This window comes from Artemia sp. Qi Xiang Cuo, chromosome 20 (genome assembly GCF_049724085.1).
Source record: "Artemia sp. Qi Xiang Cuo chromosome 20, ASM4972408v1, whole genome shotgun sequence".
In the NCBI taxonomy this organism is placed as follows: domain Eukaryota; kingdom Metazoa; phylum Arthropoda; class Branchiopoda; order Anostraca; family Artemiidae; genus Artemia; species Artemia sp. Qi Xiang Cuo.
In genome coordinates, this window is record NC_142813.1 from 55,600,439 (window position 1) to 55,672,527 (window position 72,089).

The 72,089-nt window shown below is 34.2% G+C and overlaps 1 protein-coding gene across 7 annotated transcripts; it reads left to right on the forward strand.

Annotated features, from left to right (window-relative positions):
* The first annotated feature begins 9,969 nt into the window (after positions 1–9,969).
* LOC148940384 (uncharacterized) lies at positions 9,970–44,456 on the forward strand. 7 transcript variants are annotated; one of them, XR_016143458.1, is made up of 6 exons: positions 9,970–11,583; positions 14,886–15,049; positions 24,455–24,521; positions 35,594–35,731; positions 37,603–37,625; positions 44,272–44,456. XR_016143458.1 is itself a non-coding variant. In XM_089105979.1 (3 exons), exons 1-2 carry the CDS (start codon positions 11,410–11,412, stop codon positions 15,012–15,014), a joined length of 303 nt encoding a protein of 100 aa, XP_088962105.1. In that variant the 5' UTR covers positions 9,970–11,409; the 3' UTR covers positions 15,015–15,049; positions 35,594–35,811. The 7 variants fall into 7 exon arrangements, 4 of the variants coding, with proteins under 4 accessions (XP_088962105.1, XP_088962107.1, XP_088962106.1 ...); XR_016143457.1 differs by lacking the exon at positions 37,603–37,625; XR_016143456.1 differs by lacking the exons at positions 37,603–37,625; positions 44,272–44,456 and having other exon boundaries at positions 35,594–35,811.
* Positions 44,457–72,089: the final 27,633 nt, after the last annotated feature.

Below are 72,089 nucleotides of genomic sequence, written 5' to 3' on the forward strand. Positions count from 1 at the left end.
GCGAGGTTCCCTCCAATCACTTTCGACTATTAAAAAGGGCACAAGCCCTTTGAATTTCCAATCGAATGAGTCTTTTTTGAAGTTTCTACGACAACGCCTTATATGCCCCCAGGGCATAACTTACAACCCTTGCCCTGTGATGTGACCAGTGAGCTTTTCAGTCACCGGACTTCAAGAGGCCCAGTGACTGGTTAACATAGTAACAGCTATTAACATAGTGGCGCAAAAATACACTCTTCTTACTCTTTTTTTCTTTGAATTGTAGTCAACCTTCAACTAATGAAACATAAAAATTGAATTCGGACCCACTCAAGAATTGCAATTTTTGAATGACTTATCGTCTATGAGCTTTCAAATTATTGCAACAAAACAAAATAGTTGAACTAAACAACTGAACACAATTGAAGGTTTCTCCACCACATTGCAGTTAAATGTCTGTCTCTGTCCTTTTTATTGCCAAGTATATCGTACCGAAGATCACTGGGTGATCTTCGCTTATCAATGATAAGAATGTAAAAATTTCTCTCACGCAGATAGAGACAAATACGTTTACGTTTTTCACCGCACTGAAAGATTCTTATATCCAATAATTGCCGCGCGCGGAGTTAAGATAAGAATCTTAATTGCCAGAAAAAGCATATCGATGCATATCTACTTTGACAGTTTTCGTTTTTTGTCTGAACAAATTCTTTGTTTGTAAAATAGTGCTATTTAGCAAAAAAAGTGCCAATTTTGCTAAAAAGTTTCCTAATAGTGTCAGGTGTCCAAAAAAGTGCCATTTAAAAAAAAATAGTGTCAAAAGTGACACTAAAGTGTCACTGGTGGCAACCCTGGCCAAATGTCAACTTTTCAATGAGAGGTATCAAAACATGTTGGTAGTGTTTAAATGTTCTGCCAAAAACCTGGGATGCCAAATGGACACTTATTGGCTTTTGGACAATATTTTACTCTGAGGGACACCGGGACACTATTGGGTAAAAAAAGGCAGCTTTTTGAAAAAGAGGACACTTTTTTGGACATTTTTTCAAATCAAAAACCAAATGTCTTTATTTTCTTCATTTTTTTTATAAGTACGACTGCTAATTTGTACTTTACTTTTAAAGGCTCTATGAAAGCAATTTGGGTCTTTTAAAAAAATGAATCTCTGGCACATACTGATAAGTGTTTGACATAAATTTCTGTAAGCAACACAGCCGTTTCTTAGAAATTCCCATTAGAAATCTGGATCTGGGCCACCGGTCGGCCCTAAGAAATCTTACTCTATGTATTTTTAATTCGCTTCTTCTTATAGATACATTTATAAGAAGAATATCGGAATTCCGACAGTATCGGCAAAATTTTGAAAAAATGTCAAACCTTACTTCAGAAAATAAAATAGGATGGGAACTTTTGGGCTCTTTAAGTAGTTAGGGTATGTAGTATGCGTTTCAACTTTGATTTTAATTAATCAGGCTTTTGTTTTCCCAGTTTTACTGGTAGTACAGGCAATAATTTTGGCCAGTAGCCCTAGTGTAAGCCTTTCATATCATACAAGGGGAACTGGGAAAAGATTGAGGTTGTTTTGAAGCCTTAGTTATCAAATTCTAGACGCTGTCTTAGAAAGAACTTAGGTTAGTAAAATGAAACTTTCAAGGATGGATCTACAGACCAAAGTATGTCCTGGGACGGTGTTTTAAAGTATCCTACCTACATCCCTATATTTCCTAAATTTAGAAGCAACTCATTGATATCACTCAAAATTCCTCTCAAATAACAGGATTTGTATTTTCAAACCCTTAACCAGAGAAAAAGAAACTGAAAATTAAGGCATAATGTTGTTTTATCAAAATTCCAATAGGTATTGACCTGTCTAGTAAGTTAATTTCTAAGGCTTAAAAATCAGAAGAAGGTTTTATATATATATATATATATATATATATATATATATATATATATATATATATATATATATATATATATATATATATATATATATATATATATATATATATATATACATATATATATATATATATATATATATATATATATATATATATATATATATATATATATATATATATATATATATATATATATATATATATATATATACATATATATATATATATATATATATATATATATATATATATATATATATATATATATATATATATATATATATATACTCCTTGTGCTATTTAGGCTCACCTTATGAAAATTGCCACTGAGTGGGGGATCAAGGAAAAGGTTGTTGCTGTAGTAACTGATAGTGGAGCAAACATAATTCAGGCCACAAAGGACGCTGCATTCCAAGCAGGTACAGGATGGACACATGTTTCATGCTTCACACATACTCTAAATTTGATGGGGGGGGGGTGCTATTAATGATATTGCTGAATTATTGCCTCTCGTCCAAAAAGCTAGAAATATTGTAAGCTTTTTCAGATGCAGTATTTTAGCTACCGACAAGTTGCATTAGGTTCAAATCTCTATTGACAATGTTTGCACCAAAAAACTAAAACCTGATGTGAGCACTAGATGGAATTCGCTTCTCACTATGTTGCCTAGTCTACAAGATTTGAAAGAGTCAGTAACAAGTTCACTTGCGCTTCTCGGTAAAGGGGATCTCATACTCACTGATAGTGACTGGGGTGTTATTTATATCGTGATTGCAGTGCTTAAATCTTTTGAAGAGGCGACTATTGAGCTCTCTTCTAAAAGCTACCCCCCATTTCGAAAGTCGTGCTTTCGTCGAAGATTTTGAGACGCCACCTTGTTCAGGTAGATTTTTGTGGATTCTCAGATATGGCTGATGAGCTTCGAAAGGCTTTGCTGAATAAAATGTATTGTGGGTTTATAAGCCTGGTTTAAGTCAACCCCGTCGCAATTGCTAAATATCTTGACCCGCGTTTCAAGAAAATATATGTTTCACCTGACGATATTTTGCAATTTGAGAGCAAAATTTCAAACACAATTGATTTGGCCTTGCTGGCTGCTGAATCTCGATCAGAAGATACAAGTACCACATATCAGAATCAAACCAGTTTGTGGGGTTCACACGATGAAGTCCTTATAATCAGTGCAGGACATGCTTCGACTGCAGTCAAATTTATCATGGCTCTGCAGACTTTAAATAGGCAGCTATTAGTTTCAAAAGAAACTTGTCCACTCAAGTGGTGGAATTTTCATGCTATGGGGTCCCAAAAACACCTGTACAAAGTTGCAATGAAATTAATGTCTGTGTCTGCTACCAGCGTTCCTTCTGAAAGAGTGTTTTCCAAGGCTGGTCAGATAATTATGAACGGCAGAACCAACTGTCAGGGAAAAACATTGACATGCTGCGGTTTTTGAATAGCCAGTAGTTTATTTTTCTCTTGTTTTGAGCCCGAATAATTCCAAATCTGGGTTTTTATTATATTCATTTATGTAATCGTAGTTTATTTTTATTGTTTGATTTTATATTATTTGAATTTTAAAAAGAGTTATACAAAATACCCTTTATTTACCATTTACGTTACTGAACTTCGGCAAATCCATGAGATAGCAAAATACTGATCCAAAATATCAATATATCAAATATCAAAAGTAAAATTATCAATGTATCAATTAATCAACATATCACCCAACACTAGACTGCAAGTTCCCTAACTTTGGCAATTTTCTTTGTCTAAAATTCGTATAGGTTTTTTTTTCTTTCTTTCTTTAATATTATAGCTTTGATTAACAGACAGATGTATTCTGAATATACCAAGTAAGCACATCTTAATCTTATGTTCAATTTATACAATTTGCAAATGTAACACCAGGAAAAAAATAAACCTTCAGGTCACACAAAACCACAAATAAAGATATATAACTTAATCTTCAGTTTTCCCATCTTGTTGTTTAACTTTATGTTCTATTTGGCCAACTATATTCTAATCTTATTTCAAGGGATTTTCTTATCAGTTTTGTGGCTAATAAATCTATTCAAGATTTAGTTGCTGGTTTTAACCATAAGAGGAACTATGTTACCATCAAAGAAACTGTTTTTCGATTTTTTCAAATCTTTGATTAAACCAGTGGTAATATGACTTGAAAACAATAACTTTTCGGAATTTTTACTGATATTCAAACCAGGCACGTATACATGAACTTATTACAGGAGGGCAGGGGGGGTGATTTTGCATGGAGCACTCGATGCTTACATGTTATAGCAACCCAGCCCAAGAAGTGAAATTAGGTTAATCATAATGAAATATACCAAAATATTATGAAAATATAACACTTTAGTAAAAAATTATGGAAACTACAACAGAGAATTATAGAAAGCAGGCCACCTATAAGGCATTATATTAAATGCCTAACCTAACCAACTCTATATATTAAATCTTTAAGTAAAATATACTTCCATAGTAGTGAATCTCACGGAGACTAAGCTAATTATCTCTGAATGCAGACAGAGAAACCGGTTTTACTCAGATTAAGAACAATTGTGTGGTCGCTATAATACATAAGTACCCATTTCGGGAAAAAATGATCTATATGATGTTACATGTATAATTCCTAATAGTATTATACCTGACTTGTCTCCCTCCCCTTGATGCGTGGAAATAATGGAAGCAACTCTAGATTATACACAGAAGTTTGCTAATTTTGATGATATGCCTCAACAGTTGCTTAATAATACCGATATGAAAAAACAGTAATTTTTTAAGCCTAGGGATATTCCCAGGTAATACAGGGGAGAGGATGAGCTGGGACGCAGTTAAGCTTGAAGCAACTCGGAGAATCCTGTTTCTAGAGATTTCCTAGACCTTCAATATTAAAGAATTTAGTTCAGAAGAGCCCATGCCTAAGATTATTACCAAAATTGATATGGAATTAAGGGAAAACGGTAGATATTTCAAGATTTAAGGGGGTCACATTGACCCAAAAGCCCCCAACCCAGCGTATGTGCCTGAGCCAAGCCATCATAATTCTGGCTAGGGGCTATTTGTGGAAAACTTTTCCACAGAGGAGAGTTTCCGACATGATTTTAAAAACAATCAGAAATTAAATCATTTTTCAAAATGAAACTGAGCTAAGAAAAATTTTTTCACCCGGAATCGTCCGCAAGAAACTTTCCGAGTGGAATGTTCAGCTAGTATGGAATTGTCTGGAGGGAATTTCCCCGGCAAGAGGAAGGGGTATTTTATGCGCAAAGAACTTTTTATGGAGGAGTTTTCCGTGGGGAAAAGGAATTTTCCATACAGGGTGAGTAAAATTTTCCGGGATTATTTAAAAACGATCACAAATTAAATATTTAAAAAAAAAAGTTTTTTCAACTAAACCTAAGGAGCATTATCAAAACTTAAAACGAGCAGAAATTATTACTTATATGACAAAGGTAGCACCTCCTCGAGACCTCGCTCTTTACGATAAAATTTGAATCTGTGTCCGAATTCTTTAAGAACGATTCCTGAAACACAAGGGCCGTTTAATTGGAATAATAAAGCTTTTACTAAAAATAATATAAACCACTTTAAAGTCAATAGCGAGGTCTTGTGGAGGAGACAACCTTTTTTATACACTTAATAATTTCTGTTCGTTGTAAGTTCTAATATTGCTCCTTACTTTCAGTTGAAAAAACTTGTTTTTTTGTTGTTTTTTTTTTAATGAAGCTACTGAGCCAATGTTTTCCAGAGAAATTGCGTGAGCATTCTTCTGAGTTCCCAACTGATTGACTGTATTTCAATCAATAGGCTATATGAAAAATGTGGTTCAATACCGCTCTCTAGGGCTATAATGAAAGAAAGGTTGAGGTGGTTAGGGCACGTTGTGGGGACGAAAGATGACATATTGCCGAAGATTGTTCGTTTCTGCCAACCATCTAGGGCTAAACGTAAAGCAGGTCGTCCCCGTCTGGGGTGGGAGGACGTCATAAAGAAAGATTTAAAGGCAATGGGAACTACATGGGCGGGTGTAAAAAGGAAGGCTTTGAATAGATTGGGATGGAGGAGGAGCGTGCGTAGCTGTGTTGGTATCAGGCGGCTTGGTGCTGCGGTGAGTTGTTAGTAGTAGTAGTAGTTGTACTGAGCCAACTAGCAAAATTTTAAAAACCATTTAAGATGCGACGCCTCCTTTTCCTAATTCTACGGTATGAAAGTTAATTGAAAATTAAAATAAAATTTCAAGTAGAAACTCTTGATTTTAGGAAATCGAAAGGAGGGGCCTTTGGGCCTATACTCCCCACGCAAATTTTTTGTATTACTGTTTTTCAATACTTTCATATATTGTCTCTTTAATTCCACTCTCTTAGTGCATATTTAGTCTTTAATGCCCCCTCCCCACCCTCCTGCCAACACAAACTCCCGCGCACATGACTGCTTGCTTTATAATCATTGCACAAAAAAGTGCAACAACATAATCGACGAAGGGTTTGTACTAATAAAGGTAAAGGTATGAGTAAGTGTTGGCTTGCAACGATAGCGTCTTCTATCTTCTTCTCCTTCGTCAAAATCTTTCCGTTGTATAATATTCTCTTTGGGTACTTACAATCTGAGGTGTAACGATACTAGTTATGTTCAAAACGTTTTAGCGTTAAAACATGCTCCTTGTGTTTTGAACCTAGGATGACGTTTTTTCCTTACAGGTGTTTGAATATAACCTTGTGTTATACTGGGGACTACTGTTTTTAGATTCTTTCCACAAAATAACTGATCCATCAATGATTAACGAAAGAACGATTTTTGAAGCAGAGGCAACGGCATGGACCATAGAACTGGCAACTCATTCTTTACGAATCACTTAACACCCATTTTCGTTTGGTGGTTTACAGAGAAAAACCAAACGAATTAGCAAAATGGAAAACCCCGTTTTCCTTCGCTGTAAAACCAAACGAATTAGCCAAATGAAAACCCAGTTTACTTTCGCTGTAAAACCAAACGAATTAGCCAAATGAAAACCCCGTTTTCCTTCGCTGTAAAACCAAACGAATTAGCCAAATGGAAAACCCGTTTACCTTCGCTGTAAAACCAAACCAATTAGCCAAATGAAAACCCCGTTTTTCTTCGCTGTAAAACCAAACGAATTAGCCAAATGAAAACCCCGTTTTCCTTCGCTGTAAAACCAAACGAATTAGCCAAATGAAAACCCAGTTTTCCTTCGCTGGAAAACCAAACGAATTAGCCAAATGTAAAACCTGTTTTCCTTCGCTGTAAAACCAAACGAATTAGCCAAATGAAAACCCCGTTTTCCTTCGCTGTAAAATCAAACGAATTAGCCAAATGGAAAACCTGTTTTCCTTTGCTGTAAAACAAACGAATTAGCCAAATGAAAATCCCGTTTTCCTTCGCTGTAAAACCAAACGAATTAGCCAAATGGAAAACTTGTTTTCCTTCGCTGTAAAACCAAACAAATTAGCCAAATGAAAACCCCGTTTTCCTTCGCTGTAAAACCAAACGAATTAGCCAAATGGAAAGCCTGTTTTCCTTTGGTGTAAACCAAACGAATTAGCCAAGTGGAAAACCCGTTTTCCTTCTCTGCATTGACCATAGACGTATCAGGTTCAGGTTAATTTATTTTCCAATCATATATACATAGCATGCTAAGTAAACTAATATCTGGCAGAGAGACAAGCTCGTTCTGCACAGATAAAACAACTAAAGTAATAAGTAACAAAGTTTATGGATGATTAGTCAAAATGAGAAGAAAAGAAAGAAAAAATAAAAAAAAAAAAAAAAAAATTATTAATTACTCACCACACCGCAGTAGACATCTCACCCGACGATAAACAAACAAATAAAAAATTCAATTTTTTCAACCAGCAATGGGACAACAAAAGCAAAATAAAAACCGGAAAAAAAGACCCAAAAACAAACCAAACATCAAATTAATAATAGCAATAAATATAAAAATAGAATGACTAATAAATATCCAAAAGAAAGGACTTTAACTTATTTCTTGAAATTCCTAACGACAAATCAAAATGAAAAGAAGACTCGTATTTGTTCCACGAAGCAGCCCAACTATTTTTTAAAAAAAAATGGAACCTCTCTGAAATTATCAGTGGCTGGCGTGGTTTGCGTGTAAAAAGATGGCACAGCTATTGGGAACAGATCAAAAGAAAAGAAATAGCTAGGCAGTGTTAGCAGATTGTGCGCAACTTTTAATAATAACGAATGACAAGTAACTGCCAGTTCAACAGGAAGAACTTTCAATAAAGAATATAAACTCTTTGTAGAGGAGTTGCAAGGAAGAGACGCTGGGGAAGGAAGAAAGCCTTCTAAAATACGAAGCGCCTTATTTTGTTGTCTTTGGAGTGGAATAAAATGGGATCTGAAAGTATTCAAGTAAATAAGTGGACCTTAATTTAGGTAAGAATGAACAAAAGCGAAAGAAATAGAACGCATAGCTCCCAGGGGCAAAAACATATTTCACACGGTGCATAATGCCTATATTCCTTCTGAGTTCCAATCTTAGACTATTAATATTTGGTTTTCAACTTAAATTCGAACCAACCAGTATACCTAGGTAACGAAAAATATCAACACTTGATATCTTTGTGCTTGATAGAGAAGACTTAATCAGCTTAAGACCTGGAAGGGCTCGTGATGTACGTGAACATACTATAAATTTAGTTTTTAAAGTATTCAAAGCTAGCCTATTTGCCGTTACCCATGCTACTAGTCTATCAAATGCAAGAGTTAAATTATGTTTTACACTATCCTCATCAACCCCAGAAACAATACAGACCGTGTCATCAGCGAAAAGTGCGGTCAGCCCCAGGTCTGCAATTGGATTACTAATATCATTGACATAAATTAAAACAATCGAGGGCCTAGAATTGAACCTTGAGGTACCCCAAAATTATTTGACTGATTTGAAGACAATGATTTAACATCATTCCCGTCAATACACTGAACTCTATCTTTCAAATATGACGTTATTAACGAACTAGCCTGACCTCGTAATCCACAATTTGACAATTTTTCATTTAAAATTATGTGGCTAATATTATCAAACACTTTCCGTATATCCACAAATATAGTAGCTAGAATTATTTCATTCTTATCCAAGTCATCATGTATAAACTGGGTTACTGGCAATATAGCATGTTCTGTGGAATGGCCTTTGCTAAAACCGAATTAGCACTTAATAGGCCTATAGTTAGACGGGTCACCCACATCTCCCCCTGTATGAAGTACAATGACACGGGTGGACTTCAGGGTAGAAGGAAAGACACCGTTCTTGAAACAAAGATTAATTGTATGCACAAGAAAATTAACTATACTAGACATAATTGATTTAAGTAAATTCGTAGAAGATCCGTCATCAGTTCCTTCTGATTGTCCATTTTTGAGTTGACGAGGTACCATCATCAATTCAACAGATGACACTAGGGGGAAGAATATGGATCTGTAAGTAGAGAGTTTAAAAAAACTTTTAAATTCAGCAGAATTTGGTGCTAAATTTCAGGATGCCTCTTCCAACGTCTTTTCACCTATTTTGGCGAAGTGAGTTTTGAGCATAATAGCAACGTTAATTTTTCCTTTAACAGCTCTATTACCATGCGGGGTCGTCATCTCATCCAGAAGAGAATTCATCGTTTTTTGCCAGATACACCCATTTATTAATGACCACCCCTTCTTAGGAGATACATGTGCATTATTGAATGCCTTCAAATAGTACTGCTATCTAGCAGACCTTAGAGCTTTGGTTAAGCAATTCCTGTATGCTTTAAAAGAAGTTTAATTTATCTCATTTGGATGAGATAAATACTTTTTATACAGCCTTTTCTTTAATTGGATTGATCTTAGTAGTTCTTTTGTATTCCAAGGCATTTGGGTCTACTGTAACGTCAATCTGGACAAGCTAGACTGAGTACTTTGACGAATTCTTGAACAAAGTAATGTGAAGCTGGATTTTTATCCTCACAGTCTAAGCATGGTCAGGGGTAGATTTTAAGCAGTAGTTCACTCAATAGCTGAACAGATGCAGTTTCTAGTCTTCTATATGTCTTGATCGGACTTGCCGCTTGCCGACACGTATGAATCTTCATCAAAAGCATTAAGTGGTCTGACGTTTCATCGACAATACTATTACATGAGGCAAATTCAATCATTATTATTTAAAATTATAAATCTATGATATCGACAGAAGAAATATCTTAGAGTCTTATTACTTGACTTACTCTCCGCTTTGTCGATGAAACGTCAAGTGAAAACGGAGCTTTAGATACTTGTGCTTAAACAGTGGATAGTTGCAGGTTTGCAGTACCCGTCATTATGCATTAGAAAACATTAATAAATACATAATTTATTTATTATTAAATTTATTATTAAACATTTTAAATGTTAAAAACATTTGGTATTAATAAATTAAAAAATATGTGAATTTCCTTATCCTGTGTTTAATCCGAAAAATGCAAAATTTTGATTTCTAATATCAGTGCCAGTCTCTTTTGTCTGCAAATGTTTGGTAAGGCCACATTTTGTTGTTATTAATTGGTTTTGCCCTTACTTTTGAGGAAGTTTAATTTTAAACTTTAAGAAGGAATCCTGCTTACTAGAAGAACTCTTAGAAAAAATATACTTAATCCAAAAAAGTAAGCATGTCACGTTTTCATCATGACTTGAGAATACCTTTCTTTTTACTTGGTTATATATTTTTCACGGTCGATTTTTAGCAAAAAATTAACTTTGCCAAAATTGTAATTTTCTATATTTCTCTTTTTAATTTTCTAAATCTATGAGGGCACAAAATCTTGTGGGAAAATGCTCCCCTCCCACGGCAAATGCCCCCCTGACGCTTCTGAGATCATAATATGGAAATATTGCCTCTGTTCTGGTTCAAAGTTGGAAATCATGATTTTTTTAAGCACAACTTTACTACTGGTAAAGTTGTGCTTAAAATGAACGGAAGCCTTCTGTTAATTCGTTGGTAAAAAAAGTGTCATAGATTTTTTTTTATTTTTTTTTCATAAAAATTACCGCTCAGAATTTTCATAGTGCTATCGGTTAGCCATTTGCAATCAAAATCTTTTGCCATCATCTGTTGTTGTTTGAACAAAATATCAAATAGCCTAGGAGAGGAGGATCTAAGTTGAGTCATTCCTACGGTACTGAAATACTAGCCTTTTTGATTTTTACTTCTTTGTCAGAATAGCATATTATCCCATTGTTAGCTTTTCGGTTCTATATCAAAATTGTGTTTGAATATTTGTTTTCTACATTATGTCTACATTAAATTTTGAATTTAGACCAGAATACCGAATAAAACTTGCTGTTTCTTACGAATTTGACTCCTTTCGTTTTTAAAAAATAACTCGTATGTCTATGAGTGCTACTGGAATTCTGCCAAAAATTCAATTTTTTGTGGGGGGAGGGAAGTAAATATGTATTATCTTATTTAGACACATTCTTTTCTTTATACCATTTGTCTGCAATCCTATTGGTTGATGATATGATGGATGAAGCTTATACGCGAAGAGGACGTGACTGCTGGTATCGAATGAATAACCTAGGACCAAAAGCTACCAACGACGGGCTATTCATGGAAGCAGCCGTATTTGAATTTTTGAAGAAGTATTTTTGTGACAAAGCATACTGCATGAACGTTGTTAGAGTATTTGAAGAGGTGAGTCAGGTTACGGCAATTCAAAAGGTATTGGCTGAAATTTTTATCAATTGAAGCTAATAAAACGCTCAATCAAAGAGTATGCGAACCTACAAGAGTGGAAACTGGTGATAGTGTAAACAAAAAAAAGCCAACACCATCTTGTGTGTGGCAACACTTGGCGTTTTTTAGAGCTCTGCAATAATTTATCTCTCAGGAACAAAGATCAGATACTTATTATTATCATAAATTTACCAATCACACTAATTAAATTGATTATTCTTATTATTATACTGATAAAAATGTCAAACGTCACTAAATGCTAGATGGTGCTGATAGTTTATTGTCAACACTAGCGCTAGTTTCCACTCTTATAAGTAATCCAAACTCTTTGAGCTCGATTAAGGCCTTTTTGGATCTTAAATGGTGGGAACCAAAGAGTGGGGTGACTTATATGGTGGGTTAACTTATAAGAGGGAAACTGGCGCTAGTGTTGACAAAAAACTTTCAACGAAATCTAGAATTTAGTGACACTTGACATTTTTTCAAGCCGCATAATCGTTTTTTAGTCAAGAACTGAGATCAGGCATTTATTACTAACCTGATTTTACCAATTACAGTAATTACATCAATTATTCTTATTGTTACAGTCGAAAAAATGTCAAGTCGTGCCAGACGCTAGATGGCGTTGATACTTTGTTTGTAGACACTAGTGCCAGTTTCTACTCTCATAAGTTACCCATACTCTTTGGTGGGAACCACAGACATGTTAACGTCAAGGTACATAAAACAGATGGCCAACTGGTCTATGCTGTAATATTGAACAAAACGGTCGGTTCGTAAATGTGCCTTAAATCTATTTGTGATGATAGCACTGCGTGTTGTCATGTGTGACAGTGTTAACAATTGATTTTAAACGGTAACTTCATTGAAATAATCAGTTCATATTTATTAATTGATATTTATCACATATTGTTACAAATAATCGCAAAAAAAGTTTTGATTATTTTGCAATTTATTTAAGTCAGCTTAAATTTCTATTTTAAAGATATAACGCTGTTTTTAAAAGGCAATGCTCATGAAAAAAATTTGGAAGAAAATGAAGATAGACGATTATAAGCACCAAATTTATGAGTTATCAATAGATTACTCAAAAGGAAATCTGTATCATATTGTTTTTGGTTGTAGTGGGAATTAAGTAATCAAAATTGTTTTCTGTCACTCAGTCGAAGTTTATGCTCTAGAATTTCTTTAAAATTCCCGCTAGAGCATTTTTATGAGATCACTAGAAGCTAATTAATGTGTACTATGGTAGTGTACATTATGTTCGATAATGTTTGTTTACACACACTGAAGCTATCGCTGTGAATTGCTACTACTACTACTAACAACTCACCGCAGCACCAAGCCGCCTGAGGCCAACACAGCTAAGCACGCTTTTCCTTCATCCCAAATTTTTCAAAGCCTCCCTTTTTAGTCCCTCGCAGAAACTTCCTATTTCCTTTAAATCTTTCTTTATGACATCCTCCTGTGAATCCTGTCAATTATAGGGGTGCAAAAGCATGCTCAGAACCTGGAATCATAATATTACTTTTTTTTATCAAAGTTTTAGTATTAGATTTTATCACCTGCATCTGTGTAAATTTGGAAATCATATACGTTTTTAGTGCTTTGACATTATTGTATTATATCGTTGAATATGATCGGCTTTAAAATGTTACTCCTTAAGGGGATACAACTTTCGTCATAAAACTGACTAACTTTACTAAATTTTACGAGCCGAAAATTTATGAGATAGAAAAACAAAGTATGACTTCATGTAACTGCATCTTACTGAATATAAGGGCCAAATCTCTTCAATGGGCCTGTAAGCTCTCTACCTCGTAAACCGAGTTTATGGATTGAATGGTTCAATCTACTCCTAGAGAACTTATTTGCTTCGAAGTTTGAAGCTAATTCAGAAGTTCACAGGTTTGCAGCTTAGTTCACAGCGTAGCATAATTAAGTCCAAAAAAGCACAATTTTCGGCTCAAGAAAGCATAATCTTCTCTTTCTGATCCGGCAACACTGTCGAAAAAGCAAAAAGCTTTAGCCTCTGTAATATATGTATCAAAATGGGTAAATATAAACAAGATTCTGCAACTGGTGTAGGGACAAGATGAGCACACTACTGATAGCCTTTTTTAAGTTCTTTCCAAATATATAAGAATTGTATGATGCGTATTTATTTTTTATGTTTTTTCGTGTTTCTTCATTTTTTTGGCGAGGAAGAGGGGAGGGGATAATCATGTCATGCTATTGGTTTGGTGGGAGAGGAATTATTTGACGAAAAATTTTGAATTGTGCCCTTTTTAGGTAACAAAGGAGATCCCCCTCATAGCTATCTACCATCGTCGGTGATTTTATGCCCCAAGCTTTTAGATGCAAAACAAGCTCTTAGACATCCAGTCAGTTTAAGAAAATCAAAACCATTCCGAAAAAAATCTGTCAGTTTCCTAGGACTAACTACCGCAAGATGGGTATTCTATCCCTGAGCTTGTATTTTTTCTATCTAAAATTACGGATTATTACAGACAATACTTCAAATACTACATATATGTGTCGATGATTATAAACTTCATTTATACACTAAGTTGCGTATTATACCCATCTACCTTTAAATTACACGAGGCTGTCAGATGTTTTTGTGAAATGGCTTTTAGATCAAGGCTAATAGGGGGGGGGGGTAACTACACCCATGCATGTAATATAAACGAGTATTAATTAAATGAAAACTGTGTTTGTTGATTGAAAGTCAATAATTTCGTTAAAAATTCAAATGGAAAAAAATTATCCTACGAATGAGGGGGATAATACCCGACTCTTAATATTTTGCCTGACCAATGCTTTGCTGGAAGTCAAAGCTGTATCCAGGGGGGAGGGGGCTCCCCAGAAATTTTTTTCCGGCTCGTAAGAAAGTAGCAAAAAGCTTTTTTCCTACCCCTGTGAAAAAATCTCCCCCTCCTGTACAAAATTCCTAAATACACCCTTGCTGGAAGTATTTTAAAAAGGGATCTTTTCCGTTATGCCTATGCCACTATTTACGGTTCAGTATTAAAATACATTTTAAAGAGTGAGATACGTATAAAGGAAGACGTATCCAATGTCTCATTACCATACATAAAGCTTCTTTCCTGACAGCATAATCTGGATATATACAATATATCCAACATATTCTTACCTGACAACACATTCTGTTATTCGGGCTATGAATTTAGAATGTCAATATTAGAACCGTTCTAGTTTACAATGAATAATTTTTAAAAATATGCTATTAATTTTAGGTTTTGCACAAAAACAACCTTGGTCAAGTAATTGATATGCACCCCTACAGGACAGATGGCAAACAGATTTATCGAAAGTTACAAAAGAGCAAGTGTCTCTCATTGCCATATATAAAACATCTTACCTGACAACTTACATTCCAGTTATTCTGGCTATGCACATGGTAAGTTTTATACAAGAAAGTGCGTCTGATGTTCCAAAATTTTATTACCCTATTTTATCGAAATACTGCTACAACTAATAATAATAATAAGGATAACTACTACTACTTCTGCTAATGATAACACACAGCAGCCCCAATCCAGCAGAGGCCAACACAGCAACGTATTCTTTTCCTCCATTCCAATCTATTCAAGGCCTCCCTATAGCAAAAACCGAAAGCTCTGAGACTGAAAACTTGGGGAGGTTGTTAATTTTTCCCCTAAATTCTTTCACACCTCCCTCTCCTAGAGTTTAAAAGCACTTAGGTTACTGCAACAAATTAGGTGGCTAGGTCACATCCAGCGTTTGGAAAATTCTCGTCCTCCGAAAATTGTCTTCCATTGTCACGTGCATGGGTCTCGCCCCAGAGATTGACCCCCGAAGAGATGGAAAGCCAACTTCTCTACACTCAACCTACCGCAACTTCTGCGCTTGACTGAAGATACATGCTCATACTTGCGACTGGGTGGGCACGTACAACTAACTTTCTAACTATTAACCAACTAGACACAAAAAAAAAGAAACACGAAGAAAAAGATGACCAATCCCTCATCAGCTCATTATAATAATAATGAGAATAAAGAATAATTAAAAAACTACGAATCTCGACCTAACACATACTTTTTCAACTTTTCAGTGACGGAGGTTATGAATTGACCATGTAATGGCAATGCTTAACCACTGAAAAGAGGTAATAGAAGGTATAGATAAACCACTAAATACCAGGGAAACCTCAGAAAAAGTCATGTTATTGAAAGCCAGAGCCTCATCAATATTAAACGAAAGACTAATATTAAGGAAAAAGCGGGAATGTTCGGAAAGCAAAGATGAAAGACCTAAAAATCTAAAGTTGTTTCAGAAAAGAATGATCAGTATCTGCCATTTTAATATTCGTCTGGAGTCCCATTTAATATTCGTCCGAAGACCCCCATCCGTTTCAAAGTTTCAAAAAAAGGTTGAATAAGAGAAAATCTAATGTTGTTTGAGAAAAGAATGTTACCTAACAGCTGGTTAGGTTAGGTGACCTAACCTAACCAGCTGAAAGACTGGTTAGGTTAGGTCACTGCTCCCACCATCTTTATTAATAATACTATTAAGATAAGTGAAGCTGCCCACCTGATCAATCTTTTCATTACCCAACGTCACCTTTTCATCTTCACTTATTCCTAGCCTTACTGACTTGTCCAGGAGACTTTTTCCTCCCCATTTGATTCCGTGGTCTCCCATTGCCTTTCCTGTGCTCCTTAAAACAAAGTCATCAATATAATGTATATAATTATTACGTGGTCTTTACGAATCAAGCTGAAAGACCTGATGTTTAAACTTTACTGAGGCTTAAAATAACTTTTTTTACTGAGGCTTATGAACATCCATGAAAAGGTTCATTAATTGAACATTAACTTTATACTCTACGGTTCAATTTCAGATAAAGAGGAGTGCAGGACTTGATTCTTACTTATAATTAAAAGTTTAAAATATAATAAACGTCAAAATTGAATGTCCATTAAATTTTGGAAATAAATTCCATCCATTGTCTAAGAAATGAAAGCTAAAATGATTCGTTTGTTTGGCTTCTTTGCAAAAAAAGAGGACAAGAGTCTCATTTAATATTCGTCCGAAGACCCCCATCCGTTTGAAAGTTTCAAAAAAATCTAAAGTTGTTGGAGAAAAGAATGATAAGTATATATATATGTATATATATATATATATATATATATATATATATATATATATATATATATATATATATATATATATATATATATATATATATATATATATATATATATATATATATATATATATATATATATATATATATATATATATATATATATATATATATATATTATATATATTATCATACGCTATTGTGTATTATTATTGTCACTGTTTATTTTAGCCATTTAATGAATAGTATATACATTTTATATTTTTAATATTAACACATATTACAATAGAATGTCCCCTAATTTTCAACACAGCATTGAAAGATTATTGTCAGATCCCACTCAGTAAAAAAAAAAAAAAAAAAAAAAAAAAAAAAAAAAAAAAATCCCACCGTGTCTTGCCGAAAACCAGAAATAATATCTTGCATAGTGCATTGTTTTTCGTGGTTTTACGTAACCTATATACGAAGTCACAACTTAGAAATAAAGTACTCTTTTGCCCTTTCACGAAAGTGTAGGGGAAAGGATTGGATTTTCTTCCATTATATTTTTTAATTCTCATCATATAATATGAGAGCACAAATAGTATAATGTAAAACGCACACAAATAAACATACATCAGCGATCTCTTCTCTTCTAAATTCTTATCACAATGAAAACACTTGTATATAGAGCCGTTCCAAACCAAATAACCGGCGACACCCGAAAAAGAACCCCTTTCCTCACGAACAAAGGATTTCAAGTCTAGCATGTTCATGCATCCATCCAATGTTCTTGGCATAAAATTCAATGTTTCATAGCAAGAAGGTTATTTTTAGTATTTTTTTCTTTTTTTTAATTAGCTAATCTACTTAACTAATGAATGTTATTACAAATTTAATCACACGTTTCGAGGATATACACTTTATATGACAAGAATGAACTGACAAACCGTTAGCAGCTAAAATACTATTTAAGTTATCCAAATAAAATACCTGGTTCTATTTATTTGGCCAAAAAGGGAAGAAAAAGAAGAAATATATTTCACAACTTTAGTTTAAGAAGTCATAAGTGATGCATAGTTACATCTGACAAATACTACGTACCAGTTTAAAGACCATTAATCGGTAATATTATGCATTAGAAGGCGAAAAACGGCGTACATAATAGAAAATAAAAAATAATAACATCAATATTTGGGTCACTTTAAAGTTCTTAAAGTGACTCTGTGTCAGTTTTTTGTGGAATTCCACAAGGAACTGTGATCGGGCCGCTGGGCTTCCTCCTCATGATGAATGAAATTGCTGCTGAGCTGGGGGACAGATAGGAATACGTTGACGACTTGTCCTTAACGGAAATCGTATCTAAGGATTCGGAGAGTAATGCTGCTGGTTTCATCGACCAAGTTACCTCAGAGGCGTCTGAACTAAGCATGGTCGTAAATAAAGACAAATGTTAACTTTTGCTCGTAAATGTAACTTTTACCCTTAAATGTATCAGAAACACATCAGAGATTGAGCAGCTTCCCTATATTATTTACTTAGCATTTTAGGAGCCTCACTGGTTAGGTTAGGTAACCTAACCTAGCCTTTGCTTCAGGGGTGCCAACTCACGGACATGTAGGAGGACAAGGATTTAAAAACAAGTGAAGTTAGAAGACAAGTGTTTTTCAGAGTGTAAGGGATATTTTATTATCATTATTTTTTTTGCAAAGAAAATACCAAAAGAGGTATTTTCCGAAATTCTCGGGGGCAATTGCTTCTGCCCTTTAATTCGTATTCATGGGATTCTCAGAACAGTTTTATGTGTCAACGATTACAAAGGCCTGGATAGCCAAATAATTCTCTAAAAAAAACTACTCTTTATTCTTTAAAAAAACTCTTTAAAGTATTAATTTCTTTAGTATTAACAAGAAAAATAATGTATGTTTTCCCCATCTACTAATCATTTTTAGAAAAAGATTCTTCCATTTCCTTCGAGGTATAGTTTCAAACTCATTGCCGATTATAGCCTATGTTAGTGCAAACTTTCAAGTGTGCCTATTGGTAGGGGGGGGGATTCTCCTCTAGATTTTGAAAAATGCTTCGGTTTTCCATTCTATGTTTTTCAGATTTTACCCAATGAAACATTGAAACCCAGGTGTTTCATTTCTGCACTTAAAATTTTACTAAATCGACACATTGTAAATGTATCCAGGCTCTGAAAGAGCATAAATATTTTTTCGGGAAAGGTGTTAACTTTTATTTTTCAGGTCAACTAGAGTATGTGTATGACTAAATTAAACTTTACTATTCGTGTTATGATTTTCAGGAGAGTTTATGTTGTTGAAAATTGCTGAAAAAGTTTCTTCAGCATGTAAAAGTTTCTCCAGCCCTGGGTAAAACAGAAGAAATGCGTCGTGGTCTTGAGAAGACATGGGGGTTGTCAGCCCTACTAATGTTAATTTTTGCTCGTTCTGAGTTTGACTCGGCTATTTATTATAATTTCTGTTCCTTTTGAGTTTATAGGTATATTAAACTGACAATCCACGGTTGTTTTTCTTTTTTAGTTTTCATTATGATACGATATTAGAAGAGAAGAGATCGCTGATGTATGTTTGTGTGCGTTTTACTTTATATTATTTGTGCTTCATTTAAGTGTTTTCGTTGTGATAGGAAGTCTAGCATGTTAGAAGAGAAGTACCTCAATTTAAAAGATTATTTTTTGGGGGGAATTTGTTAAATATTATTATGTCTTGTAGGTTGGCTAGGGGAGGAAGAGGAGCTCGAGAGGTAAGGGTGGGCTGGGAAGGTAAGGGTGGGTAGGGGCTAAGGTAAGGTTCCATAAGGAAATAAATATACTTGATCATGGTCCCAGGAGTAGCTGCAACCTACTAAGGAATTTACAAAAAAAAAAAAATTCACGGGGGGCTATTTTGATGTCGGAAAACTTTCTATTGACATTTAAATTTCCGTACCTGTTTTTAATTATATGTTGTTTAATAAAGTTAATATATATTAAAGAAAATACAAGAAGTTGTTATTATGCTTAAGGCAAATACAGTACTCATTAGATCATGCTTCACAGCTCTTGACATTGAGTTTCGTTATTAATTAATTATATTTCAAGAGTAAATTAGCTGAGATTAACTAATAGAAGATCTGTAAATTTGATGGTTGACAACATCTAGTGGAAACGTAGTGATAAAATATAAATTGTACCATGTACAAAGTTTCTCCAGCCCTGGGTAAAAAATCTGGTGAAATGAATAACTTCGTGAGGCTTGCCAAATTGATTTGACGACACTATCCACCTTTCTAGCAGCTTCTTTGAGAAGAGTCAGAAATTTGTTAATGAACGGAAAGCTCTGCTTTCTTTTCCTTCATTTTTTATTGTATAGCTTGTTGATTTCAAAGCCTTTATTACATTTTCATTCCTCCTGTACACTGCCAACGTGTTTGCCCCTTTTGTCAAAATGTCATAAAACGAAATAGTACAATCAAAAATCTTTTAATTGTTCATTTTCAAAATTCCAGTTTCATTGTTCAAGGATTTTCGCTCAATTATTATCTTGTAATAAAAAATCTGACCTTATTCAACTCCAAGGGTAAGAGGTTAACTACTTCGGCTAGCTGCTCAATCTCTGATGTGTTTCTGTTACATTTAAGGGTAAATTTGTCTTAATACAAGTGGTTACGCAATGATTAAGAATAATAATTCAACGACATGACATGGTTTTGCGTGGATTATGAAGTATTACTCCAGAAATCTGAAAGGTAATTAGAAAACATAAAAAAAGTGATCTTACTATCTAATTAACAGAAACAAATAGCAGAAACATCATATAATATTGTAATGTTAACTTTTGTGTAGGATAAAAATAAAAAAGCTGAAAGACCTTGCATGTTTTTTTACAAAGAATTGGAAGATCATCAGTATAAGCCAAATAAGAAACTCCCATAAGCCCAATTAAATAACTTGATATAAAATACTGGAAATGCACAATTGAAATATTTTGTGGTAAAATCTCATGTTGCCTCACTCCATGATGGCAATGAGCAAAAGGCGGAAGATATCAATGTGGAGGAAAGAATTCCCATACCGAATACAAAAAAGGATACTAAAGGAAAGATTTACTCGTAGAAAGGTATATATTGAAAGAAAGGTATTATGAGTCATGATTCATTGCTCAACCGGTTAAGACCGTATTGCTAGCTATCGCCCACTCTATGAATCACGTAATAAAATGAATGACGATGGATTATTGCTAAATTATCTGCATGCTGTGATATAATGAAAACTTTGTACAATCTGAAAATACAAGCCTTTCCCTAAATAAAACTCAACAACAGAAATCATTAGCTATTATTCCTCCAAAGTGATTTAAGGCTCAAAATATTCGTGATATGAGATTAAAGGAATAGTACAGTGGGTAAAAAGGACTGATTTAGGACTGGTGGCTTCTTCTTTTGCCAGTAAGTCAATTTTAGCTATTACTAAGTTAAGATAGGCAAGAAAAAAAAAAATAAAAGGAGTCGTCCAGATATTGATTCCAGCGAGGATATTGCCACAAGTACCCCAAATACGTCAGGAAATCCGAATATTTGGAAGCCAGTGACAACTCACGTTTCGTTAATGACCCTATCAGAGGAATTTGCGAAGATGATGGACATTATGCGTGAAACTCATAGCTCAGTCCAATCAATTGAACAGCGATTCATTGTAGAAGAAAATAGAATAAAAGCAATTGAATCAGAGCAATTAGCCTTAAGGTCTGAATTCTCCTTAAAAATTGAAATCCTTAAAAATGGGAAGAAGCTTAAAGGAAGAAATATAGCAAACCAGGGAAACATTTATGTGAGTGATGATGCCCCATTTTCCGTGAGAGAGGCAAGAAAAAAACTATATGAAATAAAAAATTGTGTCTTAAAACGATGGCTATCATTTCATGGGTATCAAACACAGTTCCACCATATCTTCAGTTGGAACGTCCGGGTGGTACGAAAGTGAAGTTTACGTGTGATGAATGGATTGAGGAACTAGCACATAAGCCTCCTCCCTCTACAGCTTCCAGAGGTGCTAAAAAATAGGTGTTTTATTGAATATGTTTAGTTTACTAACACAGTTTTGTGTTTAGTTTTGGTTAATTATCTTTTCTTTTTCACTTGGTTTAATCAAATAGATATGGAAAAGTTGATAGTGATGAATTTGAAATGTTTGGGTTAATGATAATTTTTATTTTTGAGTAAATAATTTAAAATGTTTGTTAATGTGAAATTATTTTGAGTGGGTGGTAGCGGGCTGATGTATTTTTTTGAATAGTTTTGCTTTGTGCCATGAAGCTTGCAATAATGTGCTTTTTTAAATTGTATGTCCGCTTTGCCGGAATATATTTTGTTATTTTTTTTGTATTTATCTAGGTCTAGATATATGTTTAGTAGATAATGATTTTTTTTGCCACCGCCACCCTCTACCGTCACATACATTAACTTTTATTGATGATGGTTAGAGATATCGTTTTTCCTCCTGGGAACAGCAATGTCCTGCAACTTGAAAGTTGAAGGGTTGATTTTTCCAGCCAGTTTAATGAAAGGATAAATAGAAATTTAGATATTAATGCCACTGAGATTTTCACAAATGAACCATCAAGGTATATTTTTAAAGAAGGGGCACTACCCTTGTATTGTGATAGGGGCCATTTCGGCCTTAACATTTGTCATTTGAATTGTCAGGGATTGAATTCTGCGCATAATTTTTTATCGGAATTAATAAATACTAATGTCTTTCAGGTGATCGCTTTAACTGAAACGTGGTTAAATGATAATAACTCGCAATTACTACATATCCCTGGTTATAATTTATATGTAAAGAATCGCGAGTATTACCAACATGGAGGCCTAGCAGCTTATATTCAGGCTGATTATAAGGTTTCAATAAGAAAAGATCTTACAATATATAGAGAGAAAGTTTGTGAGTGTTTTGTTTTACATATAACTAGAGAGAATTTGAATTTTTGCATTGTTGTAGTATATAGACCTCCACAGAGCCTGCTCCAAGACTTTATGGACCTATTTGAAGAACAGTACTGAATGAGCCTTTGAACTGTGAGGACGCAAATTGGATTTAACTTTGAATTTAATTGGTTTGTAAAAAGTGTATTTGTTAGACAGTGAAGATATTGCGAAACATTGAATTGGCTTGGGATTATACACCTGTGATTACGTCATTTAATTATGACAAAAAAAGAAAATAGGCCAAAGACAATGAATTAAGCTCTGATTGAGTAGTAGCTCAGGTGTCTTTACCGCTTGCCCTGAGGAGTGGAATGAAATGCAAATATTTGATTAGTTGAATTTTGCAAACGCTACAGAGTATTCCTGAAAGTTGGTTGTGATTCCTGAAGTAGCGTCGGTATTCAAACGCTGTTGGAAGTCGTCGGTGCAGGAAATAGGGGTGTTATTCGTGCCCAAATTAACGGTGGCTTAGCGAACTGCATGTCCGCATCGACGTGGATAAATTATAGGTGCCAAAATAGGTAAGAGAGATTACATATTTTATTTTATTTGCACTTGCCATGGGGCGAAAAAGGAAGATTGCTAAAACTGTCCAAGTAGTATCCCAGTCTGTTGAGAACAGTTTGTTGAATTCGACCGTTTCATCTGAAGGGAATAACGATGTCGCTTCACTGAAGACCCTGGCGGATGATTTTGCTAAGATGCTAACAATACTTACTGAAAATGGTAAAAAACTAGACTCTATAAACGATAGTATAAAAATGTTAGAAAATCGCATGGTATCAGTGAAAAATACACAGTCTGAGCTAAAATCAGAAGTTAATACTACGAGTTCGCGTGTCACACAGCTTGAATCTGATGTTCTAAGCTTAAGAAATCAAATGACAATTATCGCTAGTGCAACAAAAAAGTATGAAACTGGGAGTGCAGATCTGTCTCGTCGGCTTATGGCATCTGAGTATCGACATACAGAGACGAATATTATCGTTTGGAATTCTCCCTGCGAAAATACCACCCAAGCCGAAACGTTTTTTGACCAGTTGTGTTTGGAGGGTCTAGGTCTGTCCATGGTCCCGAGGTTTCGAGTTGTTGGTAAGGTCCATAAGGAGCAACCGTATTTTAAAGTTGATGTTAGTTTTCGAGATGCGAAGGTCAGTGTGCTTAAGAACGGAAAGAAATTAAAAGGTAAAGTTATTGGACACCATAGAAATGTATCTGTTAGTGATGATGCACAAATATCAGTTCGTGAAGCTCGAAGGAAGTTGTATGTAAAGAAATCTAGATTAAATGCTATAGGAGTTTCATCATGGGTTTCCAATACAGTTCCACCATATATACAGATCGACCGTGGTGGGGTGGCGGCAAAATTTGGTTACGATGAGCCTATCCCTGAGTTATGCGACCAATAGATGGTTATACCATGAATGGTGAAATAAGATTTTGTTAAGATTTTTTTTTTTTTTTTTTTTGTATTTGTTTTTATGGAAAAAAAAGAAAAGTTGTTCTTTTTTATCATTTATTTTGTTTTTTTTAGAATTTATAATGGGTAAGTGGTAGACAAAGGTAGAGCATTGTGTTTTCTTCAATTATAATTTTCTGGAATTCAGTAATGGAAACAGTAAGCCTGTATTGTGACAGGCTAGTGTTAGTGACAATTTTTTCACTTTTTTTGTATTCGTTTGTTTATTTATATTATTTTGTTAATATGTTTCTTATGCTTTTTAGGTTATTTTGTGTTTTTTCTGGAGCTTCAATTACGTTGGAAACGGAACCACCGACCCTCCGAGTTATAGTAAGTTATTCAGTTGGTTAGGTTTGGTTGCAACTACCCTCCTTTTCTTTTTATATATATATATATATATATATATATATATATATATATATATATATATATATATATATATATATATATATATATATATATATATATATTTATAAAAAATGGTAATTGTTCGTAATGATCGTTTGGAATGGCTTGAGAATAATCCATTGAGAGTTTTGGATTTAGGATTTGGGGTACTTCACAGGGATTTTGATATGGGGGTAGATGATGTTTTTCCAAAGGTTAATTATAAGTGCCCAGTTGATTTACATACTAGACTGGCACCGGATAAACTTGGCATTTTTCATTTGAATTGTCAGGGGTTAAATAGTACATTGGATTATTTGTCGGAGCTGTGTATGCTATCTGATTTTCATATTCTTGCACTTACTGAAACATTGTTAATGAATAATAATTCTGGACTATTGGATATTTTAAATTATAATATGTATGTTAAGAACCGTACTCACCATCAGCATGGAGGACTTGCCCTGTATATTAGAACTGATTTGAATGTGAAGGTTAGGGATGATTTGTCTGTTAATAAAGAGATTATTTTTGAGTGTTTTGTTACGGAGGTGGATAAGAATGGTGACCCATTTTTTATTGCTGTTTGTTACCGCCCCCCTTCAGCTAGTGTAGATTGTTTTTTAGAATTATTAGAGCAACAAATGGACCTTCTAACTCGTAAGAACATGCCGTGTTTTGTGTGTGGAGATTTTAACATTGATTTGAAATTGTTAGCATCTAATTTAAAAGCCCAGAATTTTTCGAATTTAATGTTAGGTTATGGGATGCATCCTGCTGTAAATATTTGTACTAGTGACGGAGTCATCTTCATCTCTAATTGATAATGTATTTTTGAATTTTCCCCATGATTCGTCGAGTGTTGTGTTAAATGATGTTTCGGATCACTTTGGTTTGGCTATATTAGTTCCGGGTATATTTAAGAATATTAATATTAATTGTGATGCTCGCCCTAAGCCTAAGAAATTATTAGTTGATTCAAATACTATTTCAAGATTTAAGCTTAGGATAGAACAGTTAGACTTTAAATTTTTACAAGAATTAGATTTAAATTTGAAGTTTGACCTTTGGTATGGTAAGATTAAGGATACGTTTTTGGAATTTTGTGAAGTGTCAGGAATACAGAAGAGAAGGGTGTCTCCGAATAAACCTTGGATTACAAAGAGTTTGTTACAGTCAATTAATAGAAGACGTTTTTTATATAAGTTGTCAACAAGGAGCAATGATCCTCATGATAAAGTAATATATAGAGTTTATAATAGTAAGTTAAATGCTGCACTCCGAATGGCTAAGGTAGAATATTATAAGGTTAAATTTAAAAAAGTTGAGCGTAACCCGAGTAAGACTTGGACATTGATTAAGTCGGTGACTTGCCCTGGTAGCGTCTTGATCCGTCCAGATAATATGGGAATGAATAATAATGTTGCAGATGAGATGTGTAATCACTTCGCTACTATTGGGCAGCGTGTGTCATCATCGGTGCCAGTATTTGATCAAGATGGAGATTTTCGTCAGTTCCTACCTGAAGATTGTGATGTGTCTGCGTACCTTAAATCTGTAACTTTTGATGAATTATTTGATGTTATAAATAATATGAAAAACTGTGCATCAGGAGGCGATTTTATTTCCTTGAAGGTTTTGAAGTCGATTTTACCTGTTATATCTAGTCATTTTTTAGGACTGATAAATAATTGTTTAAAAGCTGGAATATTTCCCGATTGTCTAAAGTGCGCGAATGTTATCCCGATATTTAAAGGAGGGGATAAGAATTGTTTTAGTGATTATAGACCGATTTCTTTACTGCCATTTATTTCTAGAGTGTTTGAAAAGTTGATTCATAGTAGGATGGTAAGTTTTTTCGAGAAAAGACAATTTTTTAGTTCTAGTCAGTTTAGGTTTAGGAGTCATCATTCTACAGAGCATTGAGTTTTGTTTTTAACAACTTTTATTAGTGATGCTTTAGACAAGGGTATGAAGATAGCTTTGATATTTTTGGATATTACTAAAGCATTTGACTCTGTTGATCATGATATACTAGTTCAAAAGCTATATAGTATACGTGGTAAATGTGATAGTTAGTTTTCTTAGTGGAAGGACTCAGTGTGTCGTGATGGATGGAGTTACATCTAAAATTGAATATATTTCGATTGGAGTACCCCAGGGTTCTGTTTTGGGCCCTTTGTTGTTTTTGGTTTATATTAATGACCTTTGCAGAGCTTCAAGTAATATGTCTTGTTCTTTAGACCTTGATACTTACGGTACTAAAGGAATTCTACCATGTTTTGCTGATGGTGCCCATTTCACTGTAGCTGCTAGAACTGAAAATGAGTTGATGACTATATTGAAACAAGGTATTTCTTCGACTGAAAAGTGGATGCGAGTAAATAAATTGAAACTGAATCACAATCAGTCGAATTTTTTAATTTATGGTAGAATTACTGGACATTATCCATGGATTAATAGTATAGAAGTAGGGCACCATACTATTGTAAGATCTACTAGTACTAGATACCTTGGTGTTATGATTGATGAAAGCCTTAGTTTTAAAGACCATATTGCATCTGTTAACAGCAAATTGTCTCGTAATATTGGTATTATGCGTAAACTTAGGTATCTTTTTCCGTGTGAAATTCTGAGAATGTTGTATTTTTCTATGGTTCACCCATATATCATTTACTGTTGTATGGTTTGGTCGAAAACATTCGTAACTCACCTCCATCCGCTCTGCGTAACACAGAATATGGCAATTAGAGTTCTTTATGGTAATCAAATTGACATATCTGTATCGGTGAGGCATCTTTACCGCGAGTATAAAATTCTACCGTTAGCAGGAATATGTGTATTCTATAATGCTCTGTTTATGTTTAAACATTTAGCTTCGGAGTTACCATCATGTTTTTCAGGAATGTTTAGTCTTGCGTCTACTATTCACGATCATTTGACACGATCTTCTCAGTTGGTACGAAGACCAGCTATAGTTACGTCTAGGTCTAGGTTTTCAATTCGCCATGTTGTTCCGTTAGTTTGGGAGAGTTTGCCAGAGGATTTGAGGAATATTGGGGGTTTGCAGGATTTTCGTAAGTCGCTAAAGAACCATTGATTTGATGTGTATATTTTGAATGGATTATTCCACGACACTTAAGTTTTGTTTTTGAGGAGGGTTTAGTTGCAGCTGAATATGATTATAATTATTATAATTTTGTTGGGTGTTGTTTGGAGGTTCGTTGGTTTTTCGGGTCCAGTAAGTTGAGCTCTAATTATGTTGTTTTTTTTTTTCTATTTCTTTTTTTTTCTCTCTCTTTTTTTTGGTTTCTTGGTTTTTTTATTTATTAGGAGGTTTTTCTCCCGCACAATCATTTCTTCAGGGAATCGATGATGTATATATATATTTTTTTTTAAATAAACCCATTGTTAATTAAAAAAAAAATGAAACTTCCAATTAACTCTATGCCATGTTTTATTATGCGGGACTTTAATATTGACTTTATAGATCAGTCATCTGCTAGCACTGAATTTATTAATAGAAGTTTATCTAATGGGTTTCATCCTTGTATAAATATCCCTACAAGAATTATGGGAATATCAGCTAAGCTTCTGGATAATATCCTTTCTAATGTACCCTTGTGTCTTCCCAGGGTTCTTATCAACGATGTATCCGACCACTTTGGAGTTTCAGCTAGCTTTAAAACTGTCAAGAAGGTGGTTAATGGCAAAAGATCAAGGATTCCAGTGATCAGTAAAAGTGCGATGGTAAAACTTGAAAATGATATAGAAAAGGTGGATTGGTACGATGTTCTAGGCGATGTTCAGGACGCTAATTCAAAGTTTGTTTTATTTTATGAAAAGTTGCAGAGTTTGATAAGTCAAGTAGTCATATTGAAACTGTTTAATAGAAAGCACTCAATTAAAAAACCTTGGATTAGTCCTGTGATTTTGAAGCAAATAAATGTAAGAGATAAAATGTTTAGAGCTCAAATAATTAACCCGACACAAGAAAATAAGCAATTATATAAAATTTATCGAAATAGGTTGAATACGATTTTAAGAAATGAAAAAAAGACATATTTTGAGAAAAAGTTTAAGGAGGTCGAAGGATGCCCCAAGAAAACCTGGGGACTAATAAAAGAAGTGATTTGAATAAAACTAAATAGTGTACCTGACGAATTAGTTAGTGTAATGGGAAAGACTTTGAATTCTGAAAAGGCCATGTGCAATGAATTTCTGAGTTATTTTTCAAATATAGGTCTGAATCTAGATATGACAGTTGTACCTGATAGTGGTGATCCCACATCCGAGTCCTTACTGAGGGACCCCATTGATGTGTCTCTTCACCTTAGACTTCTAACAGTTGATGAAATTAAAAAAATTATTTATGGGTTTCGTAGTAATTCATCTGGTAGTGACCATATTACTCTAAAAACACTTAATGTATTTTTCCTGTTATAGCTGAAGTTTTATGTGGGTTAATTAAGGAGTGTTTTCGTCAAGGAAAATTCCCAGACTGTTTTAAAGTTGCCCGTATAACCCCAATTCATAAGTGTGGTATTCAAAATGACCCAGGAAACTATAGAACGATATCTGTTTTACTTTTTGCTGATGACACAACAAGTACTAGCACAGCTAAGACAGCGGAGCTGCTACAGATTTACACGAAGGAATCAGTTAACAGAATTAAAGCATAGCTGAGGGTAAATAAATTAAAGATTGACAAGGCTAAGTCTAACTTTATTATTGTCTCGCGATCATCAAAGTTTTACCCATGGAACAAGGAATTAGATATGCCCAATGGCGTTATAAAACGGACTGCGTCTTTTAAATACCTTGGGACTGTAATTGATGAAACTCTATCTTCTAAGGAACATGTTACTTTGACTAGCAAAATTCTGGCAAGAAATCTCGGTATAATGAAGAAACTCCAACATTGTTTTCCCAAGTATGTCCTTCCCCATCTTTATTTTTCTTTAATACACCCGTATGTACTTTATTGTTGAAGTATTTGGCTCTCTATTTTTTTTTTCTACCCTAAAACCAATAAGAGTTCTTCAAAATCATGCAGTAAGAATTTTAGCCGGTATATCTCCACGTATGTCTGTTCGAGAAATTTACCCAACTTTAAAAATTTTGCCGGCTGCAGGCCTTCGTGAATTCTATGTATTGTGGTTTATTTTTGGACTGCAGCAGGATGTTCAGCCTCGTTGTTTTGGTGATTTATTGTCCATTAGGTCTACTGTTCATTCTCATGATACAAGGGGTAGCGCGGACTTCTGTGTACCTAGAGGTATATCTTCCCGTTCATGTTTTTCTGTTCTTTATAGAGGTACGCGGAAATGGAATAGTTTGAATAGTGATATTAAGACTATTGGTGACCCAATATTCTTAGAAAAATCATTAAGGAACTGCTTTTTGCTGAATATGAGTTTTGACTGATTAATTGATTTATTTATTGTGGGGGTTATGTTGATATGATGTTCCCAGAGGAAGTATAATATATGATATTATTTTGTATTTATTGTTTAGTGTGATGGTATTAGTGATGTCGGTGGCCAAGTGTTCTTAGTTTTAAGGATTTTGTTTTCTCTACCTCCCCACGGACAGGCTTTGCTTTTTAGGGGAGGCAGCAATATTTTTTTGTTGATATGTTTTTTTTTCAATAAATCCTTCTTCTTCTTCTTATAATAGAAACGTATTTAATAGAAAAGTATTCTTAGATACGATTTGAGTATTTTATCTGTTAAAAAAAAGAAAATCAGTAGCTGACTGTAGACCGCACTGTTAAAAGCCCTAGAAAACAATAATTTACATAAAAAAAATGGAGAACCTCAGCCAGACAATTTCTTAGCGCATTTGAAAGAACGCAGAGTGTGCGCTAACGCAACTGATTTGAACCAATATTGATACTTTCATTCAAAAGAGGAAATGAAATATATGCAAGAATTTTACTCATACAGCAGTAGCTATGAAGTGATAAGATGAGCAAACCGATGTGAGCTTGTTACGTTTTAAAACAAAACTTAAGTCTTAAGTCCCTAAAGTTTTAAAACGTGGCAAGCGCACATCGGTTTGTTCATCTTATTGCTTATCACACAAATCCTACAAAAATCTGTTAGGCACCAGTGAGTATATTAAATTCATTTGAAACAATAACTGTAAATGATATAAAAGAACAAAACACATTAAATCCCAATTATTAGCATGTATATCACTTATATCAAAAATGATGACGTAAGTTTCCTCGTGGCATTTTAAACGAAAAAAGGGAAACTGGAAGGATATAACATTGATGCGACACGAATGCAGGAGAATCTTAGACCACAAATTACTGATGCTTACGCAGATATCCCACTCCCTGAAAAATAAATGGGCCGAAGTGATCCTCAATTACATTGGCTATCTAACAAAACTCGTTTGCCTGTGCAGTTTCGCGAAATGTCAGTGGATTGGATAACGCTCCTCTCCCGCTTGAATTGGATAACGCTTCGCCCGCGATTAAAGATCTGATGAAACTGAATAGATAATCTGCGCTTAGACATTGGATGGTAGGAATGACAATGCTCTGAATAGCATTTGTACCAAGCTGACTTGAAAATCACTATCACTGAATATTGTTTTGACAGGAGGCTTTCATCCTGATTAGTTTCACTATGATTGTTTAAGGGGTAAATGTTCCAGTTGGGGAAATAATACAACGGGAATGGTAGAAAAAAAGACAATGTGTGTGTTAAAAACATTGAATGATTAAAAAAATAACGTAGTTGGGTGTGTAAAATCAAAGAGGTAGGTTAATATGGGGTAGAAGAACAGTTCTTCACTCCAAACCTGATCCCCCCCCCACATTTTCGTATACTCTCCACAGCAGTATCAAGCTTAAATGTTTTTGTATGATTATGTTTTTTATTTTGACTAAATCATTTTTATGATCATTTAATGATCAAGATCATTAGGTATAATGCTGTGATTACAGACCCTGGCTATTAGTTCAAAAATAAGGTACATACTCACCTGATCATCACTTTTCGAAAGCATGTCTTTTATTTTTTGCTGACTTTTATCCTGGGTCCGATGACCGGGGGCTTCGACGCCGGTCATCGGCACGGCTACGTGGCAGGCTTATATATATATATATATATATATATATATATATATATATATATATATATATATATATATATATATTTACTCTGATTGTCACTTGTCTTCTAACCGTAGACAACATGTACTTCTTCTTACGATCTTGGCTTCACCAAAGGTTCGGTACAACAGCCCTGGGAAAATACGAATTATTCCTTAAAGTTGTCACCTATTTAGAACATTCTTGTGGCCAGAAATGTCATTATGCCAGTTTTAAGGGAAAAAACACAATGTAACTGGTTTTGAGGAAAACACATATGTAAAGAAGTATTGCTCGTTTAACTAGTTTTAAAAAAAGGCATATAGTTAAAAAAATAACATGTTTTGTTGGAAGCTGTCAATGCTTCCTTCCACATAGAATTATATGTTCGTCGTTCATTTTCGGGTGATAGCAAAACTTTTATGCTACGTTATCAAATATCATCATGATCTTCTGATGTGTGTAAATTAGATGTAATTTTATACCGCTGGGTATATTCTTGAGCGTAATTAAGGAGCATATTGAAATCATTGTAGGAGCTTTATTGGCTAGGGTTAAGTAAATCAATTAATTCTGATTAGATTCTAAGAATTTCATAAAAAGCTGTCTTATTATTTTATTCTTGTGGTGGTCCTGTGGTATATTTTGCAACAAATATATCCTTTATCTTTACATTTGCTCTGTTTATGTATATTTAGAAATATATTATCAAATTCTTTTATTTATTTCATGTTTCCTAAAGACCAGCAAACACAGTAAATTTTAATATGTTTTTGTTTCTTTTTCGATGCAGAGAAATTGAGAAAATCAAGAAAAATTTCAAATCTGCGTTGTTGTAGCGACACAACCTCCTGATCCAGCGTCTCAATTTAATCTGTCATGTAGTAATACCTGGGTTGCCACCTGGTGACAAAATATTCATGTAGCGATTTTCCGATTGATTTAGTGATTTTCCTCAATAATCTAGTGATCTATGTGCAAATTTAGTGGTTTTTTATTTAGACAATGTCAAAAATCACTATAAATAGTGATAAATTACTAGGGGTGGCAACCCTGAATAGTACTAACTCAAGCTACTTGATATAGCTTGAACACACCTTGAAGCCGTGACACCGACACAACTTCGGTTCACCTGAGATAAATACTTTTCCACTCTAGATTTCCTTTATATCCTGGGAATACTAAAAAAATTAGGGATAAATAAATCGTCTCATCATAAAATTTATTTATTTTCCATGAGCCTATTTAAAATAATCTTCATTTCGTATTGCTACAGTATCATTAGCTATGACTTTGGTCTTTTGCGGTTATTTTTAGTGCTACAGAAGCATAAATTCGGAATTCCAATTTTCATTTTTCGGAAGAGGCTATACCCTGAATTATTGTTTTGAAGTTAATAGCCTAGATATAGAGCAATACCGTAGTTTCATAATTACTTTGAAAAATTTAACGCAAGCATAGGTTTTATCCTTTGTTCCAGCAGTGGTCATTTATTTTTTTTGTTTTTTCTTTTTATTGGTTAAAATTTATATTTTAATTTTTTTAGATCTTGAAAGGAAACTAGTATACTAATAAATGTAATAAATATATTTCTATAAAATTATAAAAATATTAGCATACTAATAATAAAAATAATAGTATGCTAAATAAATAAGAAATGCAGAGAAAAGTACTTTTAAATAACTTTGGAAACCTTGAAATCAGTCAAAAGATTGTTCCAGACCACCACTTCTTTGTTTATATATTTCAGGAAACGAGTGAAAGAAAACTGATAGGGAGGTACCTAACAGCGAGAGGACAAATTCTTCTTTCGAGCCTTCACAAATTCGTCCTCAAGTTGATTCATTTGTGTACCATGTAATGAGCTGAATACACACTGTATATATCAAACAAATATCCAAAATTTGATTCAAGTATTTAATGTTATACAAAGATTTAATTTTCGTTTGGCAGCCTTTATGAGCCACAATTTGCACGTTGTCTGAGAAGATAATAATATAACAAGATAAAGCAATTACACAGGATTTTTTTTTGGGGGGGGGAGGGGGGGTTAGTATTGAGACGGGTAGCAATTTGGTTCCAGCAAATTTGAAAAATCGTAGAGTAACGTGTAAATGCAACAATTTTGAAATTTAAAAAAGTAAAAAAAACTTAGCGGCAGTGCCATCTTTTCTAATTCGTCTGTTTAGTTATCCTGACGCTATTGAGCAAGCGATATCTTTGCTGCATTGTATCACAGATACTGAATTAATGAAACATCACGTATCATTGGTAAAAATATAAAGATATGAATTGTGAATAAAGAAATACTGGATTCGGGGTGGGCCTTAACGTAAAGATCAACTATCAGGCTCATATTAAGTACCTTAATATAGGCGAGGGGGCTTATCAAAATATGAGCAAAAAAAGATAGACAAGGTAAAAAATCTTCTCTGGTTAAAATTAAAAATAATTTTGATAAGCTAATGTTTTGTTGACTTTCAAGATGTGATATAACATGCTATGTGAAAAGAACATATTGATTTCTCTTATTTTACTCAGGGCCTGGCCCCCCTTTTATAATCCTAATTGTTTTTGTATAATTAAGCTTTTGAAAAAATTTTCAAAAATATTCTCAGTATTTTTTATTTTATTTTTTTTTTTTTTGATCAAACAGAACTTTTGATGGGAGTTGAACTAGCGTTAAAAAAGACCTTTAAACTACTCGAAAAAGTTTAAAACATTTTCCCCCTTTTTTTAATGGAGGCAAAATTTGGTATATATATTTCCCATATATTCTGTCACTGGTTTTCGTCTTGTCCTGTGCTAAGCTGAAAAAAAACAACGAAGAAACCGGTTTTTTCTCGAGTTTTACACAGCGTAAACTTGAGTGAGTTGCCCATATTTCACAAGTACCAAAACTCCTTTCCTTTATGGAAATTAAAAAAATAAAATTCTCAAATTTGGAAAGCCTTCTTTTACACGAGGGGGGGGATATTTTCATTTTTTGGGATCATTTACCGGGGGAGTAAAGTATTTGGACAGTTTGAAGTCAGAAAATAATTCTTTCTAGGTATATAGCCACTAAAAATTACAGAACAATAATGAGGTATCTGGAAATTGTGTTAACTAAAAAAAAAAAAAAAAAAAAAAAAAAAAAAAGAAAAAAAAATCCCAGTATAAAGTAAATGTCATGTTTCATTTAAGTTTTTTTTTCCAAGTGTCAAGTGTTTTTTTTTTTCAGTGACCGTTTTTCCAAGAATTAAGTTGGCTGGCTACTATTATTAGGCTAATGTAGTGTTTCATTTAAGTGTTTTATGATGATCGCGGATCAAAGTTTGTGTTATTTGTGCCTTTCATTTTTGTTATTTAATATGTTCATGGCCCTATATTTGGCTTTAAAATGCACTTCTCTATCTATCTATGTAATATGCAGAATTGTTGTACCAAACACATTTTACATGCGGACCCGCTATACTTTACTCCCCCCTCCTAATATGCAAATCTATAGCCCAAATTTATTTCTAAAGTAACGAAGAAACTAACGAAAAAACTGGTGAGTTCTCGAATTTTAAACAGCGTAAAGTTGAGTGAGTGGCGCATAATAAACAAGTACCAAAATTCCTTCCCCCTGCGGAAATAAAAAAAATAAAACTCAAATAAAATTCTCTAATTTGGAAAGCCTTATTTTCCACGGGGGGTATTATCCGGGAGGCTATTTTCCGCGGGGGGTATTTTCCAGGTGTGTATTTTCTGCGGGGGTATTTTCTGGGGGGGGGGGATTAAACTCCGGCCACCTATTCAGGTATAGACAAAAAAATAAAAACAAGTCATGAGCCTGCAGGCAACAATCGGTTACCAGTCGAACATAAACCACATTTCTCAAAAATTTGATAAACCACATTTTTCGTATTTTGGTATTTTATAGGTTGGCCTTGGTGATCCCAAGTTTATTGACGCTGTCAAAAACATTTTACTTGAGAAATCTACAACGTCTACTTTCAAGCACAAGATGATTTTATTGACTGTTTTGGGAATGAATCAATAACTGGAAAATATGGAACAGGTATTGAAGATAGAAAATGTACTTGGCTTCTAGCTACTGCCCTAGAAAAGGAAACACCCGAACAAATAGAAGTTCTTTAGGTAACATATAGTCAAGACTATGATTGGAGAAAATATATTTGCGATTGTGTCTCCAAAATTGTAAACAATCTCCATTTTTCCAAAAATTAAACATATCAAAATAAATTTGAGGTATGTTATAAGAAAAGCTAAATCAAAAATCATCAATATAGATTTTTTTTTTTTTTTGAATTATCGTAATCTGTTGAGTAAGAAAATCACTGAGAGGAACGCAATTCAAATGACTTTCTAAATTGACAGATGACACCATTTTCCTTATTATTGTTCTAAGTTTGGGTCTAAGATTTAAGAGTGTTAACATAGAAAATTACTAAAATAATAGATTTGAACCCTTCATACAGCTATAAATATCTTTATTAAAACTCCTTAGCTTTAAGCTACCCAATGTTTCTCTTTGATAAGGAAAATACAATAGCAAAAAAAAAAAAAAATCTTTCCCTTGCAGCCTATGCTTAGGCTAGAAATGATCTTCATTCAACGACCCATTTGTCTACGAATGCTAAGCAAATTAATTGCTTAATTAACTCCAAAAGAATTAAACAAAAAGGGTTTTTTTTCAAAGCAAAGATCAATGTTACAACTTACAACGAACAGGAATCATCCTGTATATGGGGGGAGTAGCGTCGCCACCTTATTCCCCTCTCTTTGCACTGAAGTTTTTTTACTGCTTTACTGAAAGTACTTATGAGTGCAACAAATTTATGTAATTGCATGTGTTTTATTCACCGATTGATTTTGAAGTATTTGAACCGAAAATCTTATTGTTTAAAGCAAAAGCGCAAAACTTTTCCTTTTTGAGATATTGTGAAGAATTATTTTTATTCCATTCCATTTGCCCTCGTACTAGACTAGTGATTATTAAAGCACTGGAGACAAAAGTCAAGTTTTACCGTAAAGAGCAGGAAGTTTAGAAGGCAGCAGCCTCCGTGAACGATATCTTTAGCCTTTGTAGCTGTAGTAGTTGTAATAAAAGCAATAGTAGTAGCAGTTGTAGTTGCTATAGTAGAAGTACAAGTGGTGATAGTAGCAGTAGGCTAGTAGCATGTACATATTGCTTTTTGGTCAGTTGAACACCCCCTTCATCATGCACGGAAAGTTTCAACTTAACACCCTACGCCGTTCCTTAGACATTGCTGATACGCCCTTTTGACAATGTGCATGCACATTGTGTGTCTTGGTCAGGTTCAACACTCCCCTCAGAATTTCCTGACAGTTTCGTCTTAATGCCCTTAGCCTTTTTGGAGACCTAGGATGAAACATGCTCCTCTTTCCCATACAACTCTTGCGCCAAGGCTTGTGGTGGGTCATGCCATCCCCAGAAGAATAGTTATTGAGCCTTCCAACTTTGCTGACTAAAATGGCAATATAAAAATTTTAATCAGATGTCTTCGAAGATGGAACAGCAACAGGGGGCGCGGCTGTCTCCAATCACTTTTGACCCTTAAAAATGTCACTAGAACTTTCAATTTCAAATGGATGAGCTCTTTCCAAATTTTGTACGACAACTGCTTCCATACGAAGTGGCTTGGTGAAAAAAAATTAATGCATATAGCCCACATCGCTCTTTACTTAAGCAGTGTTATTGTGCTGCCTATGATAGTATAACTTATTAAACATGTTAAGGCACAAGTCTCGTGTCAAATTGCCTAAGGATCGAATTTAATATTTTATTCTTGCGGTGATCCTATGGTATATTTTGCAACAAATATATCTTTTATCTCATTTGCTCTGTTTATATATTTTTATAAATATATCATTAAAAATTTCTTTTTATTTCATGTCTTTCTAAAGATCAGCAAGCTTTCTAAAGATCAGTAAGTAATAAGATGTTTTTTTTTTCTTTTTTAATGCAGAGAAATTGAGAAAATTCAGAAAAATTCAAATCTCCGTTGTTCTATCGACACAACCTACTGATCCAGTGTCTTAATTCAATCTGTCATGTAATGGCATTAGGATTGCCACCCGGTGACAAAAAAAAAAACAGATTATCCTGATTTTCGATTTAACTTGTAGTGTAGCTGGTTATCCTACTATTATTTCACTCGTCATTCTTTTTGAATAATCTGTGTTCGAACAAGCATAATGAACAGATGCTAACCAAAACGAACTTGAATTGTTTATCTTTAACAGGTTAAAACTGAAAAGCTACTTTCCTTAAAGCGTCAGGAAGATACTTGTTTTTGTTTTTTCGCTCATCTTATTAACTTGGATAACGGACTCTTGGTAATCCATAAGCAACGTACTATATTATGTGGCGGTCACCCAAAAATAATTGACCTTTTTTGAAAAAAATTAAGGTTGCCATTCCTTTGCTCTCTGTCTGTGGCATCAATTGTGGGGTGGGGGTGCATATTTTCGCCCTCCCCTCTAGATTTTGAAAAATATATGATTTTGTTATTTTTACTGAAAATTCCATTTTTCAGTTTTTTCATTAAAAAAAATGAAAATGTAATTGAAATTATATTTTTACTCTAAATATGCTCTACACACTACCAAAATTTTTTGGATTGCTGAATCAGCCATACAGGTAGAATAAAAAAGAAGATGCCAAATTCTCACTTAGTGGTGTATTTTATTCGATTCTTAAACAGAATTCCGAATATTTTGACGAGGAATTACGACCATGAATTTTTGATGCTATAAACCTGTCATTTTTAACCAATCCAAAACTTTAACCCAAACTAGGATAGGGTCATTATCAAAATAGCTAATTTCTTTTTAGCGCTCTTTTAAAGTATTATAATATTTGTTATAAAAGGAATATTAAAGCTTGGTATTTATTTTGTAATAAAACAATGAGTCACATTGCAAGTTGATTTTGTACGACAAAATAAGCCTACAGCATTAAAGGGGGGAGATGAATTGTCAATTAATGGGTTGCGGGATAATGGAATTTCTAGGGGAAAATCTGGAAGATATTTCTTCCAAAAAGGTACAAATAATTCTGGGTGAACTCATAAAACTTTGTCAAAGTTCAGGCCACAAAGACTCATTGCCTCTCAAAAAAGAAAAACAAATTAAAAATGTAGATGGTGGTACTTTTAATCTCCAATTTGGCTTTTAGAAACGTTTTCTTAGAAATTCATTAATATTTCGTGTATATGCTTTTTAGAAGTGTGTTTATTGCATTAATAATAATTTATTGTATTGATTAGAATGTATCATATATTTAGAAACTTGTCAAATTTCGTTTTAAGAAGTTACTAGTCCCATTTAGTTCCATCAGTTTAGTCGTTTCTTCTATTATTTTATTTTTCTTTTTAATCTAAATAGTCTTTCCTTTTAATAAATTCTCAATCTAATTGACTTGACTTAGTTGACTTAAAGCTCTTAATCGGCAGCGTTGCCAGCGCAGAGGGAACCAGACGTCAGCGCGGTTAGTCGCTCCAGAGTGGTTTGTTTTGGGCGAGGATAGGAGCTTCGCAGGGGTCAAGTCCCCACGCTGTGAGTCGGTCACGGATTATATCCGCCCATCTAATACAGGGTCTACCTCTGGAGTGTTTCTAGCTGCTTGCAGTTGGATCGAAGTCAAATATAAGTCAGACAGGTGTTTCAGGGGGTAGGCGAAGTAAATGACCGTACCAACACAGCGAGCGGGACTCAAGCTGTTCGGACAGGGATGGTAATTTAAAAGAGCGGAGGATATCCATGTTCCGTACCCTGTCGAGCCAACTAACGTGTTCGATTTTGCAGAGGTGTTTTGTCTAGACAGCATCTACCCTCATCATCTGCGACTGAGTCAAAGGCCATCATCTGGGACTCTGACGAGTACAACACAACACTTGCTACCGAAGTGGAGTAGATACGAGCTTCCGTGAAACGGCTGATCTGGGGTCTGTGGAATATTTTTTTCAGTAGGCGGCCGAAAACAGCGTTCGCCTTTGCCACGCTTGCTGATATCTCTGCCTCTGGGTTTCCATTTGAGCAAACAATTGAACCAAGGTATGTGAACTGCTTGACTATCTCAACATCATGGCCACATACTTTTATAGTTGTCAGGGGGCTGCATAGTGTCTTTTCCACAGGCAATATTTTAGTCTTGGTCCAGTTTACATTAAAATTGCAAGTTTTTCTGCAGCAGATGCTAGCGTTTCCAGGGCAGTTTTGATGTCAGTGAGACTTTCGCATACCAATGCAACATCATCAGCGAAGTCAACATCTGACAGAACTCTTCCAGCAAAATCGATATCAAAAGGATGCACCAGCAGTGTTTTGTTGAGAGTATGGTACATGACACAGTTGAAGAGTTGGGAAGTTGCAGCGCAGCATTGCCGAACACCGTTTCTAATTTGAAAATGTGATGAGAGCTGGCCATTTACAATGACAGTACTTTTGGTCTTATTGTATAGTTCTTTGAAAAGCTTTACAATTTTCTTAGGTACACAAGGAGATTGAAAGATCAGCCACAGTGACTGTCTGTCGACAGTGTTGAAAGCTGATCGAAAATCGACGAAGGCAATGCATGCTTTCCTTTTCTATTCTAGAGTTTTCTCTATCAGCTGTCTAATTGTATGGATCTGCTTTGTAGTGGACCTACCTGGCATGAATCCAGCTTGCTGGTGGCGACGAAAGGGATGGAGGCACTTAGTTGCCTGCTTGAGGAGCAGCATGGCGAAGAGTTTGCCGGGTACCGAGAACAGAGCTATTCCACGATAGTTAGTACATTCTACTTTACTTCCTCACCTCTTGTAGACTGGCATAAGTAAGCCTGTCTTCCAGTCTGATGGTATCATTTCAGAGCGCCACACAGTATTAAACAGAACTTGTAGCCAGAAGGTCATGGATGGATCGTTCATGTTTAAGGAGTTCTGATGTCAGGCCACATACTCCCGGTGCTTTGTTGTTCTTCAGCTTTCGTACTGCTGCTTTAATTTCTTCTGCCGTAAATTCAGTGCCATTAGGGGCAGGTGTAGGATTGTCAGCAGCAACAGTAATCTGGTTGTCAATTTGGTTAGGTGGGTCTGAGTTTAGTAGCTTCTCAAAGTGGTGTTCCCACTGGCGAAGGTACTGTGATTGGTCGTAAATATTTTTGTCACTGGTGTTACGGAGATACGATGTAGTTTCAGTGTATTGACCTGAGACCTCACGGAGGATCTTATATGTGGCTCCAAAGTACTTTTTTTTGCTGCCTCTTGGAGCTCACGTGCTTTTTCAAGGAGGCACACTTGTGCCTCTATAAAGAGGCGACCCACCACAATGTTAAGCGATTTCAGGTCCTAGAGGTCGCAGAGAGACGGCGGCAATCGCATTTTGTAGCCCAAGCTCAAACTAAGAAACTTGCAAAATTTCATCCTCCTCCGACTTTATCTTCATGGGGTAAACTGGGCTGGAAGTTTCGACCCTCCCACCACAGCCCCCCTTTAACGTTGTCTGATTGGGCTGAAATTTATAGGTTAAGCTTTCCTATGGCCCGGGAGCTTATCCTCAAAATTTCAGCTCAATCCGATGACTCCTTCCCTGTTTTCAAAAAACCAAATATAGCCACTTAAAATTCATCATCATCATTTCTTTTTTTTCTTATCCACGCCTACCGGCCACAGTTGGCAACTGATCCGGGTGAATGAGGACTCATTTGAAGCAGAATTCGACCTGTTAGGGCCTTTTGATATTTTCAGACCGAAAAAATTATCCCCCGAATTTACATTTACGAAAAACCTCGTTTTCCTATAATAGCCCATGTTAATTTTTCCCGCCACAACCCCCCTTTAACGTTGTCTGATCGAGCTGAAATTTAGAGGATAAGCTTTCCTGGGGCCTGGGAGCTTATCCTCGAAATTTCAGCTCAATCTGATTACTCCTTCTCTGTTTTCCAAAAACCAAATATCAAGTTTTGTGTGGATTTCCTTGCGTTAAAAATAGATTCCCCTTACTAAAAAAACAATTATAATTGTGTCTGCTTAGTGCAGCGGTGGAGACTCTTGACAGTCAGGCGGAAATCCCGGGTTCGATTCACCGTCAGAGCTAATTTTTTATATACTGAGCTTAAATTTTAAAAAAGAAACTCAGTTTCTTTTTTAAATTATTTGAAAAAAATTACGTTTTCTAAAGAGTTAAAGAGGCTGAGTTACAAGGTCGACCTTTAAAACGTACAGGGATTAGGAGGCACAGTTGGGGGCTAGCAGCTAACAGTTAAAAAAAGCAATAATAAGTAATAAACTGTACAAAAACGTGCAGAAATTATTTGAAAAAAACTACCCTTTCTAAAGAGTTAAAGAGGCTGAGTTACAAGGTCGAACCTTAAAACGTACAGGGATTAGGAGGCACAGTTGGGGGGGTGCCGCCCCCCCAACTCCCCCCATTCGCAGCCATTAAATAAAAAAAAAAGTTTTTTTAAACTGAAAGTAAGGAGCGACATTAAATCTTAAAACGAACAGAAATTATTCTGTATATGAAAAGGGCTGTGCCCTCCTCAACGCCTCGCTCTTTACGCTTAAGTTTTTATTGTTTAAAAAAAAGAGTTGTGAGAAAGTCAAACTTTAGCGTAAAGACCGAGGCGTTGAGGAGGGCACAGCCCCTTTCATATACGGACTAATTTCTGTTCGTTTTAAGATTTAATGTCGCTCCTTACTTTCAGTTTGAAAAAACTTTTTTTATTTAAAGGCTGCGAAAGCGGGGGTTTGGGGGCGGCAGCCCCCCAACTGTGCCTCCTAATCCCTGTACGTTTTAAGGTTCGACCTTGTAACTCAGCCTCTTTAGCTCTTTAGAAAACGTAGTTTTTTTCAAATAATTGTCGATAAAGGCCTTACGGTCTTTGTGCAGCATGATGTTACGATCTTTATTTAGTTTCCTATACGCTGTCATGTAACCGCGAAGGCGGGCTCCCCGTCTGCGATCAATAATAGCGAGGGACTTGTTGCTGATCCAGTATTTTTTTCTTACGCTGCTTAATTCCAGCAATGCTAGTTGCAGCTGCAAGAGCATTCTCTTTGAAGACCTTCCATACACCTTAACTATCATTGCACTGCGTAAGAATCTCGAATCTGTTGGATATTTCGACCTGATATTGCTTAGCCAAAGCGGGGTCTTGCTGGATACGGTAGGTATCAATTTTCCGAGGTGTCTGACTGGTTTTTATAGCTTTTAGGCGAAGCCTGATTTTGGCTGCAACAAGACGATGGTCGGTGTTCCCAAGTTCGGCGCCTCGGTAGGTGTGACAATTCTGTACAGACGGCAGCCATCGCCGGTGTATGATGATGTAGTCGAGCATCTTCTTCGTTGATCCATCATTGCTATATCAGGTGTACTTGGCTATGTTCGGTCTCTGAAACCATGTTTTTGCAATGGTAAGATCGTGGGCAAGATATCAGTTCGGCATTCTTTCTCCGTTGTCGTTTCGGCTGTCTACTGTTACGGGTCCAACAGCTAAATCCCACGGGCCCGACTCATTCTAAATGCTAGCATTCATATCTCCTAGAAGGACGAGGTAGTCATGGAGAGGTACTTATGAGAGCTCAGAACTTAAAAGGGGATAGAAGTCGTCTTTGTATTCTTACTCGGTTTCATTTGTGGGGTCATAATAGCTGAGGATGGTTATTTTTCCATGTTGACCATCGAGTCTTGCTCTTAGGAGCCTGAGTGTTACTGGTGCTAATGACAGGAGGGCGTTGTGTGCGGCACTGTTCAGCACTAGACCAACGCCTCCTCATTTCTGGTGACCACCAGATCAAAGCTGTAAGTCCCCTTCACCAATGTACTCCTCAGCATCGCCAGATAGATGTGTTTTAGTAACTTTATATTTCTTTAATTCTCTAGCTAATAGAAGATTTGAACCGGGTTGGTTCAGTGTCATAACATTCCGGGTGGCCAGATTGATGCCACGTAGGTCAACGTTATTCAGAGGGAATTGTCCGTGGATCGTCCGGGGTCGAGACGGAGTTTGAGATGATATATCCGAGGCTGAATTTCTGGTTCCATTCATAGCAATAGACATTTCAGGAGGAAGGTTGCCAACCCTACCGTCCCTAAATGTATTTGGTTCTCTGGTGGCTAGCCCGATATCCAGAAGCATGTGGAGGTCGTTCTTCATGCGCCAATTTGAATAGGAACTAACTCTGGAAGAGTTAGTGATGTGTTTGAGAATCGTTTGAGATGTATTTTTAGCCCAAATAAAATACATTATTGATTTTAAGCACAAGTTAAACAAAACTATAGGCGGAGAGGCGCTTATAATCCGCACCAGATCCGTAGCATCAATTGGAGCGGGAATTTGGATTCCCCCATACCTTTTGAAAAAAAAAAAACTTTGAAAATTTCTTTGAAAAAAACCTAAAAACAAAATAATTATCTCCCGCCTAGAATTTGAAAATATGTCTTATCTCCCCTTCCTGTATTTTCTTAACTGACGCCACTTCATCGGATACTTCTTCAAAAGATTAGTAAAAAATGACGTGATGCTTTAGGCTACTTTTTTTTCATCTTTGTTAATATTCATAAGTAGTAGGATAATCATCTTTATTTTAGAAAAACTATGGACTCAAGGACAAAGAATGCCGAGCTATTGTAAAACAGTTATACAATGATATTCGAATGGTAGAAGAGTTTAAAAATACGAGGAGGAAATCCAGGAACAATTACGACGAGAAATTGGATTATTACCGATTGAAATCCCAAAAGGACCATTTGTAGCAATCCTTGATAGACTCAGATGAAGAAATCATTAATTTTTTTTAAATAATCACTTACAAATATAAAGTAAAAAGATTATTCTTCGTCTATTTTTTTTTTTACTAGGATTTATAAATACAAGCTTAAACTCATAGGGCTGGGGTGTTCAAACCTCGCAAAATCTTACAATAGATAACATTAAACCGAGTATCAATGAGAAAAAAAAGTTTAGTGCATCAGAGTTTATGCTGGTCCAGCGAGACCAGTTTGTCGCAGAAGTACTGGCCTTTGTCGGCACAAGTACAGCAAAAAGAACAAACCAGTCCGTTAGGTCGGTTAACTCCAGAAGAGGAATGAGGGGGAGAGTAGATTCCTGTGAAACCTAGATTTAACCAAGTTTCAATTTTTTTTGCATATATGAGTAAATTACAGCCGACGGAAGTTTATGTTTGTCCTGCGTGGCCTTTTTTTCTGAGCGCTATTAACTCATCAAACCATTCTGTTTTGTATTTAGTCCTGCACAAACAGAGCGTTTGAATTTTTTTTTTCATAAATTGAGTTTCCTCTGTGCGTAATTCCACAGTATATTTGCTAAAGTCTTAAAGCTCTTTAAAAATACTTCTCGTTCAAAATCAAGGGCCCTTGGGTTAGAGTAGTATTTCATAAAGAATCAGAACAAAAAGTCAAATTTTAGTGTAAAGACCGAGGGTTGAGGAAGGGGCGGCCCCCCTCATATACAAAATAATTTCTTCTCATTTTGGTTTAATGTTGCCCTTTATTTTCAGTTGAAAAAAAAATAAGTTTTCTTATTTGATTTGATTTCTGAGTGCTTTTCAAATCATGCGAGGAAATCTCCCCTTCCCGCAGAAAATAACCCTGAAATTTTTTTTGCATATTTCTCAATAACAAATACTAAATTTGAGTAATATGGGCAAATTGCATAGCTACCAGCTCTTTTCAAAACGATTATTGAGGATCATGACACCACGAAAAGCATAGTTATTTCAACTATGCTGAATTAAAATGGCTATTTTAAAATTTTTATCGAATGTCTTTGAGGAAAAAATCAACGTGGGAGGGGGGCTAGGTGCCCTTCAGTCTTTTTAGTCACTTAGAAAGGTCCCAATCTTGTAGGACCGTTGCTTCGAACGATCACCCTAGGACAAAAAATAAACATGCATCTTTGATCTTTCTTGTGCCAAAAAACACAAAAATCAACTTTTTTGTAAATAGGAGCCTTGAAACCTCCACAGCAGGGTTCAAACATAAACTAAATCTGATGGTGCCATTTTCGTTAAGATCGCTTGAATTTTTGGGGGTGTTTTTCCTCCCCCCCCCCCCCTCTTTTTTCGAAAATCAGGCAAATTGTCTCAGCCTCGTAGCTTTTGGGGAGTAATATTTAACTTAACGAACTTTATACATTTGGAATCAGCATAAAAGCCCAATTCTTTCAATGAACCATTGTTGTCAAAATTACGTTTTTTAAGAGTTTCGGTTACTATTGGACCGAATCGCTTCTTAATTACAGTTCGTTACGACTAAACGCTTTATGATTAAAATACAACCTATGCCTATATCTTTAGCGAAATATAATGAAAAAAAAATATGAATGAAACTCACTCAAGAAGTCTTCAATAAACTAACAATTATATAAATACCACAAAAAATTGTATAAATATATACAAAACCTTTGTTTCAGCATTTAGCGGTTTTTCTTTTATTTATCTAATTACATTATTTTAGGCCCTTTTAGTTCAACGTTTTTTATACAAATGCTTTGAGTGGGTTAACGTCTTCTGTTTAGCATTTGCATTATATATCTCTGAAGACGGCTATTACCTATTGCAGTCCAATCTCGAATATACAATATTTACCAATCCAGCACGTTCTGTAGTCCGACAATCTCTCTATGGTCTTGGTAACCTTCTCTCAATAGGGGATGAAGCGGCTCCCTGGATTTCTGAGCTATTGAAGGCCGATTTAAACACTGATTTAACGGATGATGAAATAATTAACAAGATATTGACAATAAATGATGTAGTTCATTACAAACAGATCAAGCATAGTTATAATATGGTAAGCAAACTGATGAACATAGTTTTTGACGAGAATAAGAAATAACAGACGAGAAATGTGGTAGCATAAGAAATCGAAAGCGCAAGACAAGAAACAGGACAAAGCTGCAAATTCCCGTACTGTTATGTGTTGCGAGTAAAGCCCGACCGATATCGATCTTTTTAGTCCGATACCGATATATCAGTATCGTACCGATATAATTTGCCAATAAATTCGCCTCCAGAAAAAAACCTTACCTAAATTTTAACCCCCCCCCCTTTTTCTGCCCATATTCGTACTCACATGTGTCTTCCTGGGCTATTACACACTAAACAACGGCCTCAATAATTCACTGTGGATTCCAAAAATTAGGCTATTTACAAGAATTGTTTGATTGTCTTTACCTCTTCTGATCAGCAGCTTTTGAGCACTCAAACGAAATGGGGGATGTTAGGGGAAGTAAAAATAAGAAAACAATTTAGTCAAGAAGCAGGTTTAGTTCATAGACAAATACGTTAAAATCTTATTGAAAGAAGCGTAAGATATGTATTGAAATTGAATTCATAACCCAAATTTCAATAATGTGACATTGAATTTTAATCCTTCATATATTAATGTGAAAAATGCACTTTACATTTATATGAAATGGTCTCTTACTAAGGAATCCATGCTAGGCAAACTAGAAACAGGGGTGCAGCTAGAGATTTAAGTTTATTGGAGAGATTTAAAGAATGTCTCGACAAATCATCCACTTTGCCGACAAATGCGGACACACAAGCTAAATTTCCAAGGTAAATCTTCCATGGTGTTGACAAGTGGCGGCGTCAGCTTGGAACTCCCCCTCCCCAAATCACATCACGCCCTCTCCCCCTTAGCTGAGCCCCTGACTGGATATCATGGTTTTAACCGATTGAATCTTGGATCATTCACCCTCGCAAGTAAACATTCATTAAACAAAAATGTATGGTTAATTACATTGTTTTTAGTTGTTTTGGTAGAAGATGTACGTTCTTGAAGTCACCATACATTTAAAACAATCCTGCACCAGGTGTCTATTGACAAGTATTGACAACAAGTATAATTTGTTTTCGTCTGAATCACCTCTGCTGCTCTCTCTACCATGGACAGACTTAGCTGATGGCTCTGAAACCAAGGACTGGACAATTAAAAACTACCCGAGAAAATCTGATACCATCTTCTGGTCAAGTTGCAAATGAAAAAAAAAAAAAATATATAATATATATATATATATATATATATATATATATATATATATATATATATATATATATATATATATATATATATATATATATATATATATATATATATATATATATATATATATATATATATATATATATATATATATATATATATATATATATATATATATATATATATATATATATATATATATATATATATATATATATATATATATATAGGTGAATAATTTCAGTCGGACCTTAATTACGAGGTCTTCTGGGCTGCTACTACACTTTTGAGTTGGTCTCAAGAGCACTGTGTTGCTGCAGAAACTGTTCGAGTCCATAACAAACAACAAAAGACACCTTTCCATTAATGAATTTGAGATAATCTTATTTTTCATTTTTCAGCAATGTTTATTTATATTAAATAACATGTAATCTAAGTAAAATGAGTATACACAAATATCATTTACAATTTCCATAATCAGAATTTGTTATTTATGTTCCTATTTTTCATTGTTTAAGTGATACCTTTGATAGTCCAACAGGTTTTCGGACCATCGAATTAACAAGATTGAACTTCAGTCACATAAAAAGATATTTGTTAAGGTCACATTTCTGTTTTCAGAAATTTCCTCATTAACGTCTTTTATTTTGTATTGAACGCTGGCGGTTAGCTTCCTCCTGTGTAGTCGCAAATTCTATTTAATGCTTTCGTATGACCTCTTCGTACCTGTTTGCGGACGTCCTCCTGCTTCTTGTCTGGCAGCTTACCATCGAGAAACCGTCTCCCAATTTTTACCTCCATTTCATAATAGCCCTAGAAAGTGGGACCGAAACGCATTTTTCACATATCTTATTGCTCGACATTCAGTCATTCAAACAAGTGTTTGAAACTATAATAAGACAATTCCTCTGCAAAAATTCTAGCACATCTTACTTGCCCTTTCAAGCATCCATGCTCCAGAACCGTCAACATGACACAATCAACTCACATTATAGTGTATTGCATCAAACAAATCTTACTTGCCCTTTCAAGCACCTGTGTTACAGAACCGTCAGCACGGCGCATTCAATGTTCATTCCTGACTCATATTCTAGTGCAAAGCATCTAGCATATCTTCGTCACATTTTCAAGCACTCACGTTACAGATCCGTCAACACAAAACATTCAACATTCACATATGACTCATAATATAGTGTAAAGCGTCAAGCATATCTTCCTCAAATTTTAAGCACCCACGGTAGAGAACCGTCAACATGACGCATCCAATTATGGCTCAAAATATCCCATATTATAGTGTGTCCACTGTGTTTTCTAAAAGCTCCGACGACCCCTTTCCGCCTGTCCCACATTCAAACAATGAATATTTGTCATTTCAGAAAACTTATATTGCAACAGACATGGTTTCATCGTAAGCTAAGAACAAAATACAACGGACTTACAACAGGTGGATTTAGTTCTAAAAAGAAAAACGGATATTTTAAAGCCCTTCAGCAATCGTTGAAATACCTCAGCCGATGCCAAAACAGACCTTAGTTCATTGGCGTACTAATGGCATTAAGTTTCATTCCGGGGTGTTTGCGCTTTGAAAAAGAAAGACCGCTTAAACACTGAGCTTTTCAATCATCGATAATTAAATCAACCTAGAAATTATACAAGACAAATTGCGAAATATCTTTCAATAATTTTATTACTGCAACTACAATTTAAAAATACAATTGTGCACATAACTAAGCCAATACTTAAAATCGCAGGAAATATTTTTTTTTAAAGGCTGAAAAATAAAAACAAAGGCATACCCACCAATAGACACGGCACACATATAATAATTAGTAAACAGCAAATCACGTTTAGTTTGGATAACTTCCGGGTGCACTCCACATACAGGTGGACCAGGCCAGATGTCACAACTGAGGTGAACAATCCAACAATCCAAAAGAATATTGAAAACAATTTTTTTTCATGATGAAACAAAAATTTAATCAAATTATTTAGTCGTTTTTAATTTAATAAAGTTCTTGCTTGTGCAGCAGAAAATTTAAAGGGCTTAAGTCTATACATAGACAACATTGACTTATCCCTGTTTGCAAAAAAAAAAAAAGAACAGGTTTAATCGTCTGACGAAAAACTGCAAATCACACCCGTTCGAAGCTCTCTAAAAATAACTTGATGCGATTTTCCCCAATCACGGTGTGATTTACCCCCTAAAATTTAAAAATGTTATTTGCACAGATTCTGACAGAAAATTCCTTCCCCATCAAAAGAAATCCTTCGTCTGCTTTCATATAAGAAGCATTAAAGGATACGAATGAATTAATGTACACAAAATAAAGCAAATTCAACTTTACTGAATAATAGAATACAACTTACAAATATTTCAACACACGGAGTGTTTCAAAAGTGCCCATATTCAATTAACAAACACTGAATTCTTCAGCTAGTAGCAGGTAAAGCAGAACTTTTAATACTTGTAAGGGAAAACCAGGTCAGTCCACAAAAGAAAATCACAAACGCCATCTAGCAAATCAGAAGGGCTAAAATCCGTGATTTTCAGTTCAAGTGTGGGGCTAGCAGTTTTCCGAACCAGGCATTCGGTTTCCTAGCAACAAACTGAGCATAATAGTTTCCTTCAATTAGTACGACTATATAGGTTAATACATACATATATATCAAGGACAGATTCATGATTTTGATGGGGGGGGGGGGGGGTACAAAAAAGAAATCTTACAAAACGCATCAAAATTTGTTTCTGCACATTTTTGTTATGTTTTCAATCCCCCTGGATACGGTCTTGATAAATACATCAATATTATTAATATACATTAAATATATATTAAAACTGTATATATTAAATATGTTTTATATTAGCCTATACGATCAGAAAAGAGACATTAATATGTGCTGGGTTTTCTAGCCATCTAAGTTATTTTAAGCTTGATTTAAATTGGTAAATCTAAGTTAATCTATTACAATCTGATTCACTTTTTAACTAGTTAGTTAATCAAGGTTATTCTGAGTTTGTATACAGTTTTTTTTTTCTCTTTTTTGAACTTCGAAAACTTTTGAAAATACGATTATATATATATAATATATATATATATATATATATATATATATATATATATATATATATATATATATATATATATATATATATATATATATATATATATATATATATATATATATATATATATATATATATATATATATATATATATATATATATATATATATATATATATATATATATATATATATATATATATATATATATATATATATATATATATATATATATATATATATATATATATATATATATATATATATATATATATATATATATATATATATATATATATATATATATATATATATATATATATATATATATATATATATATATATATATATATATATATATATATATATATAGATATATATATATATATATATTTGACGCAACTTATTTTGTTAATCAACTTGTTGTTCAGCAAGAAAGACAATAATAATGCAAAAAAGGTTTTGGGTTGAGTTTAAAAACTTGTCTATCAGATTCAATTATTTTCACATTTTCAGCTTGAAAATATATTACAATGCAATACAAATTGAACATACTTTTCAGTAACTTTTCAGACACACTGTATTTTACATTGTATTAATATCTAAGCTCAAGCAGTGATCTTTAAATCCTAAGCATATTCATTGTACTTGAGCACAAAAATACAAATACAAACAATTTGAAAAACTTATTTGTTAGCCCGTTTAGAAACTCCATTTTAAGATAAGGAGTGCTTTCAGCAAAATGAAACAATTCAGCTTATATTTATCTCTAAAATTATTACCCACACCTAAACAACAGTCTGTTAAAGCAACAAATACACAATTTACAAAACATACAATTGAAGCCTTACTATAAAACAGTAATCACTAAACAATATCGAAAAAAAGGTCCCACCCACAATAAAAGGGACACAAAATAAGCAATAAACTACTTGGAACGGCGCCAATATAGAAATGAGGTATTACCAACTTTTAGAAAGAAATTTATTTTTCATTGATTAAGTGAGACAGCAAATTGATTAACAAAACAGCAGTATTTTACATAGCCAGATTTAGCCAGAATCTAAAGCCAGATTCAGCACTAACTTCAGCAGCCATCAAGTTCCATAGCCAAATCAAGAATCAACTTCAGGACCTAGGTTTCAATCGACCAGGAAATAAAAGGCTCCAAAAAATATTTGTTTCGCATTAAAAAAATATTTGATACGCCGAAAGAATCTAATAAAATACTGAAATATTTGATATTTTTAAAACATTGAAAATATTTTTCAATATCTAGAAAAGGACAATTTATTTTGGTTTTTAATTTTTACGATGAAAGTGCCAAAATATTTCTATCGATAAAATTGTAAATCTTCACACGATGTATCCGCCACATGCCGTTGCGAGCTTAGCTTTTGGTATCCTGCTGGTTAATGGCAGGACACCTGTGATTTTATCCACTATTTGGCCGAAGGATTCACATAGTCCTTTTTATTAGTAATTGTGCATTTTTTAAGTGTTGTCTAAAACTACAAACATAACATTTTAAAGGTAAGTCCACACGTAGAAAATTTTGAGACAGAGATTTATAGGTAATCTTATTTACACAAGTAGTAAAAAGGGTGGTTTTTTTTCTGAAATATTTTTCTAAGCAAGATTTTCTATGAAGACTTGGTAGAATATTGCTTTTAGTGAGAAATGCCATATGAACTAAATACAGTGCCATCACTTGATCGATCTCAGTTGACAAAATTTACCGTCTTCTTTCAGAACTTGGCTTAAGGGTGGAAATTACCCTTAGGTTGGTAAATCACCCCAATGTTATTATGGAATGCTCTAAAAAACGTACCAGTTAATTGAGAATTAAACGCAGAACTCGGGATCTATATAAGCAGTTATTATTGAAGAGAAACAAGAAGGAAAAAGATAGAATTGGCAACGGTGTTTTCAATACTGCAAGAGCGATAACAATCGCGTATTGTGTTAACTGGCATTGAGGTTTCTTGATAAAAAGAAAAATAGACCCTTAAGGAGCACCTAATGAAGACCTAAGCAATGAAAGCTTTAAGGTTATTTAAGATCAAGACATTCGCATCAACAAAAAAAAAAAAAAAAAAAAAAAAAAAAAAAAAAAAAAGGGAGAAGAGTAAATTTTAGAACGAGAAAACGAAGAATGAAGACGCAGCATAAATGTTAAGTTAATTTGTACTTGATTTTGAAGTAAGCACAGAAAAGGCTTTAGAGGTATTCTAATGAAAACTTGCCCTTTCAAGAACGTTTTTGCGGCCACATTAGACGCTCATTGTAGCTTTTTATACGAAGAGGCGAAACATTCCTACTCGTCAAAATGGATTTAATTAGTTTGAATTCCACTAGGGTATATGCATTGTGCTAGTAAATGAAAAACCGTGCTATGAAGCATTTTACAACATAGAAAAAATTACTTTTCTAAGAAAAACCTCGAGCAAAAAGCCTTTTCTAGATGGATGAGGGGGATGGGCACAAATATTATTTCCAGATTCCCTTTCTGTGTATGTAAAGACATAAAATCAGCCACCTAACTTCTAACACTTAAAAATAGGCTTTTCGTACAATTATTTTTAAGTATATAATGATATACACAATTTCATTTATAATCCGAGTTAAATATAAGTTGTGTCCTTTTTATACAACCAAAACATTCTCAGTATAAAGATGGTAATTTGCAAGGTAATTTGGTAATTAATTAGTACAATATTCAATAAGAAAAAAAAAAGAAATCAAATTTAAACGATATAGTGTTTACTCATAGAAAAGGAAGATCTTCAATTCCTTTTCTTTCATGCAGCAATATTAAAAATTAAGATGTTGAAGAAGAAACAATTATAGAAAAGGTACTTTACAAATTTTACCACAAAAGCGAGAATGAGATGTTCAAAATTATAATTACCTAAAAAAATGTCAAAATTTATTTTTGAATAAATAACAGACAGTGAAATTGTAAAGAGAAAAAAGAAAAATTAGTGAGAGTTATTATATACAAAGCAGAAAGACAAAAGTTCTTTTTGAATCGATAGTAGCAAATTTGTCTTCACGTACGATAAAATTTTAACTCAAAAGCAAAATAATAGAAAAACAAAAACAAATCAGAACAAAATTGAATTCAAAACACAAACGAATATAGAAGTTTCAAGCATCATAAGTTAAGATATAGTATCCATGCAACGAGCTTAATCTGAAAGACAGTATGGATATCAATCTACGAGAAAGGGGTACTATATTAACCGATCTTTCGAAAGATCAATGTGAAATTTAACATTGTTAAAGTTAATTTCCATAAACAAAAAACAATAAATAAATCCTCATAGGTACACAACCATCCTACCCTTAAGGGAGATCCTGGCATTTTTTTTCCTGAGAGGGAGGGGGTTGTTATAGTAACAAAAGAGTACAAATTGAGCCATTCAGAAGTCAAATCCGATTGATTTTTTTTACGATTGATGCATTTTACAATCAGTCATTTTAAGGATCATGATCACACAGCTTTTAGGGATTGTTTCTGTTAATACAGGGCTTACATATGTTTTACAATCGACTTAACTGACTTCATAAAAAGTGGAGCAGAAACAGTGTCAATGCTTAGTATCAATCATAAGACAAAATGAATATCAAGAATTTTTTAATTGGTTTTCTCATGTATATTCAGCGGCACCAAGTTATGAACATGTAGGGGAAGAATAGGGGCGAGGATTTACGTAACGTAAAACTTAAAACAGTGATATTTCGCAGGGATGACTTTATTCACAAAGTCCTTTCCTATTGCACAGATAAATATCGACTATTGGATAAAGCGAAGGGATCTTTAAACAGTACCCAAACGTCCTTACAAATAGACAATGTCCTTATCGAAGATGGCATCAATTGCTCATTTTAATCACAAAATGGTACCCAAAATCTTAAGTTTTGTTATATTTTTCTGATATTATGAAATGATTTTAAATTATAGTTTGAAATTATATACTTGGAAGTATAGTAAACATTACGTCTTAGAACTAATATATGCATAACTTCAGCCTTTGATAGCGAAACTTTTGCGTAAGGATTTTTATAGTTATCGAGCTAAAGCAGATGAATTCAATGCAAAAAAAAACTATGAAATTGCACGTAAAGTCGGAGGCTCCTTCCCAACATGAATACAGGGGGAAAGTACGGCTGTCTCGGAGCATAGTTATCAAAGCCTACTGTAGTTTTAACCATCTTGCCAACAGTTTTCACATGACTGTCTTGTTTAATATCCCCTCTAGACATAACTGTAAATGTACGTATCTGATTTCTGTCACTTACTGATTAATCTATGGAACACAGGGCTTCCACTCTCGAAAATTAAAATTCAGGGACAAGTCTTAAAAATTCGGGGAGTTTTCGGGGACAAGACTTCAAGATTCGGGGATTTTTCGGGGAAAAAACAAAATGGAATTTCGGTGCGAAAATTTGGGAGCCAAAATTGGTTTTAGCTCTGTTTCCAGGCTCAAGTAGGGCTTGTATCTGCGTAGTAAATCAAGCTTTTTACAAAATAGGTTTTAGGGTTAGAGCCCGGGATTGGAACCCATAGTTGAAAACACTTATTGCTGATATTGCGGCAAAAACTTCAAAATTGTTTTTAAAAAAAGAAAAATAGTGAACACATGTGAACTGTAAATACCAGTAGCAATTTTTTATTAAGTCACTAATCTCATAAATTCATTATAATATTTAAAAACAAAAACAAATATTGTTTGCGGTTTCCAGATAAGTAAATTAAATAGACAAATTCAACCTATAATTACGGAGTTATATTAAAACTTAAAACAAATAAGAACTAAACTAAACATGTAAATTTAAACTGAAACTAAAAAGGGACTGTTTACGAAAATTGAGACATTATTGGTTTTTCATGCTGCTTATAAGGACTTAGGTGTTTACCAGCCCCCCCCCCCCCCAAAAAAAAATCCTCCCACAGAAAAAAACGGAAAATACCCTGTGGTCATCAATTCAGCTGCAACACTTTAAGAGATTGATTGGTCTTCATGTAACGACCCACAATCAGGCTATAAATGGTGACCTAGGTATATTTTCACTTAGAATGAGCAGATTTGCACAGATGATCTGGTACTGCCTAAAGGTTCTAGGTCTGCCAGAAGATAGGTTAGCAAAATCAGCTGATGTAGAGATGCTACGGTCGAAACGTAAAACATCGTGGCCGTATCAAATGAAAATTGTTTTAGATGGATTAGGATTATCATATATTTGGAGTGAGGGGCTAGGACCCTCAGATCAGGGTGAGTCGTTTTTGGCTATGATTGTAGAAAGAATAAAAGACTAGGAAGTCCAAATGTGGACCCAGGCAGTTAAAACATCTGAAACATTGAAGTTTTATTCCCATGTAAAAGAGATATTTGGATTCGAATATTATTTTAAACTAGGATTACCGGGGGAGACATTGAGGACTTGGTTTCGGATCCGAGCGAATTGCCTGCCACTAAAAAATAGAAAAAGAGTATTTGGAAGAAATAGGGTGGCCCCAGATACAAATGCGGATTACTCTTGCCCCAGATATAACCCAGGTATTGAGTATGTGGCCAATATTCTCATCGTGGGCAAGAAAATTTATATGTTAAGGGATATGATCATGTAGGTGGTAAAGCGGAAGTGCCGCGTTATCATGAACACGACTGTAAAAAGGAAAGTCAGTTATTATTGTAAACTCATACATAGAGCGTTACATGAGTGGGTGAAAAAGTAGATGTATGTTATGTTTATTGTGGAGTGTACTTAAGAATAATGTTCTGTATGGCCTGTTTTTTGGCTTATAATAAAATTATTATTATTATTATTATTATTATAATACTTATTGCAGTCTCATTTTTATATCAGCCCATCTAAAGCCTGGACATGATAGCTGTAGGCTACAAATTATATAGAATTTACTAATTCTTTTACTTTGCAATAACATTATTTGGCCTTATTAACCAACTGTTCGTGATAAATAAGTCCAAAAATATTTAAATCTTGACAAGAAAACAAAATGAGCCTAACACCCAAATTTTTACTTTAAGCTGTATTGTAAATTTTCTTATGGATAATATTTTTGGGTTTACTTCCTTTTGAATCCTCTATTCCCCGACCTTTTACATAGTCTGTTGCTAAATTTTGCATCATTAGGAGGGGGAGGAAGTTGTGCATTTTCTTATGGTAAGAAGATCGTAGTTAGGGATAGTTCTTAGGAAGAAATGAATTATACCACATTTTCTTTAAAAAGAAATTTTTCTCAGAATTAGACTTCATCCAGGGTTATTAATTGTCAAAGCATTAGAAGTTATAAAGGTAGGCCTTAGATATTTAATCAAATTTACTTGGCTATCCCGAATTTGAGCAGAATATGTTTTCCGTAAAATTTCCTTTGCCTAACTAACAGGTTTGCAAGACCGTAAAAATTTCCTAAAACTGCAGTTTAAAATATCACGTCACTGAAAATATTACACGGGTGAAGGGACCAGAATAATAATTGTGAGGGGAGTGCTGGGTAAATACGTTTGAGTATAAAAGGTGTTATGACAAATACTATTCTCAGATAAAAAGAAAAGAACTTAAATCTTACACACCGAATGAAACAAAAATTTAAATGGTAAGAATTCCTGGTAAAAAGAACAATTTCTTCAATATATTATGCGGTCAATTATTAAGTATTAAACATTAATACAGTATGTCCAAAACCCAAAATAGCAAAAGAAAACCAAATTTAAACTTATGATTCGGTTTTCAAAACAATTCTCTTTCTTTAGAAGTTCAATTTCAAAATCCAGAATCTAACTGAACGTTCCGTTAAACAGCTTCAAGTGTAATTCTTGGCTAATTTTTGTCAGGATACTTGACCCTGAATGATGTAAATGTAAGAATTTTATAGCATTTGAAATTCTGCATTCGAAATTATTATATCTAAACAGAAGAGAGGGATACTTTTGTGAAAAAATAAAAAACCATCTTTAATTAAATTTTATCCGTCTGGTGCTTATGCAGAGTAACACAGGAGACGAAAATTAACGAACAAGAGAGTAGTGAAAAATTATGGTATGCATAGTAATGTTTGCTAGGGATAGTCACTAGGGGGTCAAACCGTGGTTGAGTGATTTTCGGGGAAATTTCGGGGATTCGGGGAAAAATAAATTTTTTTGGGGGACACATAGATTTTCGGGGAAATCCCCGAAAATTCGGAGATAGTGGAAGCCCTGATGGAACATAAGATTGTCCTGAATCACAACATCTATAAAAAAAAGTAGATGTCAGTGATTGCAGACTGCTCTAAAACCACAAATGAATCATTTCAACAACTTAAAACATGACAAGCCCAAAACCAGACAAAAACATTCGTGTCGTGCTAATAAAAGACAAGCGTCTTAGTTGGTAGATCCAAACCCCATTAGATTAGAGATAGGGGCAAGAGTGTACATTGAATAGCATTTTCACTTTTGGGCTAAGCATTATTATGCTTCATTTCTGTTCCATATTCCCACCAGAATGTAGGTCCAAATGAACACCCGACGAATGAAAAGTGTACAATTGTTTGGATCAGGAAAACTAATTATTGACATAAGTTTTTTTCGTATTTAGCACTTTAAATAAAATCTCCCCCCCCCCCCCCACAGCCAAATGCAATGGTCAAATATTTTCTTTGAGTTCTTCTACCCAAGTCTAACTGATAATGTAAGATGGATAAATAATGTAAATAAAGCTCAATTTAAGCACTATTCTGAAGGAACAATCCCCGATATTTTCCGATCCTTGGAAATATTGTCCTATCCCTAGATTGTCATGTAGACAAAAAGCCATGAAAAACAAGACACAGCTAAAACAAAGTGTTATTACAATTTCAACAACTTTTTTTTACACAATTTAAACAAAGTCCTGATGCAACACATTTTCAGTACTACATAAACTAAAAAAAATGAAGTTGCCTCCATTTAATCACGAAAATATCTGCTTTTACGCATCTATATTTTTCTATTCAATTTATTTTATTTATTTTATATTTAATTATTATAGAAGATAGTAATCTTTTGTAAGAAGAGATAAATTATAAAAAGAACCGTTAGATATTTTATTTCCATTTCCTTTTTTATAGTCAAACCCACTTATTTTTTAGCTTTTCCAGTTTTCACTATCTAATTTTGGAATAAAAAAGTCAACATCAATCGCGTGAATAACGCTTTTAATGTTAATAACTCTCGAAATATATTTATGCTTTGTTTATTTTTGCTTTTATCCTTCATATTTTTGATAATATCCACCGAAAGGGAGAGACCCTTAGAGTTATTCTAACCAAAAACATGCATTTTCTGATTAAGAAAGATATTGTTTTGAATAGCAGCAGCATCTATAAAATAAAACTATCTTTAAAAATTAGATGTCAGCACAAGGATTCCTTATACAATAATTTGCTTCAAAACAGAATTAAGTCATTTAAACAGTTTTAAACATGGCAAGCCCAAAACATGACAAAAATGTTCGTTTCACATCCACAAAGGACCGTGTCACCCCCCTCCCGATGAAAAATCGTTTATCTTGGGTTGTAATTCTCTGACGTCTTTTTGCTATCTCAATAGTTGAGTCACAAAAAAAAAGAAGCTAATTTAGCAACAGAAAAAATAGCGAAACTAATACAGTAACTTCAGGATATCCTGTGGACAGTAAACACACAAAGGAATAAATAATAGAGAGAAAAAAATATAGAGAAAAATAAAATACTGCATAGTGGAAGACGCGAGATTATATAAATTGAAAACATGCTGATTAAAGGGTACAACTAAAAAATACAGTTTGTATAGACATTAGGTGATTTTAGGACTAAGTAACCCATTGGTAGGAGAGATAACACAAAAAATAGAATCGGATGCATCACCTCGGCAAATCGGGCAGGTTAGATTTGACTGGAATAAAAGGAAACGATAATCAATAACAGGGATTAATTAATAACTAACAAAATAGCATAACATAATAAGTCATAGAAAAACGAATTTAGTTTTTATTCATTAGCCTTATATAAACTATCAGTAAAAATTCAACTCGCCAGATTCAAGTTGACTTATTTTTATATGTCATTCTGAAACACATAAGTCAACAACCCAAACCCAATGATAGCGAAAATCGCTGTCATTTTCAATTTTGAAATGTTTTGATTCTCGCTGTCCAGGTTGATTTTCATTGACTTCCTGCTCTTCATTTTCATTTTGACTCCCTCACTTGCTCGGTGTCGTATATCTTTGAACTGCGTGTGTTTTTGCCCTCCATTTTCATTTTTATCGCGCTCTAAGTGTCGTTAGGTCGTTACCTTGTCGTTAATGCTAACGGTTAAGTGTTGTTAACGGGCGGTTAGCTTCTAACTACCCGTGTCTTTGTTCTTCTTATTTAACAAAGATTTATTGAACAAAGAACTATGATTTATTTGCTGATGGTTTTATCGAATATTCTGGATGTAATCAATAGTACTTTTGATAGCGGAACAACATCTTTTATACATAGAGGATAAAATAATATTCTTACATTCGGTAGATATGACAAAGAGCCATGACTTTGTCACCTACGAAGAGAATACTGTTGATTACCATCAATACCTGAAATAAAAATAGCTAATTATGCGAGTGTCACCTAGGAAGTGAATTACTATCGATAGCATAACAAGATCTCCTATATATAAAGGGTAAAATATTACATTATAACATTCTATCAATTACATTTTATCAAATAAGACATTGATTATTATTTTACTGTGAATCTATTCCTTTACTCTATGTTCAAATCACCTATTTGAAAGTTTTGTTCCCTTAGCTTCTGTCCCTACCCCCTTTCTGAGGAAACGAGAAAGAGTAGGGACGTAATTTTGTTCCCTTAACTTCTGCCCCTACTCCATCTCTGGGAAAAGAGAGGAGTAGGGAATCTTACTCCATCACTAAATTATAAGAGGCTTCTTTTCTTAACGAATTAAATAAAAAACACACACAAACACACACACACACACACACACACACACAAACAGACACACACAAACATACACACATGTTACCAAATTCCACATTATTGCACAGAAATACCAAAATCATATGTTAGGTTAGCCTATGTACGCGCGCGTACATAGGCTAACCTAACCTATGATTTTGGTATTTCTGTGCAATAATGTGGAATTTGGTAACATGTGTGTATGTTTGTGTGTGTCTGTGTGTGTTTGTGTGTGTGTGTGTGTTCCGACTCTTGCATAAGAAAAGCTTAAAATTTAGTAAATTGTCAAACGATGTCAAAGTGTAACCTCTTAGTTTAACTGAGGTATTGGACCTTTCATCTATTCCGAACAAAAAAAAATAACTAGTTGAAGTTGTGTTTATATGCTTCATCAACATAAAATCAAAAACATGAAAATTAAAAATGTAAATGCGTATTTCAATGAAATAATAGCCTTCTTAACAATTTAATGTCGATAAACTGTGGAAATTGGTTTTCTTCAGTATTGTTTGTGAATGATTAAAGATGGTGACTGACAAAAAAAAAACCATTTTGAAACTAAAGAAAACCTAAAAATTTAGTATTCCCCCCCCCCTAAACCCCAAAAACAACAGTTTAAATATGGTAACACAACGAAAGCTAGGCTATGCATTGCATTACTCTATAGTGGTCTCTTTAATTAACCCGTCAAAAACGGGTTTTTCCTGACTGGTTTCCTTGTAAAGACCTATATAGTGCACCAGCACCAGAACTTCTATATTCATATGTTTTTAATACGTATATTAGGGAGTTCGCCCCGTAGTCAATACCTCGCTCTATACGCTAAAGTTAGAATTTTGTTTCAATTCTTCGAGAATGACCTCTTAATGACAAAGGTCGTTAATTAGAATAAATAGTTGTATGAAAGTACTAAAAAATTTCTTTGGCTTAAAGAGTGAGATATTGACTAGGGGGCAAACCCATTTATAGACATAATAATTTCTGTTCGTTTTAAGTTTTGATGCTGCTCCTTACTTTCAGTTGAAGAAACTGTTTTCTTCAACTTTTAATTTCTGATTGTTTTTTAAAAATGCAGGGAAATCCGGTGCCCCTTCATAGCAATGTCCCTTCCCCCATGAAAACTTCCTCCACGGAAAGATCCTCCCATATAACCACTGACCCACTCACCCCAACTACCAGAAAAAATCCCCCCAGAAAAAGTCTGTAAACTTCCCAATAACCAATGCTATATGTAAACATCGGGGAAAGTTCATAACTTTCAGCCCTCCCCGGGGACTTTGGGGGATTAAGTTATCCCAAAAGACATAGCCTAGTTATTATATTTTCGACCATGCTGAACAAAATGGCTATCTCAAAATTTTGATCGGGTGACTTTAGGAAAAAATGGAGCGTTGGAGGGAGCCTAGTTGCCCTCCATTTTTGGTCACTTAGATAGGGCACTAGAACTTTTAATTTCCGTTCGAATGAGCCCTCCCGCGATATTTTAGGACCATTGGGCCAATACGATTATCCCTGGGAATAAAAAAAAAAAAAAAAAAGAAACACACATCTTTTGATGGGTTGGACTAAACTTGATGAAACTTATATATTTTAAATAAGCATTAAAATCTAATTATTTTGATGTATATATTGGTATCAAAACTCTGGTTTTTAGAGTTTCAATTACTATAGAGCCGGGTCACTCCTTACTTTCAGTTTGTTACCACGAACTGTTTGACTTGCTAGTATATGGACCCAAACTTAAAAAATAGGACTTTATAAGCGCTTATTAAGTTATTCAATTACAAATAAGAAAATTTAGAGCATTATTTGAGTTTTGATTGAATATGGGATGCAAAAAATAAAAAAATTAACTGATTTGATGTGGATGCTTGAATTATGCATGTTTATCTTAAGTTTGATAAGAATCTTGAAGAAACCAAATTTCAACTGAGGGGGGGGACTGGGATATAGGGCAGTTTTACCCTGTCCCATACCAAATTACACCCTGTCCCCTAATCCATACTGATTTGCATGGCCAAATTACAACCTATAAGACCTACCTAATTGCAATACAAATATTATTATACAAAAGGATTTAAAGAAAATGTAAAATTGAACTGATGGAATTTAGGGAGTAGAAGAACCTTCAATATCAGGAGAAAAATTACATAAACGTTGGGAAATAAGAGGTATGGGACATTTTAACTTTGGCATTAACTAGACTCACCTATTTCCTTGATGATAAGGTTTTAGGGTCTGCGGTTCGAAATCGGAAGTTTCAAAAATGGTATATTTGCCGAAATGCGAATATACAAATTACAAAGTACAATGAAGCATTGTTTTTTTGTAAATTTTTTTTTATAGTAAGACGAGCATAGATTAACTTCAAAAAATTATCTACTGAAAGTAGAAAGCAAAGCTGGAAACTCAGTAAGAATCACAGTTTTAATATTATTTAATGCATTACAGTTTCTTGGCCACTTAAGGAAGGGGAATGGCACTATGAAAGCCAACTAGAAATTAAATAGCCTAGCCTACTAAATTAAAGCTTACTAATTGCAACAAATTTCTGGCTATATAGATGTTAAGACGCATGTTTGCAGTCAATGCACTGCTATAGCAATATTCCAAACTGACAAGTCATCAGACGACAGGGTTGCCACAACTTTTAGAGACAAAAGTGTCCAAATCAGCCAAAAATGACACTTTTAGTGTCTCTAGAAAATTAGCCAAAATACAGGGTTGCCACTATGAATTTTAAAAACCTGTGAAAATAGTGCCAAAAAACCTGTGAACTTCGTCCTACTTAGTTCTGCTACCTAGTGGTCTGTTACCTGCATGAGTTCTGCAGGTATTTTCAGCTTTGACATTAACACTACCTATTAATTAAGTTTAGTGCTAGTTCAATTTGAAGAGATGGCAGAAAAAAATCGTCATGAGAATGTCAACAGAGCGAAATTTTATATCGATTATCGATACCGCTACCTATCTTAGTCGAAAAGGAAAGAAAAAAACATAGAGATTCATTTTCACTTCAAAATTTTCACAAGTTATGCGAAAAAGATGCGAGTGTTCGATCTTCGTTAGCTATAAAGGATTTTTGGGTGCGACAAGGTCCAAACAGCTGTAGCAACGAAATTTCCATTTTTACCTATATGGTTTTAAAGCTAAACAAAAGACGTCGATCACTTTAACCACTCAGCCAACAGGTTAGTCAAGTGGTTAAAATCGTTTAACAATTCCTCTATCTTACCGTTTTCTGAACATTTAGAAGTAGCCCTGAAAAAAATGACGTTCTCGAAAACTTAAAAAGCAAGAAGACATGTCGATTGAAATAAATTGACTTGAGTTATACTTGATAGAAACTGGCGACCAGAGTTTTACAAAAAATCAAAGCTGAAAGTATAGAAAACAAAACAGAATTATTCGTTAGCTGCTATAAATAAAATTAAGCCACGACATAGCTTTTCTACGAAACTGCTTTTTTTCTATGACAGCAGCGTAGTAATAGCCATGTGCACACGGCTACATGCCACAGGAATTTACACGGAACGTGCCAGCGGGGAATGGCCATTCACTTCTTCTTTCCAGCCTTCTCAGCAGCATCGGTGACTTTGCCACTAACAGTAGGTGGGTCTTTGAAGTTAACCGACCTGACGACAAACGTCAACCGTAAGATAGAAGAAAAAGATGGATTTGATAGTTCTATCATACCACATTGGTTAAGACTTTAAGTCCTATTCCTATTTGGTTGATATTTAGTGTTCGCATAGGGCGCAAAAACACCTAAGAAAAATCCCCAAGACGTTACCAAAGCATAAAAGTAAAGTACAAATTAAAAGCAGTCGTACTTGAAAAAAATGAAGAAAATAAATACATTTGGTTTTTGATTTGGAAAAATGTCCAAAAAGTTTTATTTTTTTAAAAAAGCTGCCTTTTTTTACCCAATAGTGTCCCGGTGACCCTCAGAGTGAAAAAGTGTTCAAAAGCCACTAAGTGTCCATTCGGCATCCCAGGTTTTGGCAGAATATTTAAACATTAATAACACGTGTTGTGATAGAATAGGCTAATTGACATTTGGCCCTTAGAATAGGTTTCGTGGAAGGTGCCTTCTAGAAAAATCTATGGTAAAAAATTTGTCATTTTTTAAGCCAAAATGGACCAAAAACAAGAGGTCTAGGCTGCGTAAAAGAAGGCCTAGGGGCTTTATTTTTACCCACAATTCTATTGTAATTGTATAGGCAAAACTGGGTTTTATTTGCTCAATATTGGGCCTATCGCAAGGCTGTAGGCTACACAGGATTTTTTTTCGGAGGGGATTTTACTTGAAGATTTTTTCGTGGGGGGGGGGGGTATGCAAAAAAAACCAAAAACATAATATTTCCTTAGGCTATATCTATTTTGTTCTGTTCTTACAATTCAAAAAATATTTTATGAGGGCTTCAAGCCTCAGTCAATATATACGAAATCATATTATTGAGTTTGGCTAGGACTAAAGTGAATACACCATTCGATGCCTTTTTTTAGGCTTATAACGAATATAATAAGAATTAATAATATAAATAGCTTAAGCCCCCCTCTCCCTATCTCGGCCCATTCCGGTTTAGGTTAGGTTAAGTTTAACCTATATAGGGGGGGGGGGGGCTAAAATTAATTTCCGATAGAAATACTTATTATATTCGTAATCAGCATAAAAAAAGGCATCGCATTCAGGGTTAGGTTAGGTATAGCCTATATAGGGGGGGGGCGCTGAAATTCATTTCCAATAGAAATGCTTATTATATTCGTAATCAGCATAAAAAAAAGGCATCGAATGGTGTATTCACTTTAGTCCTAACTCAATAATATGATTTTGTTTATATTGACCCAAGCCTCCCTCTGGGCATGGATTTGGACTACCCTCTGCACAATGCATCACAAAAAAAAGATAGATTCTACTTCAGTTACTTTTGGCTATCTTGGAAAGGGGTTGGGTTAGGAAAATGAAGCTTTCAGGGATAGATCTACATGCTACAGTACTTACCTCCACTCCCCCCTCTATATGACAGTAAATTACTGCACATTACTAGTTGTTGTAGCTCACATTTCATCCTATATTACTATCATAATTATAAATCACTGCTTACCTTACACAACTTCAGCTTTTGGTCAATATATACAAAATCATATTTTTGAGTTAGGACTAAAGTGAATACACCATTTGATGCCTTTTTTTATGCTGATTACGAATATAATAAGCATTTCTATCAGAAATGAATTTCAGCCCCCCCCTAGCTCTCAAAATTCACGTTTTAATGCTGTACCGCCTATATAGGGGGGGGGGGCTGATATTCATTTCCAATAGAAATTCTTATTATATTTGTAATCAGCATAAAAAAAAGGCAACGAATAGTGTATTCACTTTAGTCCCAACTCAATAATATGATTTTGTATATATTGACCCAGCTTTTAACCTTGTTCATTAAAATATATTCCAAAATCCTATTTCCATTATAAGCCATTTAATTTTCTGCCCATCCTGACTTTGGTTATGGTATAATGAAAGTGGTTTTGTGATGTCACAACTTTGTTTATCATAACCCCTTAAGGGGAAGGTGCCCAATGGATATTCTTAAAAAAAATTACATTCTATAGTATGTAAAAATAATATCCAACTACACTTAGTATCAAGATAAAATATCATGCTAAAGAGATAATAACAATTTTAAGACTTACACCTTTACCTACCTAGCTGAATATTTGACTGTCTATGCAATATACAGAATAGCCTATATACCTAGTTGGATAATAACATAGTTTAGTGTTTTGGATATATATCCAAATAGGCAGATAAGAAGATTCTCTAAGCAGTTTTGGGTTAATATCCAACTAGCCAGATAAATTGTTTCTCTTAGGAACAGCAAGAATATCCACCTAGTTGGATAATAATGTAGCTTAGTGTTTCTGATATATATCCTATATCCAACTAGGCAGATAAAAAGATTCTCTAAGCAGTTTAGGGTTAATATCCAACTAGCCAGATAATTCATTTCTCTTAGGCACAGCATGAACATGTAACTAGGTGTATAATACAAAGTCTTAAGACTTCTGATATAGATCCAACTGGAAGGATAAGTAAATTCAACTACACAGTTTTCAGATAATATACAACTAGCCAGATAAATTGTTTCTCTTAGGCAGAGCAAGAATATCGAACTAGGTAGATAATAATGTAGCTTAGTGTTTCTGATATATATCCAACTAGGCAGATAAGAAGATTCTCTAATCAGTTTGGGGTTAATATCCAACTAGCCAGATAAATTGTTTCTCTTAGGCAGAGAGAATATCTACCTAGGTTGATAATAATGTTGCTTAGTGTTTCTGATATATATCCAACTAGGCAGATAAGAAGATTCTCTAAGCAGTTTGGGGTTAAGCATGAACATCTAACTAGGTGGATAATACCAAGTCTTAACACTTCTGATATATATCCAACTAGGCAGATAAGAAGATTCTCTAAGCAGTTTGAGGTTAATATCCAACTAGCCAGATAAATTGTTTCTCTTAGGCAGAGAGAATATGTACCTAGTTGAATAATAATGTTGCTTAGTGTTTCTGATATATATCCAACTAGGCAGATAAGAAGATTCTCTAAGCAGTTTGGGGTTAATATCCAACTAGCCAGATAATTCATTTCTCTTAGGCATAGCATGAACATCTAACTAGGTGGATAATACTAAGTCTTATCACTCCTGATATATATCCAACTAGCCAGATAAATTGTTTCTCTTAGGCACAGCAAGAACATCTAACTAGGTGGATAATAATGTAGCTTAGTGTTTCTGATATATATCCAACTAGACAGATAAGAAGATTATCTAAGCAGTTTGTGGTTAATATCCAACTAGCCAGATAATTCATTTCTCTTAGGCACAGTATGAACATCTAAGAAGTTGAATAATACCAAGTCTTAATACTCCTAATATATCCAACTAGGAGGATAAGTAAATTTCATTATACAGTTTTGGGATAATATTCAACTAGCCAGATAAATTGTTTCTCTTAATCATAGCTTGAACATCTAACTAGGTTGATTATAATTTAGCTTAGTTTTTCTAATATATATCCAACTAAGCAGATAAGAAGATTATCTATGCAGTTTGGGGGTTAACATCCAACTAGCCAGATATTTCATTTCTCTTAGGCACAGCATGAACATCTAACTAGCTGGATAATACCAAGTCTTAACACTCCTGATATATATCCAACTAGGAGGATAAGTAACTTCCATTAGGCTATGCAGTTTTGGGATAATATCCAACTAGCCAGATAAATTGTTTCTCTTAGGCACAGCAAGAATATCTAACTAAGTGGATAATGCTGAATCTTAGATCTTCTGATATATATTTAATTAGGCAGGAAGTTATTTAACTAGCCTACCTAGTTTGATTAATATCAGAAGGGCTAGGATAAAGTATTATCCACCAAGTTAGATGTTTATGCTATGTCTAAGAGAAAAAATTGTCTGACTAGTTGGATATTATCACTAATTTGTATGAAGAATTAACTTATCTGTCTAGTTAGATATATAACAGAAGCAAAAAGGTAAAATATGATCTATCTGATTAGAGATGCTAACTTGGCTCTAATTCTCTATTGTATGTGACTGTCAAGATAAAACTGTTTTTGTTTAGAATTTCAATTATTTTCCAAGTTGGATAATTTCCTACTTTCTTAAAAGGATTGTTCAGATAGCTAACTAGTTGGATAGTTTTGGCAATAACTAAGTATGGTTGGATATTATTTTTACATTCTATAGAATAGAAATTTTTAGATAATATCCATTGGGTATACTCCCCCCCTTAAGGGTAGCATGCAGTTGGCAAGTGTAGAAGACAACAGCAGTGTTGATAAGCCATTTAAACTTGATTAATTAGGGAAAGGATTTGACAAGAGATAGACCAGTAAAAATAACTGAATTGTTTTTAGAGGACAAACTATTTCATGGGAAGATGTTTTTGGAATCCCCCTTTGCTCCAAACTCAAAATTTTCCAAAATTCTACTTAAGAAGCTTTTTAAATATTCCTGAAGCACTAATAGATAGAGCACTACAAATATCAGAATCAACTTCAGAGGATAAAATATGTTATGGGAAGATGTTTTTGAAATCCCCCGTCCCCCCAAATTCAAAATTTTACAAAATTATACTTTAGATGCTTTTTTAAATATTTCTAAACTGCTAAGTCATAGAGCACTGCAAACATTAGAATCAACTGTAGAGGTCAATTTATGTCATGGGAAGATGTTTTGGAAATCCCCCTTTGCACCAAACTAAAAAATTTCAAAAATTCTACTTTAGAAGCTTTTTTAAATATTTGTAAAGTGCTAAGACATAGAGTGCCACAAATATCAGAATCGACTTTAGAGGACAATTTATATCATGGGAAGATGTTTTTGAAATCCCCTTCCCCCCCATACTCAAAATTCTACTCTAGAAGCTTTTTAAATATTTCTAAAGCAATAATAGATAGAGCGCCACAAACATCAGAATCGACTTTAGAGACCAAAGTAATTCTACAATAATTCCCCCTTCCCCCCAAACGCAAAATTTTTTTTAAATCCCCCTCCTCCCCAAACTCAAAATTTTCCAAAATTCCACTTTATAGCTTTTTCAAATATTTGTAAAAGGCTAAGACATAGAGCGCTACAAACACCAGAATAGACTTTAGAGGACAATTTATGTCATGGAAAGATGTTTTTGAAATCCTCCTTCCCCTCAAGCTAAAAATATTCCCAAAATCTAGCTCAGAAGCTTTTTTAAATATTTGTAAAGTGCTACTAAATAGAGTGCTAAAAACATCAGAATCGACTTCAGAGGACAGTTTATGTCATGGGAAGATGTTTTTGAAATCCCCCTTCCCCCCAAACTCAAAATTTTCCAAATTTTTATTTTGGAAGCTTTTTTAAATATTTCTAAAGTGCTAAGACATAGAGCATCACAAATATCAGAATCGACTTCAGAGGATAAACTATGTTATGGGAAGATGTTTTTGAAATCCCCCTTCCCCCCAAACTTAAAATTTTCCCAAATTCTACTTTAGAAGCTTTTTTAAATGTTTGTAAAGCATATTATTTGTAATATTATTTAAATATTTCTAAAGCTACAAACATCAGAATCAACTTTAGAGGAAATCCCCCTTCCCCCCAAACTCAAAATTTTCCAAAATTCTACTTTAGAACCTTTTTTAATTTTTTTTTTAAGTGCTAAGACACAGAGCGCTACAAATATCAGAATCGACTTCAGAGGACAAATTATGTTATGGGGAGATGTTTTTGAAATCCCCTTTCCCCCAAACTCAAAATTTTCCAAAATTCTACTTCGGAAGCTTTTTTAAATATATGTCTTAGCACTTTACAAATATTTAAAAAAGCTTCTAAAGTAGAATTTTGGAAAATTTTGAGTTTGGGGCAAAGGGGGATTCAAAAACACCTTTGCATGACATAAATTGTCCTCTAAAATCGATTCTGATATTTGTGGAGCTCTATGTCTTAGCGTTTTAGAAATATTTAAAAAAAGCTTCTAAAGTAAAATTTTGAGTTTGGGGGGAAGGGGATTTCAAAAACATCTTCCCATAACATAATTTGTCCTCTGAAGTCGATTCTGATATTTGTAGCGCTCTATCTATTAGTGCTTTAGAAATATTTAAAAATCTTCTAAAGTAAAATTTTGGAAAATTTTGAGTTTGGGGCAAAGGGGGATTGTAAAAATATCTTCCCATGAGATAATTTGTCCTCTAAAAATGATTGGGTTATATTTACTGGTCTATATCTTGTCAAATCCCTTCCCTAATTAATAAAATTTAGATGGCTTATCAACACTGCTGTTTTCTTCTTGTGATGTCACACATTTACTTATCATAACCCCTTTAACAGTAGCATGCAGGTGCCATGGGGTAGAAGAGAACTCTGTGTTAATAAGCCATTTAAACTTTATTAAGTAGGGAAAGGATTTGACAAGAGATAGACCAGTAAAAAAATCCAAATTGTTTTTAGAGGACAAATTATGTTATGAGAAGATGTTTTTATTTTTATAGGTCCATGCACTCATAAAGTTTCTGTTGAGTTTATTGAAACGCTAGCATAGACTTCCTGTAGTTACGGAATCTCTATAAAACGTTTAAAAGTGCAAAGATGCACCTTAGCCAGGGGGAAAGTTGTGCTTGGGGTGGATTTCTAAGGGGAGAATTTTCCTTCGGGAGGGAAATTTCAGATGAGTGAATATTCTGGGGGAAATATTACACTGGCGGGTATTGACAGAATTACTATACGAAATTCTTTTAATTGTTTTACATTCTCTTTGCCAAATTTTTTATATGGAGATGTTCCGGGGGCTTTTTTCTGTGCGTTTTGTTTTCTGGGAAATAATCTCCACAGAAGGGGGCATTTCTGGAGTGGCCAAGAAACCAATATATAGATTAAAGTCTTATTCCAATGAAAAAATGCTAAGAAGAATTTTTCAGGGTGAATTGTCCACAAGCAATTTTACAGAGAGGGGGGAGGCTCAGCAAGGAAAAACTTGTCGGGAGGGAATTTGACGGGGGGAGGTATACTTTATGTTGGATGAAATTTCCACAGAGGAGTTCCGTGAGTTGGAGGGGTATATTTCACAGAGGGTGAGCCAGATTTAGCAGCATTATTCGAGAAACAAACGGAAATTATGCCATATATGAAGGATTGCCTCTCCTCAATACCTTATTCTCTACACTAAAGTTTGACTGTTTACTAAAATTGAAACACAGGGACTTTTTAATTAGAATTAAGGAGCAATGTTACAACTTAAAATGAACAATAATTATTCCGTATATGAAAGGGGCTGTCCCCTCCTCAACACCTAACTCTTAATGCTAAAGTAACGTAAAGAGCAAGGCGTGGAGGAAGTGACAGTCCCTTTCATATACTGTGTAATTACTGTTTGTTTTAAGTTTTAATGTCGCTCCTTACTTTCAGTTAAAATAAAAACTTGTTTTTATTACTTAAACTGATAAAGACGTTACTTTTGTCAACATATGAAGAACCGTGTATATTGCAATTGTATCTGTCTGGTTTATATGCAAAGTAACATAACAGACGAAAATTAACGAACAAGTGAGTAGTGAAGAATTATGGTATGCAAAGTAATATTTAGTAGAGATAGTCACTTGTGATATATTACTTTGGGTGGTAACATGATTGGATGATTTTCGGGGATTTGGGGAACCAAATTTTTTTTGGGGTGGCACATAGATTTTTGGGGAAATCCCAAAAATCCCAGAATTTTAAGCCATATCAATGTTTTATTTCCAAAATTTAGGAAATGTATTTGTATTTATTTAAAACCTTATAAGTT

What these genes read in the sequence shown, in the direction of transcription:
- LOC148940384 (XM_089105979.1), top strand. Translation starts at nt 11,410, where the DNA reads ATGATGGATGAAGCTTATACGCGAAGAGGACGTGACTGCTGGTATCGA. An exon ending in TTGTTAGAGTATTTGAAGAG is followed by an intron (nt 11,584 to 14,885) that starts GTGAGTCAGGTT and finishes TATTAATTTTAG; the next exon opens with GTTTTGCACAAAAACAACCT.